This window comes from Mustelus asterias, chromosome 26 (assembly GCF_964213995.1).
Source record: "Mustelus asterias chromosome 26, sMusAst1.hap1.1, whole genome shotgun sequence".
NCBI classification, from domain to species: domain Eukaryota; kingdom Metazoa; phylum Chordata; class Chondrichthyes; order Carcharhiniformes; family Triakidae; genus Mustelus; species Mustelus asterias.
This window is the reverse complement of record NC_135826.1, coordinates 33,769,879-33,841,967: the sequence shown is the minus strand read 5'-3', so window position 1 is coordinate 33,841,967 and position 72,089 is coordinate 33,769,879. Positions and strand designations below refer to the sequence as shown.

Genomic DNA, 72,089 nt, shown 5'->3' with positions numbered 1-72,089 from the left:
AGCATCAGATTCTGCCTGATAATGTTCCTAAAATCCCTACAGTGCAGAAGGAAGCCATTTAGCCTAGCAAGGCTTAGCAAGCCTGCACGGACAACAATCCCACCCAGGCCCTATCCCCATAACCCCATGTATTTATTCATCCTACTAATCTCCATGGCACTAAGGGGCAATTTATCATGGCCAATCAATCTAACCTGCACATCTTTGGTGTGTGGCAGGAAACTGGAGCACCCGGAGGAAACCCATGCAGACACAGGGGGAATGTGCAAACTGCACACAATCACCCAAGGCTCTAATTGAATCCGGGTCCCTGGCGCGGTGAGGCAGCAGTGCTAACCATTGTGCCAGCGTGCCACCCAACTCTGAAGCATTTTGGGATGTTTTACCATTTTAAAGGTGTTGCTCAAATCTCTATATGGGATCTCCCCTCATTTACATAATAATACAATGTGCTCATACAATGCTCATCACTGTGCCACCATGCCACCCATATAATGTTGGAACATCCCAAATTCAACAATAAAATAAAAAATGCCCTGTCTTTTTACATATGTGGATTTCCTTGGTGATTTAATTCCTTCAATATGATTTCTAATATTCTAAATGTTACAGTAATCTGGGAACTGGCCATACCTTGTGAAAGTAGATATTTGAAATGGTCATTAATTGCCATGAACATTTGATGGGCTAAGTAAAAAGCCAGCAATAACTGATAGATATACTAACCCTTTATTATCATTTTTACACAAAGTGACATAACGAAATTAAAATCTTTAATCGTCTCTGAAACTACAATAGGACAAAAGAAAAAGGAGGCCTCAGTAACACCGACGATGCACAATTAGTGGGCCGTGTTCTGTATAATCCTCTTTGCGAACCCACAGAGACTGGAAGGCATGTAGCGAGGCCAGTATGGAGCCACCAATCCAGACGGCAAACTTCCTCTCCGGGACGGCATGGATTTTGGTTTTAATGTCATTAGGAGCGAAGTGGAAAATCTCTTTGCGGAAGCGAATATTGAAGCCATCGAACAAAGTGGAGCCCCCACTCAGCAGGACATTTTCGTACATAAGTTGCCTAAACTGTGGCTGGACCCTTTTTAAACTGTTGCTGACCATGATGTGGATGCCTTCTTGGCTGGACTCCATGACTGATGGGTTGAAGAGGGCCTCTGGGCATTTGAACCTTTCTGTCCCAATGGTGATGATGTGGCCATCAGGCAGCTCATAATCCACCAGGTGGGTGCCCTCATTGGCATAGTCAATGGTCACATAGCAGCATTTCTGCTTGATGTCTTCCACTAAGTACTTGCCCTTCTCATGGAAGGCGTTCCCCGCCTCACTTAGTAACTTCATCAGGTAGGTGGTGAGGTCGTGCCCTCCCAGGTCTATTCGACTGATGGCATCGGGCATGTTGTAGCCCTCATGAACCGGGACAGAATGGGTCACCTCATCACCAGAATCCACCACCAACCCAGTGGTCTTGCCATAAGAGTAGACAGCCAGCACCCACTGGTGGGAAACATGCATGGCTGGGACATTGAATCGCTCAAACAGGAACTCTGCGACCTTCTCCCTGTTGGTGGTGGGGCAGAGAGGGGGGTCTGAGATCAGGATGGCATGATCCTCCGGGGACACCTTCAGATCCTCGTAGAAGGCATGCCGCAGGAGGTCCTCGGCTGCCGTCCAGTCCACAATGATCCCCTGGCGGGTCGGCTGAACCAGTTTGAGGTCTGGCTCGGTGGAGACCATTCTGCCCACCGCGATGTTGCAGCGTTTGCTCTTGCCCCGCGGGTAACCCAGGATTGAGCCCACCACCGAGTCCGGCCTCGGCTGCCCGGCGAATCCCGCTTTACAAAGCCCCGATCCCATGTCGATGACCAGAGCTCCCGTCCTCAGGATAAAGCAATTGGGATTCGCCTCCGATTCCACCTCCGCTGCTGGCTTCCCCTCCTTAGCCTGCCCTGTGCCTGGGGAAGCTTTGGATCCCTTCTGCTTCTCCGCACTGGGAAGCTTCTGGCTTTTCTTAAACATTTCCCCTTGGCCCAATTTCTTTCTCGTCCCACCAAGAGAATGAAGCGATTGAATGGTTTGGAGCCTCTAGCAGAAAAGTGGCACATCACAAAGTCAAACTCTGTGCATTGTGACGTTGGCGAATGTGCGTTTGTTTGGAAATTTTAAGCAACTTTACCCCCCACAAAAACATATGTGATGGGTTCTTTTATAGAAATAGCCAACACAAGCTCCAAATCCTGGTTCCTAGAAAGATACATTGATGGGGCAGTATGGGGACAAAGTCTGTCCCAATCACCAATGGAACTGAATCTTTGAGTAAAGACATTTCTCCTCACCTCAGTTCTAAAAGGTTTTCCCCTTATCCTCAAACGACCCCTAGTTCTGGACTCCCCCACCATCCGGAACATTCTACCCTGTCGAACAACTGTACAAGATTGTGTTTGTGAAGCTTTAGTCTATCTTTAACAATATATCATTCTCTATGAAACATCCCAGCCGCCTCACTAAAATCGACAATATCAATTGAAATAATGCATGCCCAAGGAATAGCTTGGTAATGGCTGCTGCCTGTACTCACTAGGTGGCACCACAGACACACACATCACAAGAGTCAGAAACAGAAAATGCTGGAAAATCTCAGCAGGTCTGACAGCATCTGTGGAGAGAGAATAGAGCCAACCTTTCGCGTCTGGATGACCCTTCGTCAGAGCGTCATCACAAGAGTGGTGGCATTCTCATACAACCTTACAATGACAAATTATGAATGCAGTGATGCATACACCACCACCGATAATAAATGAAACATCACTGTTAAATCTCCGTTCCTTAAATTATAACAAATGTCTTTATAACAGAAAGATGTTTTGCTTGTATAAATTACTGAATTCTGTGAAACAATGAGCAAACATAGGAAGTGATGGGAGGATTCCTTTAACTTTAGGAACTGAAGATTTGACCACAAATTGAATATATGTTAAACATGAGCTTAGCTGCTCCTTAATACCTACTTCTGTGTAACGTTAAATTAACCTAATGGCAATGCTGACAGCCGGGAAGTATTGTCTGTGTTTCTTTTACACTTCTATTTTTTGATATTTCTACTCTTTCCTATCTTTCTAGATGGTTTGATAAGAATAATTAAGGAGAAACTGTTTCTATTGCAGTGAATCCTCGGGAACCTGCTCCTGGGCCTGGCTAAATTTGCCATAATGTGGAGATGCCGGCGTTGGACTGGGGTAAACACAGTAAGGCGTCAAACAACACCAGGTTAAAGTCCAACAGGTTTATTTGGTAGCTTTGCTATTATTTGGCTATTTATTTGGCGTTTGCTACTAAATAAACCTGTTGGACTTTAACCTGGTGTTGTTAGACTCCTTACTAAATTTGCCATAAACAGGTCCAGGCAGTGGGTGACTGAGGGGTTCGTCTGACCCGACTGTCTGCCCCTATACCTTGGCAACATTCACAGCCGGGTGTCCCTGGAGAGGGAGCATGCGGTGTCCGAGGGCACTGTTGAGGCCTTCCGTGCCCGCTGGGCACTGCAGGGACTGGGTTGCATCCTCGACCCCTGTAATCACGTTTTGGTTTGATGTTTTAAGTTTCCTTTCTACTTTGTCTTTTGTTTCGGGCGCTTCCCCTCTTTTTGGGGACCGCCCCTTCTGATTTGTCCTTCAGTTGATTTGATTTAATTTAATTGTTTTACCAAAAAGATTGACTTCTGGGTCAGTCAGTGGGTTTAAATTTAAGACAATTGGCAAAAGGAACAGTGGAAGATGAGAAGTTTTTTTTAACAGTAAGTTATAATATGAAATGCACTGTTTGAAAGCCTGGTAGAAACAGATCGAATTGGAACTTTCAGAAGGTATTTGGACATGTGCTTGAAGGCAAACTTTTATATGGGAAAATGTGGGGGGTGAACTAATTGGATAGTTCTTTCAATGAGTCAACAGGGATTACTAGCCTCTTTCTGTGTTGTGTGATTCTACTCCATATGGGGAGTTTGGCATATTTTCTTCTCACATTTTACCTTGTTAAACTTCCTGCCTGATTGCTTTTTAAATGGGTTCTCTTTTGCATAGCTTCATGGTTTGTAACCACTGTGCCCCTTAAATCTTTCAGCCTGCGTTGTCAAATGGCGTCATTTGTAATTACTAATGGAGGACAGAGGCAACTTACTTTGTGTGAGTTGGAATTTCTGGCACTCCTTTGTTCTCTCCTCCTAGCAACAGAAAATATTAGCAATGCCCAGCGAATGAGAACTCGTAAGTTCGGCACAGGTGAAGAAAGACAGAATGATTGAATCAACCACATGAGTAATAATGAGCTCTGTTGTGTGTCAGATCATCTCGACTATTCCAGAAAACAAAGCTCCCAAATAACCCAAAGAGGATAATGGGAGACTTTTTCTTGACACCTATTTAGCTTATTTACTTAATTTAAGAGTTTGTGCTGTGCTAAAATGCATTTTTTTAATATTGAAAATATAATTTTCAATATAAAGAAATTCTGTATGACTTTTAAATTATTTCTATTGTTTTCTATTGATAATCAAAGTATTTCTCATTTCCAGCAATATGATAGACATGGTATTATATTATGTTTAATCCTCTACCCCAGGGTGAAGAAGTCGTAAATTCTACAGTCATGATTTTCTTAAACTCTCCCATTTATGAATTTCCCCCTCAGGTTGAATAGTTGCCAATGGCATGCCACTATTTAAAACAGATGAACTAGGAATTTAGAAATCTATTAGTCTAACATTTGCTGTGAGGAAGCTACCAGCATCTATCATGAGAGAAAGTGACCGAGTACATAGATCAACAGTAAGTGATCAGAAAGAGCCACCATGGATTTGTAACAGAAGCAGAAAATGCAGCAACTCTGGCAGCATCTGATGAGGGAGAAACAGAAGGCAGGAGTTCTTGTCCCCCACCACCTCCACCCCCCCTCCCCCGCCCCCCCACTTCCCCTTCCAGCCCCCACCACGGAGTGTTTTGTGGAGATGGTCCACCACCAGCCAGTGGTGGCATCTTCTGATCCCGCCACAGTCAACACGCTTCCCCATCAGAGTCATAGAGTTATAGAGGTTTACAGCATGGAAACAGGCCCTTCAGCCCAACTTGTCCATGCTGTCCTTTTTATTTAAACCCTGAAGCGAATCCCAATTGCCCACATTTGGCCCATACCCCTCGATACCCATCTTACCCATGTAACTGTCTAAATGCTTTTTAAAATACAAAATTGTACTCGCCTCTACTACACTCTCTGGCAGCTTGTTCCAGACATTCATCACCCTCTGTGTGAAAACAATTACCCCTCTGGACACTTTTATATCTCTCCCCTCTCACCTTAAACCTATGCCCTCAAGTTTTAGACTCCCCTACCTTTGGGAAAAGATATTGATTATCTAGCTGATCTGTGCCCCTCATTATTTTATAGACCTCTATAAGATCACCCCTCAGCCTTCTATGCTCCAGAGAAAAAAATCCCAGTCTATCCAGCCTCTCCTTATTACCCAAACCATCAAGTCCGGATAGCATCTGAGTAAATCTTTTCTGCACTCTTTCTAGTTTAATAATATCCTTTCTATAATAGGGTGACCAGAACGGTACACAGTATTCCAAGTGTGGCCTTACCAACGTCTTGTACAACTTCAACAAGACGTCCCATTGTTCACACCCTCCACTGCCGGGGAGCCCACGGCGGTCGCTCGCTTTCGGCAGGACTGGAGAATCCCACCGGTGGGAGCAGCCAGAAAATCCCACCTGGAGTTAGTGTGTGAAATTTTCCTGTCCTGCCTGCTACAGGAATCATAACAGGGAGGAATGGGGGTGAGGCCAAAAGCATGACCGAATTTTTGGTCCTTAATGTTTTTTTTAAAAAGGGAAGAGCAAAATAGCAAACTGATTTTCAACAGACCAACTATACCATCAATTATCCAAAAGTTACCTCAACAGTGAATCTCCCACATCCAGCAGACTCGCCCCCAATGGAAAGGTGGCACATATAACCACAACACATCAAAGACTGAAATGCCCATCAGGGAAGTCGGTGCAGTGAACTTCCAGTGTGTTGCAGGTCCATTACATGAAGGAAATCACTTCAGATACGTACAATTTTTGTACCTTAATTTTCCACCTATTGTAACAACATTAATGCTCACAAAAATTGTGATTTTCCAGAATATTGAATACACCTGTTTTGTGCTTTTGCAACCAAACATTCAGTTACATTTTGGGACCCCCCAAAAAGTTTTTAAAAAGACTAAAATATATGTCAAGAATCACGAATGTGATGCAAACTTGGCTTTTCAAAAAATTAAAAACCTTGTAAATTGTTGGGAAAAAAGTTTGAAGAAAAGAGGTGCTGATGTCTACAGTTTGGATTCCCTGAGAAAGAATGACTGAGAGATGCAGACAGAATGATTAATATTGATTTTTAACACAATGAAGATGCATGAAAATTGGGCAGCATGGTGGCACAGTGGTTGGCACTGCTGCCTCACAGTGCCCGGGACCCGGGCTCAATTCCCGGCTTGGGTTACTGTCTGTATGGAGCCTGCACGTTCTCCTTATGTCTGCGTGGGTTTTCTCTGGGTGCTCCGGTTTCCTCCCACAGCCTGAAAGACGTGCTGGTTAGGTGCATTGGCTGTGCCAAATTCTCCCTCAGTGTACCCGAATGGGCGCCGGAATGTGGCGACTGGGCGATTTTCACAGTAACTTCATTGCAGTGTTCATATAAGCCTACTTGTGACACCAATAAATAAACTTTAAACTTTACTGTCTTCAAATCATGCATTTATGGGCATCGATCTTCTATTAAGAGAAGCAGCCTTCAAGTTGTAAGGCACCAGATAAAAGCTTAAAACTTTGTTACTTGACTTACAGTCAGAACACATGGCTGAAACCCAAAAGAGATCATTTTGGCTAATTGGGAAAAAAACAGCAACTCCTTACTTTCAACAAAGTGAAAAATGTGAAAGCTAGTGGTAGTCGGTTGTTTGTACTGCTGGTGACTCTCAATACAAGTACCCAACCCAGAAAGTTCACAAGAAATTCAACAAAAAGATGTGAAACTTAATTGTGACAGAAGATCTCAGTTGTGTGAGGACAGTAAATTGTTGTCATTATGATACAACCTATTCAAAAGGAGCACACCCATAAACCTTTTGATCTTAAAGGGCCAGGCACTTGTAAAAGCATTAAGAACAGTATACAGTTTTAATCATTTTGACAGAGGATTCAGCCTACCATAGAAATCCCTACAGTGCAGAAAGAGGCCATTCGGCCATTGAGTCTGCACCGACAACAATCCCACCCAGGCCCTATCCCTGTAACCCCACATATTTACCCAGCTACTTCCTTTAACCTAAGCATCTCGGGACACTAAGGGGCAATTTAGCATGGCTAATCTACCTAACCCACACATCTTTGGACAGCGGAAGGAAACCAGAGCACCCGAAGGAAACCCACGCAGGCACGGGGAGAATGTGCAAACTCCACACAGACAGTGATCCATGCCGGGAATCGAACACAGGTCCTTGGAGCTGTGGGGCAGCAGTACTAACCACCATGCCACCATGCCGCCCCTATGTATGCATGATCATCGTATTCTGCTCCGTTCTCACCTTTTTACTGGGGATTCAATGGCCACCACCATGTAGGGGAGGGGGATAAGAGGGCATGTTTTTTGGAAATAGAAGCAAAAGAGTTGAATTCAATGATGTACATTGTGAATATGAAATTTCGGGATGAGTCACATGAGGCTACTCTCGTGCCATGAGAAGAAATTCCCAAACCACTCAATAGAATATCTCCTCTTTGTCCGCTGAATATATTAATGCTGCAATTGGTGCAGAGGTGCACAATCTTGAACATTGTCTTCAGAGTGACAGATTTATATTTGGAAAGTAAAAGATGAAGATGTTTGGCTGTAAAACCCTTGGATCTGGCCATTTTTCTGGTCCATTGTGCTGCTTGAAGCTTCCAAGCAGCACAGCCACAATGGGCTGAAGGGCCTCGTTTTATGATGTAAACCCCTATGACTCTATGGGTGGGATTTTCCAGCCATTCATGCTGGCAGGATTTTCTTGTCCTGCTGCAGTGAACGGAGGTTTGGCTGAACGCCAAATTCTCTGCCCCTGCTAGCAGCAGGGCGTGAATGGCTGGTAAGATTGTACCCGTGACTGAGAATCTAATGGATAGAATGAATAATGATAGACCTCACCTTTCTTTTTGTATATTGTTGGGGAAAATAGGATAAGGTTTGAAAACAGGTGCAGGAGTTGCACCGGGTGAGTGACTCATACCTGCTCTTTCTGATACAGAAAGGTGGTGCGTTGATTTGGTATAGAATATTGAATGGTTTGTTTGATAAAGTTGATTTGAAATGCTTGCTTTGTTTGTGGCAGTTTTTAATTCAGTGTGATGGTCAAGGGCATTGAGGGGAAATAAGGGCCGCAATTCTCCCAAAAGCGCTGAACTGGTGGCAAAACTGTTCCAGATCCTGACTGTTTGTCAGTTCAACTTCTCACTCGAATCTCCGCACCCTGTGCATTGCAGATGTCCCAATCGTGAATCTCATTTAAAACCCGGTGGGAGGGGGGTGGCCCTATTCACACCAGAGTCTGACAGCTCCAGAACTCTGTGCGTGCGCAATAGTCCCGATCTGTCAGACTCCCCATTTGCTGGCCGGTTCAATCACTGGCCAACCCAGGATCCCCACAGTGCTGCTCCTCCAGCCTCCCCATGGCCCGATCGCGGCACCCACAACAATTCCCGGGCCAGCCTTGACCCTTCCTGCCCCAGAGCGCCCCAATATCCAGCCCACCCGCCCCCTCAGCAGTAGTGATACCCCCAGCTCCTCCACCCTGGCAGAGCCCCCCCCCCCCCCGGGTCAGACCACCCCCCACCTCCTGGGAGGCAGGCACCCCCAACAGACCATCCCTCCAGTCCACCCCAATCGCTGCCCTCCTTCCATCCCAGACTGATCGCCATGCAGAGTGGCAGCGGGTCTCCCCGAACCTACCGACTGCCCCTAGGCCCTGCCTACAGTAGGCCCCACCCCTTGGCACTGCCCGATGCTGAGTGGGCAGTGCCAAGGTGCGGCATGGGCACTTTGCCCCTTGGGCAGTGTCGGGGGCATAGGCTGGCACTGCCAGGGTGCCCATGCCCAGGGGGCTTCACCCCCCACCGCCCGATCTCCTGGGGGGCCCCAATTGCCCCCCCTTCATTCCGGCGGAGTCTCCCACTAATTCCCCGAACATGGGGAGCTACTCTAAACCCTGCCGGAATGAAGCACTCCTGGCGGGGTGGGAGATTCAATTGGGACTGGCAAGTTCCCGATAATTACATTCAAACTACATTTAAAACATATTTTATAAAGATTCAACTTACTTACCTGCCTTCCTGCCGGGTTCCAGCATGGTCTGACCTGCGACTGTTCGCCGGCTCTGGGAGATGCACATGGTTTCCTGACGCATGCGTAAATCCCGGAACAAGTCCGGCGATGCGCGTCTCCCATCCTGACAGAAAGGTTGCGGGTCACGATGGGAGAACCGTAGCCAAGGTGTGAGACTTTTTTAATTGACCGCAGAATTAGATTGATATTACACAAACAGAGTCAAATGAACCAACCTGGTGCAGAATAAAGATGTCAGGAGGGATGCCAGGGTACCGGGCATTTACTTGTACATTGTGGTTAGCATGGTTGTAGGGAGTGAAACCCTTTGCAATTGCGGTACATTTTATTAATGCATTCAAGGGATGTGGGTTTCTCTGAATCGGCCAACATTTCTTGCCCATTCCAAATCGCCCTTCAGAAGGTGATGGTGAGCTATCTTCTTGAACCACTGCAGTCCATGTGGTGTAGGTACATCTCTGCGTTACCCACAAAGCAACTTTTTAACTTTTGAAATGCTTTCGTTTTATGGTCAAGAACATCGAGGGGAAATAAGGTGTGGGACTTTTTTTGTTGACCGCAGAATTAGATTGCTTTTACACTTACAGAGTCACCAAACAAACAAAGAACAAAGAAAATTACAGCACAGGAACAGGCCCTTCAGCCCTCCAAGCTTGCATCGACCAAGCTGCCCGTCTGAATTAAAAACCCCTACCCTTCCAAGGACTATATCCCTCTATTCCCATCCTATTCATGTATATGTCAAGATGCCCCTTTAAAGTCACTATCGTATCTGCTTCCACTATCTCCCCCGGCAACAAGTCACAGGCACCTCCCATCCTTGGTGTAAAAAACTTGCCTCGCACGTCTCCTTTAAACCTTGAGCTTCGCATCTTAAGCCCATGCCCCCTAGAAATGGACTCAAATTGAGTGAAGGATTGGCAGTTGAACCAATCTTGTGCAGAATAAAGATGTCATGAGGGATGCCAGGATATCGGATATTTACTTGCACATTGTGCTGAGCATGGTTGCATTTAAACTTCGCATTTAGGGAGTGGAAGCCTTTGAAATTGTGATACATTTTGTTAATGCATTCAAGGGATGTGGGTTTCTCTGGCTTGGCCAGCATTTCCTGCCCATTCCGAATCACCCTTGAGAAGGTGATGGTGAGCCTACTTCTTGAACCACTGCAGTCCATGTGGTGTAGGTACATTTTTACGTTACCCGCAAAGACAAGGCGAGGCGTTGGCCTAGTGGTATCATCGCTAGACTATTCATCCAGAAACTCAGCTAATGTTCTGGGGACCTGGGTTCGAATCCCACCATGGCAGACGGTGGAGTTTGAATTCAATTAAAAAATATCTGGAATTAAGAATCTACTGATGACTATTGCTGATTGTCAGGAAAAACCCATCTGGTTCACGAATGTCCTTTAGGGAAGGAAATCTGCTGTCCTTACCTGGTCTGGTCTACCAGAGTCACATGGTTGACTCTCAACTGTCCCCCAAGGGATGGGTAATAAATGCTGGCCAGCCAGCGACATCTATGTTCCACGAATGAATTTTTAAAAAGCAACTTTTTAACCTCAAACAAGCTGAGATAAAGAGTATCCATGAATAGCCTCATTTAACAATATTTAGCATTACATTCTTATTAAAATAACAATGCAACATTCATCAAATAATGACACATGAATGCTTTCCAAAATCTTTTAAGGGATTGTTACTAAGGTAAGGATTTACAACCGTCAAATAGTCTCAGAGTATTATGCTGAAGGTTCACAATCATTAAGTTGTCTTTTATACTGATTGATTGCTTGATATTTCGCTGCTGAAAATGGAAAGGCAACATTCCACTCAAGGGAGCTGTTTGGGAGTAGATTTGATGCATTGTGTGTAAGTGTATTCTGGAATTTATTTCTTGTACTTTGGAAATTGAATTTTGCAGCGCTGTATTAATTAGTATCATGGTAACCGAGAATATAGAAATAGGTGGAGGGAAATATCAGTCAATATCTGTCTTTTTACCAATGTATTTCATTTTTATTCCTTTCCATTTCTCAAGTTGAAAATATAAATAGTATATATAGGTAGTGCGGATGATGCACAGGCATCTCAGGTAAATCTGCGTTCTTTAGCTGCAATGGGGATGAGAGGGAGGCACTCCCATGCTTTGGTATTTATGGATTTGAGTCCTGCACATTGGGGAATGACCCTAAATTCTTTTGTAGCAGTGGAAAATGATCAGGGGAATTGAGATAAGGGTCCTAAACTCTGACAGTACTGTTTTAATTTTTTTTAATGTTTATTTATTAGTGTCACAAGTAGGCTTACATTAACACTGCAATGGAGTTCCTGTGAAAATCCCCTAGTCGCCACATTCCGACACCTGTTCGGGTGCACTGAGGGAGAGTTTAGCATGGCCAATGCGTCTAACCAGCACACCTTTCAGACTGTGGGAGGAAACCGGAGCAACCAGAGGAAACCCACGCAGACACGGGGAGAACGTGCAAACTCCGCACAGACAGTGACCCAAGCCGGGAATCGAACCCGGGTCCCTGGCACTGTGAGGCAGCAGTGCTAACCACTGCGCCACCGTGCCACCCATTGTTGATGTGAGGTTGTTGAACCTCAGCATCATGGAGGGGGTGGGAGGAGGAGGGAAGGGGGGTGGGTGGTCCATTGATATAGCATCAATATTGAGGGGAAACCTTGGATTTGGACAACAGAGATTGATTGCAAGGATTAGCTCAATGCTTGATCCCTGGTGTGCATCAGCAGGGAGGGGAGGTCTCGAGGAGGGCTTGTGTCTGACAACAGTCAAACTCCTTGGCCGAGATTTTATGCTCCCGTTTGTGGTGGGTGGGTTTGGTTGTGCGAGCAGAAAAAATCAGGCCTCAGACACATTTCCCAATGACATAAACGCAGGACGCGATCGTTCCCACACGCCCCTGCCCCGTTCAACATTAGCATATCAGGATCGGGCCCATATGCTGCAAGCATACCACCATATCAAATAATACTCCCATGGTGGCATGATCATAGAATCCTTACAGTGCAGAAGGAGGCCGTTCAGTCCATCGTATCTGCACAGACTACGTCAAAACTTTGCTGATTTCTGAGATGGCTCAACCCCCTGTCTGGGAGCACTGGTTTGTGATGTTCTAAGGATTCTCTGAGAAGAATATAATTAGTGCTCTCTGAGTGGTTCCAGGGCATCTTTACTTTGTATCTATCTCTCACACTCTTGCTCTGAATCTCTGGGCCCAAGTCAATAGCCTCAAAATCAATAAAAGTTATTAGATGGCTACTCCATCCACCTAATTATGTTAGCATGAGGATTGAGGTAATTGCAGGCAAGGGCCTCATTAAACTGGTGAGCTGTGGGCACCAAATGAATGCACTGTTGCAGTTTGCCAGTTCAGGGAGATACAACTGTTCTTAAAGCCAGACAGAGTTCTCCAGCAATTTGGGCTGAGATTGGTGGGGGTTGCAGGAGGAGATATAAGTAGCGGCACTTCAAATGGGCAGGAGTCTTTGGAGTGCCCAGGAGATCATCCATTGCTCTCATCCCACCACACAAAAAGCAAAGATTGCTTTGTGAGCAGCCTTTAATCCCACCAAAGAATGCTGATTAAGATACAAATATGTCCAGAGTGTATGTGTTGTATTTGTATTTGGAAACAGTATTCAAGGCCTGGGATCTTCTGCCACATTCCTATCCCCCACCTCTCTCCCCACTGCCTCCCCCCCCCTCCTCCGCCCCCTCACCCCCCCACGCCCCCCTCTCCTCCGCCCCCCCCACCCCCCCTCTCCTCCACCCCCCCCCACCCCCCCCACCCTCTCCTCCACCCACCCCCCCCACCCCACCCCCCCCACCCCCCCCCACCCACCCCCCCACACCCCCCACCCCCCACCCCCCACCCCCCCCCACCCCCCCCCCACCCCCCCACCCCCCCCACCCACCCCCCCCACCCCCCCCACCCACCCCCACCCCCCCCACCCACCCCCCCCACCCCCCCCACCCACCCCCACCCCCCCCACCCACCCCCCCACCCCCCCCCCCCCCACCCACCCCCCCACCCCCCCCCACCCACCCCCCCACCCCCCCACCCCCCCCACCCCCCCCCCAAAATGCATTTGAATGCATTTAAATTGAGTTAATGGGCTGCACGTCCAACTTTACCGGCACTTCCCCCTTTACCACCGTGTTCGCCCATCCAGAATCGGCATAAAACAGGCATGCTCCATAAAAGTCCGATTCACTGAGGATTAGTGAGGAGGTAAGTGTGTGGCATCTGATGGCTCTCTGCTGCTCATGGGTGTCCTTTCGTTGCAGCCATTTTCTTTTTCGGGTCAGTGGCGGCTCTGCGAGTGTGTGGGGGGGTGGGGGGTGGGGGGCTGTTGCTCTGTAATGTCTGATTTGCAGCACGGGACCCGGGTCTCAGCACTGACCTCGGGAGTTGCAGTGTGCTTGATGCGCGATTGATTCACACGGGAGGCTAGGACGTACCCGGGAATAAAGGGTTTTATTCACAACAAGAATAGAGCACACTGCTTAACAATACTATCCCAGACTAAGGGCTACTAGGAAGTAGCAGTGACCTTTATACTCCTGTAAGAAGGCGGAGCCAAACGGAGTGTACCACAGAATAATGCTAACAGGTGGAACACCCCAACCCTAACCCCAACAGTAACAAGAGTAACATATGTACAAGTACCCATCGTGGTAACCATCTATGGTTCACCACAGTGCTGCTGGGTCCTAGTGCACTCACCTCACTTCCAGCTAAAGGATGTGCTCAAAGCCCTTGCAAATTGCACTGCTGCAGCCTCTCAACTTTGCAAGGAGCTGTGGTTGTGGGGAGCATGTGGCTGGGGGAATTGGAGGGGCTGTGATTGTGGAGAGCATGTGGCTGCGGGAATTGAGAGGGGTGGCTGTGATTGTGGGGAGCATGTGACGAGGGGAATTGGGGGATATGGACAATAACTGTTGATGTGCTATGGGCAAGCAGCGTTGCCCGCTCCAACCCCCCCCCGAATCTTCAGAGTGGCGAGATGGCTTTTGCGATGGATCCAGTTGATCTTGCTGCTCTTTTGGTTGCTGCTGGAGCTGAGGAGGAGGAACTGGTGGGAGAATTGCGGGCACAGGAGACCCAGGTCTTACCACTTGCAGGAGTAGAGGGAGATGACCACCAGAGGCAGGAGGTGGCCACCATTCACTCAGAGGGGAGGGGGGGGCGGGGCACAGGAAAAGGAGTGAGCAGAGACTCCGGCAGTTCCGTGCATGAGTGTCATTTGAACAGATGTCCAACGCCATGTGCCACTGGCGACTCCGCCTCCAAAAGGAGACAGTGCAACACCTATGCCACCTGTTGCAGGACCTGGCACCTACAGGCGGAGGGGGGGCGGGGCACCCGCTCTCGGTGACTGTCAAATTGACGGCTGCTCTGAACATTTATGCGACTGGCTCCTTCCAGACGCCTAGCGGAGATGTCTGTGGCATTTCCCAGTCAGCTGCGCACACCTGTGTCAAGCAGGTCACAGATGCCCTGTATCCCCGGCCTGGGCAGTACATCAAATTTAACCTGGACCAGGCCCATCAGGAAGCCCGGGCTGCAGGGTTCGCAGCCATTGCGGGGATGCGTAACGTACAGGGGGCCATCGACTGCACACACGTCACCCTCAAGGCCCTCTACAGAATCTGCGGAGATTCACCAACAGAAAGGGGTTCCACTCTCTGAATGTTCAACTAGTGCGTGACCACAATATGAACATTATGCACGTCTGCGCGAAACACCCAGGCAGCGTGCACGACAGCTTCATTATCAGGAGCTCGGACATCCCAGAGGCATTTGAGGAGGAGCCCAGGCTGCGGGGGTGGCTCACGGTTGATATGGGTTACCCGCTTCGGACATGGTTGATGACGCCTGTGCGGAGGCCTTTGACTGAGGTGGACACCCGCTATAATGAGGCCCATGTAGCCACCCGTGCAATAGTGGAGAGGTGCATTGGGCTCCTCAAAATGCGATTCCGGTGCCGAGACCAATCTGGAGGGGTCCTCCAGTATAGCCCAGTGATCTGTTCCCTCATGGTGGTGGTGTGTTGTGCCTTGCACAATCTGGCTCTACAGTGACATATTGGAGGAGGAAGAGGAGGAGGATGCGGAGGTCGACCAGCCAGCCGTCACTGGGGAGGAGACCAGCAGAAGGAGGAGGAAGAGGAGGAGGAGGAAGAAGAGGAAGAGCATGCTGAGGAACACCAACCAGGCGCTGGCGGGCTGGAAGCTCAAATCAGGCATGCGAGGGCGGCAAGGGAGGCCCTGATCACCAGGCGGTTCAGTCACTAGGAGTACGTGTCTGTGGGTTCCATCCCCCCACCAACAAAATTCTTTCTATATCCTGCAACATTGTCACACCAGGGTGGTGGGCCTGGGTACGCTGTGTTGGCGAGTTTTTTGCCAGGCAGGAGGGTGATGATGACTCGCTAAGCACCATTATGATGGTGCCCTGCTGCAAACTAGTCTGACTCCTATCTGAGCTCCACATGCACGCTGGCACCTGGGCCCATGTCTGTGTAATGGATAAGGGATCTGAAACCCCATACAAGGCCCTGGGGTGGGTGGGGTGGGGGAACGGGAGGGAATCGTTCATGGGGTCTGGGGAACCAATGCCTTCCTTTCCTCAGTGACTCAGCATTGAGGGGCCTCCCCAACTGACCTCAACATGAAGCATCCCTCTGACGATCATCAATGGAAGAGGATTCCTATTCGAGACAAATTAGTCACAGGTGGGCGGTGAAAAACATTTAATTGCAATAAAGGTGTTTAAATCAGACATTCTAACTTAAAACTTATGAACAAAAAATGTTAAGGTGTTTAACTATCTTTCTAACCAGTGCAGCCCTTCACCCCGTGCCATCTCAGTGCAACTACAACTTCCTAACCTTACGTGGCCTACCACTACATCTCAGTGACTCCCCAGAATGTACATCGGAGGTGGAGGGGGCCAACTGCCTACCTCGCCCCGTGGCCTGTGATGCACGTGGCAGGTGTCATCTGGAGGCCCTGGACCTTGAGGGCCCTGGCCGGCTTCCAGGTTTCTGGAATGTTTCCATGACACCCTCTTCATCCCGATGCCCCTGAGATGCCCCGGTGTCAAGAAGGGGGGAGTCAGAAGATGTCAGAAGTGTTGGCCTGGGAAGCACACAATACAGGCAATAGCTGGTCCACCTGAAAGCTTTGGGACTCCTCTCAACACCGCGCAGTCGGTCCAGTGTGGCCGTCAGCCCCTCCTGCATTCCCTGGCTCTGTTGCTGCATCTCCAGCATCAGAGGGAGCAGTGATCTCAGAGGCCCAGCATGTAGCCTGGAGCCGGCTGAGTCCTCGTCTCCGGCAGGCCCCCGCGTGCCAGAGGCTTCGGACGTTCCCTCCTTCACCCGATGTACATTATCAGATTTATCATGCTCACCAGAGAGTGACCCAGAAGCCTCATCACTAACTGGACCCACCGACATGTTAGTATCTGGGATGGTGAGTTGTAGCCACAGCCACAGTCTCCTGGCTGGAAGTCCCTGGCATGGGCTTGAGCCCTTCCTCCCCCCTTGGAGTTCCTGTGGGCCCTCCATGGGACTGGGGTGCTTCTGCAGTGAGCTCCAGAAGTTCCAGCGTCACCTGGCACTGCCAGTCCTGGAAGATCACCTGCGTCCTACCCATGGTGGTCGAGCCCTCTGCGAAGGCCTCTTGAGTCGGGAGCCACCTCTCAATGGCCACAGCAAATGCCCTCTGAGACATGGCCATGCTGTGCAGCCCCTCAGCCATGACCCTCTGCGACTAGGCCACGTTCTCAAGGGCTGCTGGCGTAGCCCGCTGTGTCTCAGCGTTGTCCCACTGGGTCTCTTGCAAGCTCTCGAGCCTCTCAGCCATGGGCCGCAGAACCTCGAGCATCCTCTTCAGTCCCACAGCTGTGGCCTGCTGTGACTCAGCCGCAGCCCTCTGGGACTCTGCTGTGTCCTGCTGTGACTCGGCCATCACTTGGAGCCTGCCACTCATGGTGAGGATCCCCTGCCCCAGGCTTTCCACTGCAGATGCCGCCCTTGCAATGTTGGCCTGGGAAGCTCGCAAGACAGGCAATAGCTGGTCCGCCTGAAAGCTTTGGGACTCTTCCCAACAGCCTCGCAGTCAGTCCAGTGTGACCGTCAGCCCCTCCTGCATTCCCTGGCTCTGTTGCTGCATCTCCAGCATCAGAGGAAGAAGTGATCTCAGAGGCCCAGCATGTAGCCTGGGGCCGGCTAAGTCCTCGCCTCCGGCAGGCCCCCGCATGCCAGAGGCTTCGGACATTCCTTCCTCCACCTGATGTACATTATCAGATTTGTCATGCTCACCAGAGAGTGACCCAGAAGCCTCACTACTAACTGGACCCACCGACATGTTGGTATCTGGGATGGTGAGTTGTGAGGTGGCAGCTGGCGTCAAAACGGTGCCAACCTCAGAGGTCCCTTCATTCGAGGACTCGTCTGAGCTGTCTGGACCAGGATGGGTGGTGCTGCAGGACAGGCCTGGAGTCCAGAAGGCCCCGGGGCGTTCGTATGTGTCCCTGCAACACCAGACACAAGGTTAAGTGCAAGGGAGGGAGAGGAATCCATGATTCACATTTTTCCATTGAACATAGAACAATGCACTCAGAAACATCATAGGAACAGTCCCTCTGGCCCTGCAAGCCTGTAGCGACCAGGCTGCCTATCTGATTTGTAACCCCCTACTCTTCCCATCCTATTCACAGAGCTGTAATGATGCCCATTAAAGGTCACTATCGTATCTACGTCTGCGACCTCCCCTGGCAGCAAGTTCCAGGCACCCACTACCCTCTCTGTGCAAATAAACATGCCTCGTACATCTCCTTTAAACCTTGTCCCTCACACCCGAAACTTGTGCCCCTGGGAAGTTGCCTCAAAAGTGAGTGGAGGAACAACAGGTGCTCACATCTTGACAGCAGCCCGATCATGCTGTCACTGACAGCCCGCATCTCCCCTTCTCTTGAGAGTTACAGCACCCGCTCCTCAAAGGGGGTGTGTTTCTGCCCTCTCACTGGTGTTATGATCGGTCTTCTCCTGTGGAGACAGAAGGATGTGGAGATACCGGCGTTGGACTGGGGCAAACACAGTAAGAGTTTTAACAACACCAGGTTAAAGTCCAACAGGTTTATTTGGTAGCAAATACCATTAGCTTTCGGAGCGCTGCTCCTTCGTCAGATGGAGTGGGAATGTGCTCTCAAACAGGGCACAGAGACACAAAATCAAGTTACAGAATACTGATTAGAATGCGAATCCCTACAACCAACCAGATCTTAAAGATACAGACAATGTGGGTGGAGGGAGCATTCAGCACAGGTTAAAGAGATGCATATTGTCTCCAAGTACATGGACTTGGATAGCCTGCAAGTCCAGGAGGCAAGCTGTGGGGGTTACTGTGGGGGCTATCCTGTCTGGAGACAATACATAGAACATAGAACATAGAACATTACAGCGCAGAACAGGCCCTTCGGCCCACGATGTTGCACCGACCAGTTAAAAAAAAAACTGTGACCCTCCAACCTAAACCAATTTCTTTTCGTCCATGAACCTATCTACGGATCTCTTAAACGCCCCCAAACTAGGCGCATTAAGCACATCTCTTTAACCTGTGCTTAATGCTCCCTCCACCCACATTGTCTGTATCTTTAAGATCTTGTTGGTTGTAGGGATTCGCATAAATAAACCAAATAAACCTGTTGGACTTTAACCTGGTATTGTTAAAACTCTTACTGAGACAGAAGGAGCCATGAAAGAAATGGTGGCATGACTCCTGCAGAGTAACAGGGTGGTGGCCCTGAGAGGGCAAGCACAGTGGGGCTCTTGCGGGGGAGAGGAAGGAGCTGCCTGGGGGTCAGGAGCTGGAAACATGCAGGGTTCTGGGGATAGGAGGATCTGGGGGAGATTTGGGGGAAGATACAAGAAGGGGCTCAGCACTCACCCGTACTGTACGGATGAGGTCATTGACATTTTTCTGGCACTGCTTCCCGGTTTGGGGGGCCAGTGCCCTGGCACTGCCCGAGGCCGCATTTCCATCAGAGCCCCCTGGGTCTGCATCCTCCTGGGGGGAAGAGGGTGTCCCACCTCGCCTCTGCTCCGCAACCTCCCGAGGTTACCCTCAGTAAATCGGGGGGGCTTGTTGGGCGCACATTTTGTGCAGGAATGCCTGCCTGCCTGTCCATTCTTGTGTTTTTTATGGAGCTGTCCCTCGTTAGGGCAGATCAGCTGCAGGCAGTTTGGCAGAACATTCCAGCAAGTTCCATGTAGTTTGCTTGTTAGCATTGAGGAGATGGCAAGTGAGCACTTGCAGGTGTGCTGATGGGGAGGGGGGGATGGTGGTGGATAAGTGCCTCAATGATTGGGGGCAAGGGAGAGAGAGGGAGGTGTCACACAGCCATGGGAGTCCGGAGAAGATAGGGGCCTTGTGTGGGAGGGTCCTGATATCTGTAGGATGGAGAGTGGATCTCTCTGCCTGAGATCAGTGGGGGGGGGAAGGGGGAGGAGAACAAAGAACAAAGAACAATACAGCACAGGAACAGGCCCTTCGGCCCTCCAAGCCCTTGCCGCTCCCTGGTCCAAACTAGACCATTCTTTTGTATCCCTCCATTCCCACTCCGTTCATGTGGCTATCTCGATAAGTCTTAAACGTTCCCAGTGTGTCCGCCTCCACCACCTTGCCCGGCAGCGCATTCCAGGCCCCCAACCCCTTTCAAAGAACAAAGAACAGTACAGCACAGGAAACAGGCCCTTCGGCCCTCCAAGCCTGTGCCGCTCCTTGGTCCAATTAGACCAATCATTTGTATCCCTCCATTCCCAGGCTGCTCATGTGACTATCCAGGTAAGTCTTAAACGATGTCAGCGTGCCTGCCTCCACCACCCTACTTGGCAGCGCATTCCAGGCCCCCACCACCCTCCGTGTAAAATACATCCCTCTAATATCTGAGTTATACTTCGCCCCTCTCACCTTGAGCCCATGACCCCTCGTGAACGTCACTTCTGATCTGGGAAAAAGCTTCCCACCGTTCACCCTATCTATCCCCTTCATAATCTTGTACACCTCTATTAGATCTCCCCTCATTCTCCGTCTTTCCAGGGAGAACAAGCCCAGTTTACCCAATCTCTCCTCATAGCTAAGACCCTCCATACCAGGCAACATCCTGGTAAACCTTCTCTGCACTCTCTCTAACGCCTCCACGTCCTTCTGGTAGTGCGGCGACCAGAACTGGGAAGGGAGAGGGGGAGGGGAAGGGGGAGGGGGAGGGGGAGGGGAAGGGGGAGGGGAGGGGGAGGGGGAGGGGCCCGCAATCAGTCTGAGTGGTCCGCGATCAGTCTGAGTGGTGGGGGGATAGGGGGTCAGTAATGTTGTGGGGGTGGGGCAATGTCTGTGGGGACCTGGAGGAGGCATTATCTGGCCCAGGAGGGATGTGGCAGGGGAGCGTTATTCTATCATTTTTTGTCTGCGCATGCGCAGTTGGAGGCGCCGATTGGAACTGCAGGAGTTCGGGCGCGTTAAGCTCCGCCCACAGGCTTCTGCAGCGCGATTCAGAATCGCTGATATTTTTTCAGGCAGAGTGCATATGGGGTGCCTGAGAATGGGTCTAAAAGTCGGATCTGAAACACTCCCAGTTACAAATCCGCCCAGCACTAAAAATCAAAATGGTAAAATAGGGCCCATTGGGTCTCTCCCTTCATCAATGCCATTCAATGTCTTTCAATTGAATATAAATTTCCATTCCTGTTTTCCTTCAGAAATGTAGCACCTCACTCTTTTTTGCATTAACTACCTGTATGCCCATTCCACTAACTTCTTGATGTGCTCCTAAAATATTTGGCCATCCTCCTCATGTTTATCAAACCTGCTATTGTGTCAATTTCACATCTCCATTCCAAGTCCAAATCATCTATCAATAGAAAACAGAATTCAATCCAGTGCTGACTTTTGGGGTACAATGGTCGGAATTGTCTGGCCATTCACTCTCTGCTGCCATTGCCAGTGAGAATGGAGAATTTGATGTTAAGCCAAATCTCCATTCATTGCAGCAGGACTGGAGAATCCTAGCTGCGGGCGAGATCAGAGAATCTGACCCAATGACCTTCTCCAATCTGAGATTCCAGCAATGCCTTCAATCAGTGCCTTAATAGGAAACTTCATTTTAGCTTTAGGAATATGAGGACAATATATCGAAGTGACGAACGCTCATTTAAGTAGATTAACCCCTTGGTCTCAGTCTTTAAGGTAAAACATTCTATAGTGCAGAAGGAGGCCACTCACCCCATCAAACCTGCCCCAACAACAATGCCACCCAGGCCCTATCCCCGTAACCTCACATATTTACCTTGCTCATCCCTCTGACACTAAGTGACAATTTAGCATGATCAATCAACCCAACCCACACATCTTTGGAGTGTGGGAAGAAACTAGAGCACCCGGAGGAAACCCACGCAGACATGGGGAGAATGTGCAAACTCTGCACAGTCACCCGAGGCCAGAATTGAACCCTGGTCCCTGGTGGTGTGAGGCAGCACTGCTAACAACTGTGCCACTGTGCTGCCCACCTCTCAGTGAGGGCTATGAAAGAGATTTCCAAGTCGGGAGATAAATGTGAGCATTTTTTGCATCTATCCTTCTCTGGAAAGTAATATATTTTGTGCAGACTATAACAAGTGTTAATCTTTAGACTTGACCTGAGAATGTAAAAGGGCGTTTTGCATAGGCATCTGACTGCTGCAGATCAGCAGGGAGTGTAGGCACTTTACGTGTTAGGACAGGTACTTGTGATTCTACTTGTTTTGGTTCTCACGCCCAAGACTGAATTTTTCATTTGAGCCAAAGGGTAGGACTCCATTGGCAATGAAAAACAAAAGTGTAGAATGTTACAACATCTTTTTGAAGCAATAACATTCGTTTTAATCCCTTATTGAAAATGTCGCCTATAGATAAAAACAAATAATTGAGCAGACTTTGCTGAAAGAAAAATAACTTACATAATAGTGACAGAGTGGCTCTGCATGAATTGTTTATCGCTGTAAGTTGCTGGCTGATCTGCCGTGACCTTCCCAAAACCTGCATCTCGCACACATGGGAGCCAGTGGAGTATGCCAGTAGTATGGCTCTTGTACTGACCATGACCACAAGAAACTTCAAAGGGTTGTGAACGTAGTCCAGTCCATTACGCAAACCAGCCTCCCGTTTATTGACTCTGCCTATATTTCCGTCTGCCTCAGAAAAGCAGCCATCATAATCAAGGTCCCCACGCATCCCGGACATACCCCCTTCCATCTTCTTAGCTTGGGAAAAAGTACACAAGTCTGAGGTCACGTACCAACCGACTCAAGAACAGTTTCGTCCCTGCTGCCATCAGACTTTTGAATGGACCTACCATATATTAAGTTGATCTTTCTCTACACCCTAGCTATGACTGTAACACGACATTCTGCAACCTCTCCTTTCCTTCTATATGAATGGCATGCTTTGTCTGTATAGCGTGCAAGAAACAATACTTTTCACTGTATGTCAATACACGGGACAAAAATAAATCAAACAATAATCAAATAAAATAATAAATCAAATAATATTTGTATTGTCACAGGACGAGTAACCCAGAGACCCAGGGTATTTCTCTGGGAGGGGCCTGGTTTGAAACTGACCATGGCAAATGGTGAAATTTGAATTCAATAAAGATTTGGAATTAAAATTTTAATAATGTAATTAATGTAAATTGTCAACTGATCTAAATGCCTATCTGGTTCACTCATGCTCTTTAGGGAAGGAAATCTGCCATCCTTACCTGGTCTGACCTGTATTCGACTCCAGATCCACAGCAATGTGGTTGACTCTTAAATACCCTCTGAAACAGCCTAACAGTCCACTCAGTTGGAAGGCAATTAGGGATGTGCAATAAATGTGGGCCCAGCCAGCACCGCCCACATCCCATGAGTGAATCATGGAAAAATTAATCATGACTTTGCACATTAATTGTCCATGAAACTCACTACAAAATTTTAAATCTAGTAATTAATCCCTAAATACTCTTTAAATGTGAAAATTGTTAATAACTGCTAATCAACTATCCTCCCACAAAGTAAACAATTATATTTGGTGCCTTTTTCCTTTGGGTTTTGAATGAATTCAGGAGATTGAAAACTGTCAATTTTTAATTTCCTTTTACTTTCTGCTTTTTTCTCTCTCTTAATTCATTTTTTCTCTGGTTTGCTATTGAATCAGCCTACTCTAATTAATTCCTCTTCTTGGTCTTTCCTTTTTTTAATTTCTCAATTCTTATTTCATTTAAGGACATATACTATTTGTCCTGATGTTTACCAAGGTCTTTAAAAGCCAGGTTTCCCTTACTGTGTTATCCACTATTCACACTTCCATCAATTTTGTGGTGAAAATATTTTAAAGCCCAAGTAAGAAATCATGCACAGGGCGCATCGAGAGATGCAAAATCTGGCACATTAGTTTTGCATTTTAGCATAAAAGTGACGTTTAAATCGTAATTGTATCAAAACATTCTTCATAGAATCATCCAGTGCAGAAGGAGGCCATTTGGCCCATCGAATCTGCACCAACTACAATCCCACCCAGGTCCTATCCCCATAACCTCATGCATTTACCCTAGCTAGTCCCCCTGACACTAAGGAGCAATTTAGCATAACCAATCAACCTAACCCGCACATCTTTGGACTGTGGGAGGAAACCAGAGCACCCGGAGGAAACCCACGCAGACACAGGGCGAATGTGCAAACTCCACACAGACAGTGACCTAAGCCAGGAATCAAACTCAGGCCCCTGGCACTGTGAGGCAGCAATGCTAATCACTGTGCCACCGTGCCTCTTCTGAGGACAACTTTAACCTAGGGCGGGATTCTCCAAACTTGTTTGCCTCTTGCACCCCCACCAGCGAGAATGGAGAATCTGGCACTGAGCCAAAACTCCATTCACTGCAGAATCCCAGCCGTGGACAAGGTCGGAGGTTTCTGGTGCTCGTGTGGCCTATGTCACAAAGTCAATGGGAATCCAGAAGGAGACTCACTGCTAGCTGAAGTCATACTGAGCACGAAGGAAGATGGTTGTAATTGTTAGAGCCCAATCATCATGGTGGCACAGTGGCACTGCTGCCTCACAGTGCCAGGGACCTGGGTTCGATTCCAGCCTGGCGTGACTGTCTGTGTGGCGTTTGCACATTCTCCCCATGTCTGCATGGCTTTTGCCAGGGTGCTTCAGTTTTCTCCCACAGTCCAAAGATGTGCAGGTGAGGTGGATTGGCCATGCTAAATTGCACCTTGGTATCCCAAGATGTGTAGCTGAGATGGATTAGCCATGGTAAATGTCTGGGGTTAAAGGGTTAGGGTGGGGGAGAGGGCCTGGGTAAGACACTGGGTCAGAGAGCCGGTGCAAATCTGATGGGCCAAATGGCCGCCTGCACATTAGGGATTCTATGATCTATGATCTTTGATCTCTGCCACAGGACTTTGATGTAGAGATGCCGGCGTTAGAGTGGGGTAAGCACAGTAAGAAGTTTCACAACACCAGGTTAAAGTCCAACAGGTTTATTTGGCACTAGCTTTCGGAATCTAAGGCTCCTTCATCAGGTGAGTGAGGACTTGTGTTCACAAACACGTCATATACAGACACATGTATATGTATATATGTGCATGTATATACAGACATATATGACCTGTCTGTGAACACAAGTCCTCACTCATCTGATGAAGGAGCCTGAGACCCTGAAAGCTAGTGCCAAATAAACCTGTTGGACTTTAACCTGGTGTTGTGAGACTTCTTACAGGACTTTGACACAGGACTTCTTTAGGGTAGTGTACTTGGCCCAACTGTCTTCAGCTGTTTCATCGATTATCCTCCCTCCATTGTCAGGACAGGAGTGGGAATGGTCATTGAACAGTGTTCAGTTTCATTTGCAACTTTTCAGATAAATAAGCAGCCTGTGCCCACTAGTGGTATATTTGGACACCATTCAGGCTGGGTGTATTAAAAGGCAAGTAAAGTTTGCACAACGCGAAAGCCAGGCCATAACCATCTCCAACAACAGAAAGTCTAAAAACCTTCACCTTGACAGTCAATGACATTACCACTGTGTAATCCACCACCATCACTATCCTGGGGGTTACCATTGACCAGAAACCTAACTGGACCAGCCACATAAATAATGTGGATACAAGAACTGGTGACAGGTTGGATATTCTGTGGTGAGTGACTCACCTCCCGACTGCCCAAACCCGAATCACCATCACAAGACATAATAGTGCACTTCCAACAGCACTCAAAAGGTTTGAAGTCTCCCAGGTCAAAGCAGCTGGTGAATTGGCATCCCATCCACAATCTTAAATATTCACGCCCTCCACCATGGTGCAACATGACTGCAGTGCGTACCATTGAAAAGACACACAGCAGCAACCTGGCAAGGCTTCTGTGACAGAGCTCCCAAGTCAATGACTGCTAGCACCAAGGGAGGCAGTGGCAATGGGCACACCACCACTCCAAGCTTCCTTCCAAGGCACACATCATCATCATTGCCATTCCTTCACCGTTGCTCGACCAAAATCCTGGAATTCCCTGCTCCCTAACAGGAAAGGGGGAGTGCCTTCATTGTATGGCCTGCAGCTGTAAAAGAAGGAGATTCACCACATTTTTCTTTATTTGCTCCCACAATGTGGGATTCGCTGGCAAGGCCAGAATTTGTTGCCCATCTCTAATTGCCTTTGAGAAAATGGCGATGAGCTGTCTCCTTGAAATACTACAGTCCATGTGCTTATGTACATCCACTGTAATGTTAGGAAGGGACTTCCAGATTTTTGACCCAGCAACTGTGATGGACTAAAGCCAATATAGTTCCAATTGAGGATGGTGTGTGGCTTGGAGGGGAACTTGCAGGTGGTGCTCTTCCCACGTATCTGATGTCTTTGCCCTTCTTGGTTGTAAAGGTTTGAAAAGTGGCTCTAACAGGATCTTTCATGAATTGCTGCAGTGCACCCTGTAGATGGCACACACTGCTGCCATTGTGCACCAGTGGTGGATTGGGTGAAACTTTAAATTAATGGATGGGATCAACCGGGCTACTTCGATCTGGATAACTTAAAGCTTCTTGAATAATGTTGGAGCTGTACTTATCTGGGCAAGTGGAGAATATTCCACCACACTCCTAACTTCTGCCTTGGAGATGGACTACAGATTTGGGGAATCACAAAATGAGTTATTCGCTATAGAATTTCCAGCCTCTGTCCTGGTATTGTAGCCACAGTACGCATGTGACTGGTCCAGTTCAGTTTTGGTAATGTGGAGGAAAGTTGGGCGAGACAGGGGCTTTGGAATTTCAACAAGGGGAAGTACCTCTGGGGTGGCATTCCGCCACTCTGAGGAAGTTACGAGCCTTTTGTATTTTTGTTTCAACTAAATTGGTGACCAGAACAAAGAACAAAGAACAGTACAGCACAGAAACAGGTCCTTTGGCCCACCAAGTCTGTGCTGACACACAGATGCCTCTCTAATGTAATATATTTTCTTGCCTCTACATGGTCCATATCCCTCTATTTCCTGCCTATTCATATATCATCCAGATGCCTCTTGAGCGTTGTTATAGAATCTGCTTCCACCACCTCCTCTGGCAGTGCATTCCAGGCATTCACCACCCTCTGTGTGAAAAATCTGCCCCCTGGAATCTCTTTTAAACTTTCCGCCTCTCACATTCAACCCATGCCCCCAAGTAATTGACCCTTTGACCCTGGGAAAAATACTCTGTCTATCCACTCTATCCAAGCCTGTCATAATCTTGTAAACCTCCATCAGACTCCCCCCGCCCCCCCACTCATCCTCCGATGCTCCAATGAAAACAATCCAAGTTTGTTCAACCTTTCTTCATAGTCCATATCCTCCAAATCAGGCAACATCCTGGCAAATCTCTTCAGCATCCTTTCCAATGCATCAACCTCCTTCCAGTAGTGTGGCGACCAGAATTGTACACAATTCTTCAAGTGCGGCCTAACCGAAGTCTTGTACAGCTGCAACATGATTTTCCAATTTCTATACTCATTGCCCTGACCAATGAAGGCCAGCATGCCATATGCCTTCTTGACCACCTTGCCCACCTAAGTTGCACCTTCAGGTAACTGTGGATCTGCACACCTAGATCCCTCTGTGTGCTAATATTTCTAAGGGCTCTACCATTTACTGTATCCTTTCCTTCTGCAGTACACTTTCTAAATCGCTTCACCTTAACTTTGTCCGGGTTAAAATCCAACTGCTGTCTTTTGGCCCAGGTCTCCAGCCGATTTTCATCCTGCTGTATCCTCTGCCAATCCTCTTCACTGTTCGTACTCCCCCAAGTTTTGTATCTGCAAATTTACTAATCAGACCACCTACATTTTCCTCCAAATCATTTATATATATTGACAAAATTGTTAAGACATTGAATCAATTGGTTACAGTCAATATCAGCATGACTTGAGATGGGTGGTATGTAACAACACATTGGTATTCAGAATTGGTATTCTGTCCTTCGGTCTCTAGTTTATTCAGACTTATAAGTCAATCAATACTCAGGTGACCAATGTATATTCCGTACCATACAAAAGCAGGCCATTCAGCCGAACTGGTCCTTGTTGATGTTTAGATCTACTTGAGCCTCCTTCCATCTTTCATAAACCCGATCTACCATCGTAACCAAGTATCCCCTTTTCCCTTAAATGATTCTCTCGCTTCCTCTTAAATTTATCTATACTATTTGGTTTAACCACTCCTTGTGGTATCGAGTTCCACATTCTTACCACTGTTTGGCTAAAAAAGTTTCTTCTAAATTCCCGATTGGATTTCTTTTGTGACTGTCTTATATTGATGGTCTCTCGCATACTTTTTCCAGGAGAGGAAATATTCTCCCTGTTTCTGCTCTAGAAAAACTTTTCAGAAGTTTAAATATCTCTATTATGTGATCCCTCAACCTTCTCTTTTCAGGAGCAAAGAGACCCAGCCCGTCAATCCGTCCCTGATATGTATACCAAGCATTTCTGGTATCATCCTGGAAAATCTCTGCACTTTCCTTAGTGCCTTTATATCCATTCTTTTGTATGGCAACCAGAATTGCACACAGTACATCAAGTGTGACCTAACAATCATTCAATACAGATTTGGCAAAACTTCCCTACTTTTCAGTTCTATCTCTCAAGAAATAAAGCCTGGTTCTTGGTTTGCTTTTTCCATTGCCTTGATAAGCAATGGCACAATTTTTACTGATTAGAGTATTTGCATTCCAAGATTTCTTTGGTCCTGTACCCCACCTGGACTTGCACTTTCCAAATTATAAGTGATTTCCCTATTCTTCTTACCAAAATGTACTGTCTCACATTTATCTGTTGAACTTTTGGTTTGATTTGATTTGATTTATTATTCTCACATGTATTGGGATACAATGAAAAGTATTGTTTCTTGTGAGCTATACAGACAAAACAGACCATTCATAGAGTACATAGGGGAGAAGGAAAGGAGAGGGTGCAGAATGTAGTGTTGCAGTTACCAATAGGGTGAGGAGAAAGATCAGTTTAATATGTAATAAGACCATTCTTATGGTTGTATTGTGTTTTCAGACTTTTGTATCTTTTTCCCAAAGGAGGAAGGTGGAAGAGAGTATGTCTGGGGTGCATGAGGTCCTTGATTATGCTGGCTGCTTTCCCAAGGTAGCGGGAAATTATTAGAACAGTACAGCACAGAACAGGCCCTTCGGCCCACGATGTTGTGCCGAGCTTTATCTGAAACCAAGATCAAGCTATCCCACTCCCTATCATCCTGGTGTGCTCCATGTGCCTATCCAATAACCGCTTAAATGTTCCTAAAGTGTCTGACTCCACTATCACTGCAGGCACTCCATTCCACACCCCAACCACTCTCTGCGTAAAGAACCTACCTCTGATATCCTTCCTATATCTCCCACCATGAACCCTATAGTTATGCCCCCTTGTAATAGCTCCATCCACCCGAGGAAATAGTCTTTGAACGTTCACTCTATCTATCCCCTTCATCATTTTATAAACCTCTATTAAGTCTCCCCTCAGCCTCCTCCGCTCCAGAGAGAACAGCCCTAGCTCCCTCAACCTTTCCTCATAAGACCTACCCTCCAAACCAGGCAGCATCCTGGTAAATCTCCTCTGCACTCTTTCCAGTGCTTCCACATCCTTCTTATAGTGAGGTGACCAGAACTGCACACAATATTCCAAATGTGGTCTCACCAAGGTCCTGAACAGTTGCAGCATAACCCCACGGCTCTTAAACTCCAACCCCCTGTTAATAAAAGCTAACACACTATAGGCCTTCTTCACAGCTCTATCCACTTGAGTGGCAACCTTTAGAGATCTGTGGATATGGACCCCAAGATCTCTCTGTTCCTCCACAGTCTTCAGAACCCTACCTTTGACCCTGTAATCCACATTTAAATTAGTCCTACCAAAATGAATCACCTCACATTTATCAGGGTTAAACTCCATTTGCCATTTTTCAGCCCAGCTTTGCATCCTATCTATGTCTCTTTGCAGCCTACAACAGCCCTCCACCTCATCCACTACTCCACCAATCTTGGTATCATCAGCAAATTTACTGATCCACCCTTCAGCCCCCTCCTCTAAGTCATTAATAAAAATCACAAAGAGCAGAGGACCAAGCACTGATCCCTGCGGCACTCCGCTAGCAACCTGCCTCCAATCCGAAAATTTTCCATCCACCACCACCCTCTGTCTTCAATCAGATAGCCAGTTACCTATCCAATTGGCCAACTTTCCCTCTATCCCACACCTCCTCACTTTCATCATAAGCCGACCATGGGGGACCTTATCAAACGCCTTACTAAAATCCATGTATATGACATCAACTGCCCTACCTTCATCAACACACTTAGTTACCTCCTCAAAAAATTCAATCAAATTTGTGAGGCACGACTTGCCCTTCACGAATCCGTGCTGACTATCCCGGATTAATCCGCATCTTTCTAAATGGTCGTAAATCCCATCCCTAAGGACCTTTTCCATCAATTTACCAACCACCGAAGTAAGACTAACCGGTCTGTAATTACCAGGGTCATTTCTATTCCCTTTCTTAAACAGAGGAACAACATTCGCCATTCTCCAGTCCTCTGGCACCATCCCCGCGGACAGCGAGGACCCAAAGATCAAAGCCAAAGGCTCTGCAATCTCATCCCTTGCCTCCCAAAAAATCCTAGGATATATTTCATCAGGCCCAGGGGACCTGTCGACCTTCAGTTTATTCAAAACTGCCAGGACATCCTCCATCCGAACATCTATTTCCTCCAGCTTATTAGCCTGTAACACCTTCTCTTCCTCAAAAACATGGCCCCTCTCCTTGGTGAACACTGAAGAAAAGTATTCATTCATCACCTCGCCTATCTCTACTGACTCCATACACAAGTTCCCACTACTGTCCTTGACCGGCCCTAACCTCACCCTGGTCATTCTTTTATTCCTCACATAAGAGTAAAAAGCCTTGGGGTTTTCCTTGATCCGACCTGCCAAGGACTTCTCATGTCCCCTCCTAGCTCTCCTCAGCCCCTTTTTCAGCTCGTTCCTTGCTAACTTGTAACCCTCAATCGAGCCATCTGAACCTTGTTTCCTCATCCCTACATAAGCTTGCCTCTTCCTTTTCACAAGACATTCCACCTCTTTCGTGAACCATGGTTCCCTCACTCGGCCATTTCCCCCCTGCCTGACAGGGACATACCTATCAAGGACACCCAGTATTTGTTCCTTGAAGAAGTTCCACTTTTCATTAGTGTCTTTCCCAGACAGTTTCTGTTCCCAACTTATGCCTCCTAATTCTTGCCTAATCGCATCATAATTACCTCTCCCCCAATTGTAAACCTTGCCCTGCCGTACGGCCCTATCCCTCTCCATTGCAATAACAAAAGACACCGAATTGTGGTCACTATTTCCAAAGTGCTCTCCCACAACCAAATCTAACACTTGGCCTGGTTCATTTCCCAGTACCAAATCCAATGTGGCCTCACCTCTTGTCGGCCTATCCACATATTGTGTCAGGAAACCCTCCTGCACACACTGCACAAAAACTGCCCCATCCGAACTATTTGACCTACAAAGGTTCCAATCAATATTTGGAAAGTTAAAGTCCCCCATGACAACTACCCTGTGACCCCCACACATACCCATAATCTGCTTAGCAATTTCTTCCTCCACATCTCTATTACTATTTGGGGGCCTATAGTAAACTCCTAACAATGTGACCGCTCCTTTCCTATTTCTAACCTCAGCCCATATTACCTCAGTGTGCAGATCCTAGAAATGTAGATGGATTCAATGGATGGGAGGCTGGTTTGTGTGATGGACTAGCTACGTTCACAACTCTTTGTAGTTTCTTGCAGTCTTGATCAGAGCAGGAGCCATACCAATCTGTGAAGCATCCGCAAAGGATGCATTCTGTGGTGCTTCTGTAAAAATTGGTGAGAGTTATAGTGGACATGTCGAATTTCATTACGAACTTGCCAATTATTTGTCCATATGGCTGCCTTCAGAGGATTATTGCTAATGAGCAAGACTCAATGAGGACAAATTGAGCATTGAATGGAGTAGCCTGACTATTAATGCAGAAAATAATGCTTTTGTTACATAACTGAAATGGTACATTATAGTGTGACGATATTACAAATGATCTATGTAAATGCTTTGCTTATGCAAGAAATGACGAATGTTTGCAAGTCTGTAAGATGTTTTATACAGATGACAATAATAAGTTCAGCACCAACCAGTCTTAGCTATGTGTTTTTAGCAACTGTCAGGAACATTCTAAGTGTCTCTTGAGGAGTTGAATTGCTAAGGGTGTTCACACCACCTCTTCTAAACTGGCTCTATTATTTTTACGATATACAAATGACCCTTCAGACACGCCTGCCTTTGTTGGATGATTGTAAAATATTTCACTGGAAAAACCCGTTCGTGATTTTCACAACTATTGAGAGAGTAGCAGAAATTGCCTTTCTCTTTAAAGTGAAGTAAAGAGGTGCAAAGATCTGCTCAAACTTTCTTATGCACCTTGAGGATATTTCACAATAGGCTGCACGGTGGTACAGTGGCTCGCACTGCTGCCTCACAGCGCCAAGGACCCGGGTTCAATTCCCAGCTTGGGTCACTGTCAGTGTGGAGTTCTCATGTTCTCCTCATATCTGCATGGGTTTTCTCCGGGTGCTCCGGTTTCCTCCCACAGTCCAAAGATGTGTAAGTTAGGTAGATTGGCCATGCTAAATTGGCCCTTAGTGTCAGGGGAGACTAGCTAGGGTAAATGCATGCAGTTATGGGGATAGGGCCTAGGTGGGATTGTGGTCAGTGCAGACTCGATGGGCCGAATTGCCTCCTACTGCACTGTAGGATTCTATGATTTTATGCATAGACTACTGATTGCCATTAATTAAACATTTTGCAGTTGGGCCAAGAAGGTTGATTTTCTTGTTTTGAATGCTGTTCTTCAATGGGAGTAATATTGTTCAACATCAACTTGTCAGATTTTATACACTGTGCCAATAATTTAACTCCAGATAGCTTAGTGTATTGTGGGCCAGGCAACAAGTACAGACTGTGCTGGAGTCACAAACCGAGGAGTAAAGGGTGCCTGCATCCTACTGGTTAGTAAGATTCCATGTTCAATCCTCAGCATGTGCTGATTGCACTCTATTCAAAAGCTATATTACCCTCACTATCCTAGCTGTGGGAAGTCATCTAGTATTCCTCCGGGTGCTCCAGTTTCCTCCCACATTCCAAAGATGTGCGGGTTAGGTTGATTGACCATGGTAAATTACTCCTTAGTGTCGGGGGGACTAGCCAGGTAATTGCATGGGGCTAAGGGGACAGGGCTTGTGTGGGATTGTTGTTGATGCAGACTTGATTGGTTGAATGGTCTCCTTCTTCACTGTAGGGATTCTCTGGGCGGGATTTTCCAGCCATGCTCACCTTCAAACCGGAAAATCCCGCCTGAGGTCAACGGACCTTTCCATGGTCCACCCCTCACCTGCTCTGATTCCCACGGCGGGTGGAATGGGAACATTTGCCCCTATGATTCTTGCAGCCCATGCTGAAAGCCCTTTGGGAGGACAGGATTGGGATTGGTTGTGGCAATTTTTTATTTTTCAATCAACCAGCTGACATTCACAGACAAAGGGGATGGGATGGATTTAGTGCCTAGGGTCTTCCAGAAATCAGTCAGTAAAATGTTATAACGTTCCAGAAATTACTGGGAAGAGAATTCTGGCAGCATGATTTGAAAATTGGTTGACCGAAATGGAATAATGACTTAGGGTTAATAAGTCTTGTGTCGATTAGAAATAAGGGTTAGAAAGGATGCATGTTGCAGATTTGTTTTGTTTTTTTCTGTGTATTCATAGTATTTTTAGTGATTCCTTGCCAGCAACCTTGCAGCTGAAGGGGAACACTTTAAGAGTATGCTTGCGTGACATAATCAATGATGAAACTATCAGTCATTTGCAGGGGAAACTAGGCAGTGTAACATAAAATCCCTACAGTGCAAAAGGAGACCAGTTGGCCCATTGAGTGCACCGACTCTCTGAAAGAGCATCTCCTCCAGGCCCACCCCATCCTATCTTTGTAAGCCCGCACATTTACCTAATTTATCCCCTAACCTACTCATCTTGGAATGTTAAGGGGCAATTTAGCATGGCCAATCCATCTAACCTGCACATCTTTGGACTATGGAAGGAAACTCACGCAGACACAGGGAGAATGTCCAAACTCCACACAGACAGTCACCGAAGGCTGGAATTGAGCACAGGTCCCTGGCACTGTGAGGCAGCAGTGCTAACCGCTGTGCCAGCATGCCGCCCCCAATTGTGTCACCATGTTGCCCCAAACAACTCCGCCGGTAATTCTAAAGTCAATCCTCCGAACGCCACACAAAATAAAACTGGCGACGAGGAAGCTGGACAACGCTTGCAGCCACTCGAAGGAAACAGAGAAGAATAAATAATAAATATCATCACCACACAAAAACTGACAATGAGGGAGTCGAACAATGGTCGCAGTCACCCAGAGGAATAAAAAAAACACTTGATAGTTTGAAGAAAATAACTTTGCAGAAAATAACTCAGGAGTCAAGAGTAGCAGTTACTCTACAACAACTAATGCAGAGCGGAGAGTGTTGTAAAACATTAAGAAAACAGGCTGAGCTCAGGTTTGTGCCTTGTTTTGCGAGAAAGGTAGTGCTAAAAATTGATGACAATATCCTGCACGTACAAGTCCCTCCATAAAGAAAAATGTTAGGAGTTTTTGCGCCGAGAGACTGATGAAAATACAGAGTGAAGGTGCTCAAATGTAGAATAATTTGACTATTTTGTTCAAGTTAACAAGATAGCAGCAGATATAAAATATTCCTTGAGCATAATGGATGGGGGGGGGGGGGGGGGGGGGGGCGGGGGGGGAGGAGGTGGGGGGGGGGGGGAACATTTAACCTCCTTAGGAATCTGGTACAGTTGCAACAGCCAGGCACAAAAACATACAAAGAAATGGTGGAGCTTTTGTCGGGCCACTATTCACTGAGACCTCTAGTCATCGCAGAAATATTAGGTTTCATAAGGACAACCAAGAAGAAGGGCAATCAATTACACAGTTTGTAGCAACACTGAAAAGATTGGCTGAACACTGCAAATTTGGAATGAGGGTTATCATTCCATCACAGTTAAGAAAACATATATTGAATCAATTACACAAAGGCCATCGTGGTATTGTGAGAATGGGGAAGATAGTGTGATGCTATTTCTGGTGGCCTGCTTTGGATGCTGAGATAGAGGAGAAGGTGGGAATGTGTCTGTCGTGTGAGTGGGTCGTAGGAATGCTGAAAATGGGCCACCGGCTATCCTGTTTATAAAAAAGACACAGGATGTTTTGTGGTCCTTTTCAAAAGAAAATCAGGATGTTCTGTTTATAGCGCGCATCTTGTAGAAAGCAGTATGACAATGAGGATGTCTCAACTCAGATAATGACATAGCCAACATGAAGAGGAAAAGCTTAGTATTGTCTGGCACAATTCATTTTATGTGCATTTTATGAAAGGGAAAGGTATGAAGGTGTATTTTTAAATGTACAGAAAACCCCATCCAGATTGCGACGGTCGCAGCAGTACTGCAGCTTGCCTGGTCAGTGAGTCATGAGAGGCAGCCATTTTGTAAGAGTTGGTTTGCAGAAAAAAAGTTTGAAAGCCACTGGCCTAAGAGACCCTTTTACCAAATGGTAACATAAAGCCTCGCCAAAATATTTTTGCTCTGTTCAGCTTCAAGGACCTCAGATGGGGTTTCAAGTCCATCAGGAACATTCATCTGTGCCTGATAAGACTAAGCATGTCTATGATGAAGATATATTTTGTTGCCTCTGAAGCTCAGAAACAAGAAATCTTGATGCAGAAAGTCCTCATCGTCAGCCAAACTCCATTATATTGATTGCTATTACCAGCACGGTGGCACAGTGGTTAGCACTGCTGCCTCACAGCGCCAGGGACTCGGGTTCAATTCCGGCCTCGGGACACTGTCTATGCGGACTCTGCATGTTCTCCCCGTGTCTGCATGGGTTTCCACCAGGTACTCCAGTTTCCTCCCACAGTCCAAAGATGTGCAGGTTAGGTTGATTGGCTGTGCTAAATTGCCTCTTCGTGTCAGTGGGATTAGCACACTAAATAAGTGGGGTCCTGGGGATAGAGTCTGGGTGGGATTGTGGTGAGTGCAGACTCGATGGGCTGAATGGCCTCCTTCTGCACTGTAGGGATTCTATGATGATTCTCAGTCTGCCCCCATAAGCTGATCCTGAATATTTGCACCTTAGTTTGGGACCAAGTATATCTTAATATATAGTGGGAGTCACCTGGATTATCTATGCAACCTCTTGTCTATTTCAGTAGAACTGATATATTATAGAAATGAGAAAAACACTTTAACAACAATCTTAATCCCAAGCTACCAACCCTTTCATGGTGGGACCCCATCACAGGATATTCAGCAGCTCAGCCAAAAATCCATTGGCTGGACTTTCCGGCCACGCTCATTCCAAGACCGGAAAATCCCACCTGAGGTCAGTGGACCTTTCCATGGTCCGCTCCCCCCACCCGCTACGATTTCCATGGCGGGCCAGACGGGAAAATTCCGCCCATTGATCATTGGCGGATTCGCCCAATCTAATGCGGGTAAAGCTGGAAAATCTTACTCTAGTTTTATTATCAAGCTCGTAAGGTTTAGAACACAATGTGCAGTACAGCATTGTTTAAATATCGGCTGTGACCTTTCAGTAGAAATCTATGCTATTTTGCGTCAGTACTTCAGGAAGAATAACAAATGCAGGCGTAGAATTTCAACTTCACTTGTAATTGGCAAACATGTTGCAAACTGCAGTTGAAATCACATTGTTTTACCAAAATAAGGTTATGGGTCAAAATAATTTTCATAATCACAAATATAAAATCCTCCATGAATTAGTGCAATTGGTTTGTACTTTGAAGGTCATCTACTTATTTAAGAATGGTAATTTGGTGCAGTTTTATTAAGGGTGACATAGTGGTTAGCACTGCTGTCTCACAGTGCCAGGGACCCAGGTTCAATTCCAGCTTTGGGTGATTGTCTGTTTGGAGTTTGCATGTTATCCCCGTGTCTGTCCGTGTTAGGTTGATTGGCCATGCTAAATTGCCCCCTAGTGTCAGGGGATTAGCAGGGTAATTACGTGGGGTTATGGGGATAGAATCTGGGTGGGATTGTTGGCAGTGCAGGCTTGATGGGCTGAATGGTCTTTTCTGCACTGTAGTGGTTCTAATGAAGTAAGTATATAACAAATTAAAATAATTTTTGGGAAGAGTAATAGTTCTCCAACTGTGAATAACCTGATTTTAAATCTCTGAAAATTACACTAAACCATTTACTCATTTCATTTTTGTACACAGGCCAGTTTTTAAATAAGTTAAATATGTAAAACTTTTAAAACATGCCCACCTCTTCCTGTGTATCTAAAAAACCTAGCTTAATTTGAAGAGCCCTATCAAAAGGCTATCAATGGCCACAACTATTAGAGATTCTCCATGTTCATTGTCTTGGCCTGTGGCCATGGCCAACTTTGCAGAGGGGAGGGAGAGAACTGGGAAAGGCTCAATGTGCAGTGATTTGTAAACCAGCATGAACAAATGTAAAACTCAATTTACACTTGACAGAATTTGACCTTATATTCTGTTATCTAATGTGTTGGTTTGCCCAATTTCACTTGCTTTGCGCTGTTAGATCCAGTACAGCAACTGGAAACACAAGCTGGAATTCTCCGACCTCATCCATGACTGGGATTCTCCAGTCCTGCTGCTGTGAATGGAGTTTTGGCTGAGTGCCATATCCTCCAGTCTCACTGGCAGTGGTGGTGGGGCGCAGGAGACCGGAGATTTCCGCCCACTATTTAATCTTACGTTTTCCAAGTGTTCAATCCATTTGTGAAACAGGTAACTTGTTTCATGCCATATTGCAAATACATGGATCATGTGTTTCAAATGTCACTATTTGTTGTGGCTTGAGGACTTTAACGGATTCATGAATTTGGGTTGGTAGGACTTCCCAAAACTATCGTGCTGTCAGCTGAATAAAGAGGCTCACCCACTTAGTGCTGACGTACTTTAGCAAATGATTAACCATTGGAACTCCAAGAATTAAGATGACAGCTGATTGACTGGTGGCACAGTGGTTAGCACTACTGCCTCACACCTGGGTTTAATTCCGACCTTGGATGACTGTGTGGAGTCTGCACATTCTCCCTGTGTCTGCGTGGGTTTCCTCCGGGTGCTCCGGTTTCCTTTCACAGTCTAAAGATGTGCAGGTTAGGTGGATTAGCCATGCTAAATTGCCCCTTAGTGTCCTACGATGTGTAGATTTGGTGGATTAGCCACGGTAAATGTATGGTGTTATGGGGATAGAGTGGAATGGTGGGCCTGGATGGGATGCTTTTTTGGAGAGTTGGTGCAGACTCAATATGTTGGGTGGCCTCTCTCTGCACTGTAGAAATTGTATGTTTCTATGACTCCTGGATGTGTAATGAAGAATACTACCTTCTGAAGCTGGGTTGGGACTCATAAACATGGCAAATCTTCATGGCTGACAGCAAAATTGTGCACATTGTCTTCTAGAACCAATGGGATATTTTTAATCCATAACCCAACATGTTTGTTCCTTTCACATTTTCATGCACATTTTTTTTGGGAAGATGTGGCGAGCCAGACAAATGCCCAATAATTTGGAGGTGACCAGGAAAACACAATGGCGCATGGGGATGGAAAATCCTGTGCACAGCTGCTATCTATGGTAAGTCTGAAGTGGGTGACCTTCCATTCCCCTGCATTTCTATCCATTTACCATTTTTTATCTTTGATCTAATCTATCAATACCCCTTGATAATGTTATGCTTCCATCTACACTGCCTTCAATGCCACCTGTCTTTGTGTTATTAGTATGTTTGGATATGTGGCTTTCTGTTTCGTCATCTGGGTTATTAAAATAAATTAGGCAAATAGCTGAGGTTCCATTTCAGATGCTTGTGGGACAGCACTAGCCACATCCTGCCAAATAGCGTACCTGCCTATTATCCCCATTCTTGACCTTTTACGTGTAACTTGTAAATGTTGACGTTAAGAGAGACTTGGGTATGCACCAAACATTACCCCAGCTAGACCAGCTGCATGGTGACTTTGAGCTGTATAAGCCACTGGTAGAAGCTGACGCAGCTTTTCACCTGATTGTCAAGTGACCCAGAATCCCTGCAGCCAGTTATTTAGAAGCAGGTGTGGCCCTGTTTGTCAATGTGAGTGTAGGACATTGACAGCTGGGAACAGTTAGCGTTTGATGAAACCTGATTTCCTTGGCATCCATCCATTAGTTATCTTCTGCCTTTGAAAACATAAGGGAAGGAAGATTCCAGTATAGAAACGCCATATTATGAACATAACAAAAAAAGATGGTGTCAGGGAAATGGCATTAGGTCGCCCGATCAACTAATTAGAAACAGAAAAGTTGTAAGAAAAGAGTCAAAATTAGCTTAAGAACTGTTTATTTCTGTAAAGTGTACATTGACAAACATGGATGCCATTTTGATTTGGACAAGGCGATGCCAGAGCCATTCCAAATGCTAAGAATTTGGTTCGGTCTTTGTCGCTTAATGTGAATATTATTCACTGCAAGGTGATGGGCACTTCTGGTAACTTTACACAACACAAGTAATACATTGAACATGGAACTGAATGGCCAGTTATCAAGAGTAACAGAGTGCTGTCCTTTTTCCCATTCATCACATCAACTTTATGCCCATTACTCAGACGCAATCAATGTAATAAATTTACCCTCCGGTATCACCAGTTTACAGGAGGAAATCTACAGAAAACAAATGCCTCGTCACTTGGAAACTAATAGCTGCTGCCAATTACATACCTATGGGCAAGGTGATTCGAATCAATTGTTACATCACCAGAAAAGCTGAACTTTCAGAGATGATGCAAAATATATCCATAAGATGTTAAAGTCCGTCTAATACAACACTTTCAGGTTGTCATCTTTCACAATATATGAATACACAATTATAACCAAAATGGATGATTTGTGTTCTTTTCAGCATGGTTTCTGTTCAGCCTGTGTGTGGTTTGCTTCATTTATACAAAGACTTCATTTTAAGATAGTTCTGCCTATGCAATTACATTTAAATGCTGAGCTTAAAAAAAAACTTAACTCGACTACATTCTAAATCTCAGAAGGCATGCTGGGTTAGCTAGAACATTAACTGCATTTTTTGAAAGTACAATGCAAGCAAAAACAGCCTTTTTATAAGCCAAACAGAGTTTTTCACCAACAACATTTGCGAGGCCACGAGATAAAGATTGATATATTATGTGTGAACTGTGTGTTCAGCTGGCAGTCTGTTTTCGAGTTCTGTTTTGATCAGTATAGGACTGGAAGAAGAAGCCAGTCTCTCTTTCTCTCTCTCTCTAGTTTTTTTTCTCTTTCTGTTCGCTTTTATAATGATTTAATTTTAAGTTCTGTTCAATAAAAGAAATTCATCATACTAGTGCCATCTACGTCTATTCAAAGGAATGAATGGACCCTACAGCTTCTAATTATTGCTCATCGCATTATGCAGCTACAGAATCTGACTGTAGTCAGTGTTCAAAAACTAACGTTTCAGAAAGTTTCAATTGACACAGTTGGAATTTACAACATTGTTAGTTCCTCTCAGGCCAATATAAGAAGATTCAGGAATCATACTCCATCATGCCTCCCACAAAGTTCAATTATGATAGTTATTATCCGTGTAAAATCTCAATCTGAGAATGGGTGTGGACATTTCTTTTTGCACATGAGCTAATATTGCTCTTGTGATGAATGTGACAAATGTTTCACAGGTTTATTGAGCTGAAAAGCAGAATGCCGCACGAGTTCACCCATCCCACCACCCAGGGGGAATCACATCGACTTTCCCATCCACCATTGCACTCAGTCTCCAGTACGGACAGTTCAACACTCTTTCTCTCTATTTACTTCATCGGTTCTCCTTTACATCTTGAAACTTCATTCATGTGTCCCCTTAGCATTTTAAATTCCAGAGAACATGATCACAGTTTTGTGATCTCTCCTGTAATTTTAAACTTGGAGTACAGGTGTTACCCTGCTTAATGTATTCTGCACTTTCTCCGTGGCCAATATTTCCTTCCTAAGGTGTGGTGCCTAGAACTGCTTATCATAGACGAGGTGTAGTCTAACCAGGCATTGTATTGGTATGGCATTATTCTAGTGACGGTATTTCTGTATAGATATGACGGTTGGTGATTCATTTGCCTTTTTGAGTGTTTTCTGTGCTTGTTCATGACCTTTTACTGATCTATGTGCCTGGGGACGCAAAGTCTCTTTGAAGGCCCTTTGATTCTGTCTCCTCACCATTCAGAAGTACACTGGCCGAGAGTTTTTGACCCTGGAATGGTGGAGGTAGCAAGCCAGACAAATGTCCAATAATTTTTGTGCAACAGAATATTCCGAATGCGCGTGGAGCTGGAAAATCGTGTGCACAGTTTCTCTCTATGTTAGGTCCGAAGTGGGTGACCTTCTATTCCCCTAGCTTGCTATCCATTTGCCAATTTTTATCTTTGACCTTATCTTTCATTACCTCTTGGTAATATTATGCTTCCATTTACATTGTTTTCAAAGCCACCTGGCTTTGTGCTGTTAGCATGATTGGATATGTGGCTTTCTCTTTCGTCATCTGGGTTATTAATAAATTAGCTAAATAGCTGAGGTTCCATTTCAGATGCTTGTGGGACAGCACTAACCACATCCTGTCAAATAGTGTACCTGCCTATTATCTCCATTCTTGGCCTTTTACGTGTAACTTGTAAATGTTGATGTTGAGATATTGTTGATGTTGATGTTGGGTATGCACCAAATATTACCCCAACTAGACCAGCTGCATGGTGACTTTGAGCTGTATAAGCCACTGGTAGAAACTGACACAGCTTTTCACCTGATTGCCAAGTCACCTAGAATTTCCGCATCCAGGTTATTGAGAAGTAGGTGTGGCCCTGTTTGTCAATGTGAGTGTAGGACATTGACGTTTGATGAAACCTGACTTAGAACATAAGAACTAGGAGCAGGAGTAGGTCAAGATTGGTAGCATAGTGGACAGTGAAGAAAGTTACCTCCGATTGCAATGGGATCTTGATCAATTGGGCCAGTGGGCTGACAAATGGCAGTTGGAGTTTAATTTAGACAAATGCGAGGTGATGCATTTTGGTAGATTGAACCAGGGCAGGACTTACTCAGCTAATGGTAGGGCGTTGGGGAGAGTTATAGAACAAAGAGGTCTAGGGGTACATGTTCATTGCTCCGTGAAAGTGGTGTCACAGGTGGACAGAGTGGTGAAGAAGGCATTCAGCATGCTTGGTTTCTTCGGTCAGAACATTGAATACAGGAGCAGAGATGTCTTTTTGAAGTTGTACAAGACATTGGTAAGGCCACATTTGGAATACTGTGTGCAATTCTGGTCACCCTATTATAGAAAGGATATTATTAAACTAGAAAGAGTGCAGAAAACATTTACTCGGATGTTACCGGGACTTGATGGTTTGAGTTATAAGGAGAGGCTGGATAGACTGGGACTTTTTTCTCTGGAGTGTAGGAGGCTGAGGGGTGACCTTACAGAGGTCTATAAAATAATGAGGGACATAGATAAGGTAGATAGTCAATATCTTTTCCCAAAGATTGGGGAGTCTAAAACTAGAGGGCACAGGTTTAAGGTGACGGTAGAGATACAAAAGTGTCCAGAGGGGCAATTTTTTCACACAGAGGATGGTGAGTGTCTGGAACAAGCTGCCAGAGGTAGTAGTATAAGCGGGTACAATTTTGTCTTTTAATAAGCATTTAGATAGTTACATGGGTACGATGGGTATAGAGGGATATGGGCCAAATGCGGGCAATTGGGATGAGCTTAGAGGTTTAAAAAAAAAGGGCGGCATAGACAAGTTTGGCCAAAGGGCCTGTTTCCATGTTGTAAACCTCTATGACTCTATGACTCTATCTGGCTTCTTGAGCCTGCTCCGCCATTCAATAAGATCATGGCTGATTTTTTTGTGGACTCAGCTCCACTTACCCGCCCGCTCACCATGACCCTTAATTCCTTTACTGTTCAAACATTTATCTATCCTTGCCTTAAAAACATTCAATGAGGTAGCCTCAACTGCTTCACTGGGCAGGGAATTCCACAGATTCACAACCCATTGTGTGAAAAAGTTCCTCCTCAACTCAGTCCTAAATCTGCTCCCCCTTATTTTGAGGCCATGCCCCCTAGTTCTAGTTTTACCCGCCAGTGGAAACAACTTTCCTGCTTCTGTCTTATCTATTCCCTTCATAACGTTATGTGCTTCTATAAGATCTCCCCTCATTCTTCTGAATTCCAATGAGTATAGCCCCAGTCTACTCAGTCTGTCCTCATAAGCCAACCCTCTCAACTCCAGAATCAACCTAGTGAATCTCCTCTGCACCCCCTCCAGTGCCAGTATATCCTTTCTCAAGTAAGGAGACCAAAACTGTACATAGTATTCCAGGTGTGGCCTCACCAGCAGCTTATACAGTTGCAACATAATCTTGCTGTTTTTAAACTCCATCCCTCTAGCAATGAAGGACAAAATTCCATTTGCCTTCTTAATTACCTGCTGCACCTGCAAACCAACTCCATGTGATTCTTGCACAAGGACACCCAGGTCCCTCTGCACAGCAGCATGCTGCAATTTTTTACCACTTATATAATAGTCCAATAGACTTCCTTAGCATCCATCCATTAGTCATCTTCTTCCTTTGAAAACATAAGGGAAGGAAGATTCCAGTACAGAAACTTTGTAAGATGAACATAAAAAAAGGTGATAGAGGAGAAACGGCATAAAGTCACCCAATCAGCTGATTAGAAATGGAAAAGAGAAAAAACAGAGTTCAAAATTAGCTTAAATGCTGTTTACTTCGGAAAACTGTAGACCTGACAAACCTGAATGCCAATTTGATTTTGACAAGGAGATGCCAAAGCCATTGTGTATACTGAGAGCTTGCTTTGATATCTGTTATGACGGACATGGGGGAACTTCGATGGATCTTCCCTTGGACTTTGTGGAGTAAGATCTCCGTTCTTCAGCGAGTGGAGATTCATTCAATGGGAAGTGAGCAGTGGGAGTTTTAAACTCTGTTGCTCTAACCTGGAACATTGTTGTAGGTCCCCCAGTAAAGACTAGCTCGCTTTAAGCTGTGAGCGTGGCTCTTCCTTTGCTTTCCAATAAAGCCTTTCTCATGACATCAAACTAGCCTTGGCTGAGATTCGACAGAATTAAAACTACAGGTGGAATCTTATCCAAAAATGTTGCCTTTGAGAGAGACTTGGGTATATACCTAACATTACCCTAGCTAGACAGCTGCGTGGTGGCTTCAAACTGCATAAGCCACTCGTCGCAACTGACGCAGCTTTTCCCCTGATTGCCTCGTGACCTAGAATCTTCGCAGCCAGTTATTAGAAGTAGGTGTGGCCTGTTTGTCAATGTGAGTGTGGGGTCAGGTCTACATGGGGAGGGGATGTGTTGGGGTTGGCTGACACTTAGAACTACCACCTTGCCCTTGTTGTCAATTCCACTGTACCCCTCTCCATGTGACCATTACTCTGTGAAACACCCCTCCATATTACTTAACTGGGACTCAACTGCCTGTCCTTCCGACAACAGACATAATCTCCCAATGATGCAGAGCACAACAGTTGCTGGCCTCTGATTGCCCAGAAGCTCAAGGTAAGCAAGACTCTACCCAATTGTCTTAATTCTGGGGCAGGGCTCCATTGCTGGCCTTGCTGCTGCCTGATAAGCATGTGGCTTGGCTGCCCTTTCCAAAAGAGGCAATTGTAGGTCACTCGTTTGCTCTCCAGTCAGCAGGCAAGACTCCTGACACCTCAAAAAATATTCCACCTCAAGTTCCATTCCTGAGAAATCTGGCTCTAACTTTCAGGATGTGGAGATGCCGGCGTTGGACTGGGGTAAACACAGTAAGAAGTCTCACAACACCAGGTTAAAGTCCAACAGGTTTATTTGGTAGCAAAAGCCACTAGCTTTTGGAGCGCTGCTCCTTCGTCAAGTAAGTGGGAGTTCTGTTCACAAACAGGGCATATAAGGACACAAGCTCAATTTACAAAATAATGGTTGGAATGCGAGTCTTTGCAGGTAATCAAGTTTTAAACATACAGTCAATGTGAGTGGAGAGAGCATTAAGCACAGGTTAAAGAGATGTCTCCAGACAGGACAGTTAGTGAGATTTTGCAAGCCCAGGCAAGCCGTGGGGGTTACAGATAGTGTGACATGAACCCAAGATCCCGGTTGAGGCCGTCCTCATGTGTGTGGAACTTGGCTATCAGTCTCTGCTCAGCGACTCTGTGCTGTCGTGTGTCGTGAAGGCCACCTTGGAGAATGCTTACCCGAAGATCAGAGGCCGAATGCCCGTGACCACTAACTTTCAGGCCATGTCTTCCAGTCCTAAACTCCCCAAGCAGCAGGAATACAGGGTTATAGGATGGTGAGGGGAGAGATGGTGGGACTGTCTGGGGAAGGTGGGAGAGTGTATGGGGAGTGGGGGGAGGGCGAGGGGAGGGATGGGTGTATAGCAAATGGGGAAGTACCTGAGAATGGGAGCTTTGGGTGTATGTTAGAATATCGAGAGAGCATTGCCTCAGCAGCATAGAAGACTAACCACATGGTCTGTTGTCAACCATGACCATTCACCCAGGACAATGTACGGTTCGAGTTACAAGTTGGCTGCCCTACACCAGCTTTGTCCCTTGGGGGCATCTATCTCCCTCCTTCCCTTCATCTTTGCCTCTGACTGAAGGTGGTGTTGATGGTGGCATACTTCAAGTGGTATAACTCAGGGTCCTTGTGAGTGGGAGGGAACAGTCACAATCAGAGGGGGACGTGTAATATGGTAAGGTGGAAGGTCCAAGATGAGAGTTTGGTAGGTGAATGTCCAATCGGGTGAATCAAGGAGGGGGGATCAGATAATGGGTGAGGACAGTGTCAGAGTGGACATGGGAATTGTAACGGGTGTCAGCGCTGAAGGAAGGGAAGTCTGTGGAGTTGGATTGTTATAGGCTTCAGGAGGACCAGAGAGGTACATTCCTCCCATTCATACATGAATATATATGGAGACAGTGTTCTTTGACCACACAAGGTGGGAAGTTCAAAGGAAACAGTTAGAAAGAATAGAGGATGATATTGGATGCTTTCTATGGTGGTGTGTGGAAGTTAATGGATGACAGGGGAAGGCAGAAGGTGATGGAGCGTGTCTGAAAAATTATACACCCTTTTCTCAAGGCTTGTTTTGACAACACAGTTGCGCTGAACATATGAATCTTCGAAGTGGGCGGAGTTCCAGGTGAGAACAAGTGGCTGGCTAAAAGGAGACCATAATAATTATGAGGGAAATTAATGTCAAAAATGCTCACTTGTGTGCTCCTCTCCATGGTGAAGCCCACGTTGCACCAAGTTAGTTCCTACTCATGGGTCTCACAACATCAAGATCCCAGAAAAGTGTGGAGTTGCCCTTTATTCTGTGTCATTTTGCCATCAGCGGCAAGGGTGAAGGGAGGGAGGGGGGGCAGATAGATACCTCCAAGGGTACAGCTGGTGTCGGGCTGGCAGCTCCCGAATTCAAACATCTATCATCCTTGGTGAATGGTTATTGCTGACAAGGGATCATGTGGTTAGTCTTCTATGCTGCTGAGGCAATGGTCTCTCTGTAGTTGCAAGGCTGGCGGAGGCAAGTGGAAAAGTATCTGTGCGAGGCTTCTTCACATGGCTCTCATCACGCTGGTCAATGTCTCCATATGCATTCATTTATGAACAAGAGGAACACCAATCTTTGGTCCTCCAGGATGTCCTTCTGTTGGAAGGGGTGGAATGAAGTTGCCCTGTCGAGGCAGAGGCCAGGTGAAGAGCTTAGCACTTACCTGCTGGCTTTGAGATGGAGGGAAGCCTGTAAAGGATATGCTCACTTAATATGTCATTCAATCTGTTCACAGATCCATTGAGAAATCAATGGTGTAGGCTGCAGGAAGCCCTGCCTTTGTAATGGAGATGGACAGCCTGTCATTGGTTGGCACAGGGTTATGAGGAGCAAGAGGCAGCAGAACCTCTGTAAGACCATAAGATATAGGGGCAGAATTAGGCCATTCAGCCCATCAAGTCTGCTCCACCATTCGATCATAGCTGATAATTTTCTCAACCCTAATGTCCCACCTATTCCCCGTAATCTTTGATCCCCTTACCAATCAAGAACCTACCTATCTCTGTCTTAAATATACTCAATGAACTGGCTTCTGCCACCTTTTGTGGCAATGAATTTCACAGATTCACCACCCTCTGGCTGAAGAAATCTGCCAGCTTCTTCAGTACGAGCTGTGGCTGCCAGGACTCTGGAGTAATGCAGAGCTCCTGGCCTGTGTGACCTGCTTCCTTTAAATATGAAGCAATGAGTTAACAGTGGGGTGGGTGACTTTCTGCCCACATTGCCACAAAATCTGCCGAGCTCCTTGCAGATTTATTGAGCTGAAAAGCAGAAGACCAAAGTTATTCACCCATCCTGCCACCCAGCGGGAATCACACCGACTTCCCTGTCCACCGCCGCACTAAGTCTCCAGAACTGAAGATTCTACACTCTTTCACTCTGTCTATTTTATCTGTTCCCCTTCATATCTTGAAAACTTCATTCATATCTGCCCATAGCATTTTAGATTCCAGGGAATATGATCACAGTTTTGTGATCTCTCCTGTATTTTAAACATTGGAGTACAGGTCTCATCCTGTCTAATGTATTCTGCACTCCATCCATGACCAATATCTTCTTCCTAAGGTGTGGTGCCAAGAACTGCTTATTGTAGTCGAGTCAACAAGGCATTGTATAGTTTTGCATGACTTCTACCGACTGGTATTTCTGTAATCTAGATATAAAGGGTGGTATTTCATTTGACCTTTTGACTATTTTCTGTGCTTGTTCATGACCTTTTACTGATCTATGTACCTGGGCACCCAAAGGGCCCGATTTTACCAAAACTTTGCACCGGTTTTCGGGCGCGAAATCGCGGTAAAGTCGGGCGTCGGGCCTAAAACGCGATCCGCACCAGAGTCTTTGCAAATCGCGCCTTTACCGACAGCCGATTTTGGCGCGGTTCCAATGTGCGCTCGAATCGACCGGCGCGACGATTTAAATATATTTGCATGCATTTAAATCGACTTAATGAAGCTCCCGCCCAACTCTACCGCCGATTTCCACTCTACCACCGTGCGGCCCAATTCGCATTCGTGCATTAAGCGACCTGCTGTATAAAAGTCCGATTTGGACTTTTATTCAACGGGGGAATTGCCGAGGCCCACCCTTTCCGGACCCCCCCCCCCGCTAACCACCCCAGCAGACCCCCCCCCCCCCGCCCCGGGATCGGACCCCTTTGCGAGGCAGGCGCCCCTGTCAGAGCACACACCTAACCTACCTTGATCGTGGTCTCCCTCCACCATCCTTCCCGCTCACCTTCAGTCCTTCGACAGCCTGCAGCACGTTGCTCAAAACTGACTTTGAGCCACGGCTGAAGGGACCGGGCTTCACACAGGTCCACTGGCGTCTGCCGGAGGAGGGGGAGCAGGCCCAGTTGGAACTCTGGTGGGGGGCGGATGAGGAGGGGGGGGGGGGGAATGAGGAGAGTGGCGGGCCCACATCGCCCTCTTGGGGGGGTGGGAGGAGGGGAGGGGGTGTGACTTATCATCTCCTGGGGTGGGGGGGGGAGAGGGGGTGTGATGTATCATCCCACGGGGGGGGGAAGAGGGGGTGTGACTCTCATCCTGTGGTCAGGGGGTTCCACTGTGTCTGCGGCCAGAGGATGAGAGTCACACCCCCTCCCCCCCCCATGGGATGATACATCACACCACCTCCCCTCCACCCCCCCCCCCCCCCCCCCCGACCAGAGCATGAACAGCAGAGAGACTCTCTCTGCTTTTTTTTTCGCGCCCAGGCGCTGTTCGGAGCTCCTATCGTTCTGGTGACGCTAAGCCCCGCCCACTGGACCGGCACCAGAAAAAAGCGTATGGGCGCGCTGGAGCGCGGCCTCCGGGCTCGGATCTATTTGGCACCCGCACCTGGCACTTAGTCTCGAAATGGTAAAATCGGGCCCAAAGTCTCTTTGAAGTCCCATTGATTCTGTCTCATCACCATTCAGAAAGTACACTGCCCAGGATTTTCTGGTCTTGGCATGGCCGGTGCGGCAAGCCAGCCAAAAGCCGATTGACATTGACCGGACCAGTGGGCAGGGCTGGAAAATTCCACCAACTATTTCTATCCACCTTTGGCCCAAAGCGGTTAACCTTACATTCCCCTCTGCTGAAATCTATTTGTCTATTTTTCTCTTTAATCTAATCTATCAATATCACTTTGTTCTATTATGCTTCCATCTTCACTGCTTACAGTGCCACCTTGCTTTGTGTCATTAGAAAATTTGAAAACGTGACTTTCTGTTTTGTCAACTGGGTTGTGAAAAAGGTAATTAGTTGAGGTTGCGGCACGGTAGCGCAGTGGTTAGCACTGCTGCTTCACAGCTCCAGGGTCCTGGGTTCGATTCCCGGCTCGGGTCACTGTCTGTGTGGAGTTTGCACATTCTCCTCGTGTCTGCGTGGGTTTCCTCCGGGTGCTCCGGTTTCCTCCCACAGTCCAAAGATGTGTGGGTTAGGTTGATTGGCCAGGTTAAAAATTGCCCCTTAGAATCCTGAGATGTGTAGGTTAGAGGGCTTAGCGGGGTAAATATGTGGGGGTAGGGCCTGGGTGGGATTATGGTTGGTGCAGACTCGATGGGCCGAATGGCCTCCTTCTGCACTGTAGGGTTTCTATGATTTCTATGAAATGCTTGTGCACAGCCATGGCCACATCCTCCAAATTGCGTACCTGCCTTTTATCCCCTTTCCTGGCCTTTTACATGTCGCTCGTAAATGTTGATATTGAGAGAGACTTGGGTATGCACATACTAGGAACTCAGGAAGTTAGCATGGAGGTACAGGAATTGTTTAGGAAGGCAAATGGCATATTGTCCATTATTGCAAAAAGATTGGAGTATAAGAATTAGGAAGCTTCGCTGCAGTTGTACAGGGCTTTGGTGAGACCACACCTGTAGGTCTAAGTGCAGTTTTGGTTGCCATACTTAAGGAAGAATATATTTGCATTGAAGGTGGCACAGCAGAGAATCATTAGATTGGTCCCTGGGATGAGATGGTTTTCCCATGACGGGAGATTGTGTAAATTGGACCTGTACTTTATAGAATTTGTAAGAGTGAGGGGTGATCTCATTGAAACAGACACAATCCTGAAGGGATTAAAGCAAAATATTGTGGATGCTGCAAGTCTGAAATAAGAACAGAAAACACAGAAAAAACAGAGCAGGTTTGGCAGCATCTGTGGCGAGATAAACAGATTTTCTAGGTCAGTATAACTGTTCTTCAGAACTGAAGAGAGGTACAATGGTGGTGGGTTTTATGTTGGAAAAAAGGGGAGGGAGAGGTGGAGCAAATTAGCACGTCAGGGATAGGTTAGAGAAAATAAAAGATAAAGATGTCAGGGAACACAAGACAAGGGGAGTGGTAATGACAATACTAAAGTCTAAAGTTTGGGTCCTGAGTAGGCCATTCGGCTCATTGAGCCTGCACTGACCACAACTCACCCAGGCCCGATCCCCATAACCCGATGGATTTACCCCAGCTAGTCCCCCTAACACAAGGGAGCAATTTATCATTGCCAATCCAACCAACCCACACATTTTTGGAGTGTGGGAGGAAACCAAAGCGCCCAGAAGAAACAGACACGCTGAGCACCAAATTCTCCATTCTCGCTGACAGTCAGGTGGGTATGTACAAGATAGGGGAATCCCATCCAGTGGGAGGGATTTTCCAGCCTCACATGCCTCGAACCTGGAAAACCCCCGCCCGAGGTCAATGGAACTTTCCATAGTCCGCCCCTCACCCACACCGATTCCCGTGGTGGGCGGGATGGTAAAATTCCAGCCATTGTTTCTGAAATTAATACAGGGGCAGAGGCTCAGGCAGGATGACCAATTGCCCCAGACTTCAGGATCCCCTGTTCTGGATTACCTGTTGCTGGGACGCTGTTTCTCACATACTTCAGAATGCTCCTACCCCTCCCCCAGCCCCCACCACCTTACCATCACCCAACCCCCCCCAGCCCCAGCCAGCAGGTTTGCCATAACCCCAGCCGGCTCATATGTTTCTCCACGCCAATGTGTCTCGTAATTCATTTCCCCACATCTTCCTGCTTTCAGGATATGGGGACTTTAGGACTGAGAGGAGGAGAGGTTCTTTCACTGAAAACATTGTGAACCTTTGGAACTATCTACCCTAGATCGAGGATGCTCAACTTTAAAACAAACTCTTCTGTTTAACGTTCTCTGAAAATTTTAAATAAATCTTGAATGACAATGATAAATCCAATCAAAAATTCTTAATTGAAGAAAATATGTAATTTTAATGTAGGTTACAACATTCAGCATATAACACTATGAATTAAATACAAAGTGAACAATTGTTTCATCAAGTTGATTTTTCTCGGATTACATTACATGAAATGATTTACAAAAATAGACAGCTTTGCAAGTGTTCAATACCCAGAAAAATAATCATTTTATAAATACCTTGACCTATTTCTTCTGTCTTCAAAATTATTTTAAATAGCTCACTATAATTATACAATCAAAACATTCGAGCACAATGCTAATGATATTATCAAAGTTTGTATCCTTGAAATTTGTGTAATGGCAACAAAAATAAATGTAACATTTAAGATAATAAAGAAGAGAGTTGATTAGTAACAATAAGTTATGGCAACTGATTCACAAAGGAAACATCCATAATGCAAACTAATTCAACCATTTGTCATTTTTGATGTTTTTTTGGTTTAATATCTAAACATTCTGTCAGCATTATAAAATCGATCTATTCTTTGAGTGCTTTCTTCAAGTATAATCATAGAGGTATGTGGAGAGTTCCAGCATATAATTGATTTTAGATACATTCCATTTAGTTGCATAACTGTCCTTTGCTATTTCTATTTTAATCACTTTGTAATTTGCATGATAGCTATTTATTACCAAGATTATTTTTTATTGTCAGTTGAGTTTTTGATGCAGAAAGTAGAAGCCAGAAGGGTGTTGCATCACATCGTAGGATGCATGGAGCTTTCTTTTCAAACATAATGCAATCTGGAAGATTAAAATATTGTTGGTTAGTAAAAATACCAGAAACATAATTTTGTTAAGTAGCTCTATGAATAAAACTTGAAATTTTGTGCCATTATCTGCGTAACTCAATATGGGCAGGTGCCTCTCATCTTTAACTGACTATGGTGTGGAGATGCCAGCATTGGACTGGGGTGGGCACAGTAAGAAGTCTCATAACACCAGGTTAAAGTTTTCTTGGTTTCCAGGTTATGGCGTCTGCTGGTGTACGAGGTGGTTGAAGAGTTTGAGAGAGGTGCAACGGCAGAGTCTCTCAGTGGAGTCTGCGTTGTACTTGAGTGGGTTTGCGATCTGTAGTCCTTTCAGGATCTTGTCTGCTTTCTTGCATCATTGTAGAAACTTGATGTCTGTGTCAATATGCGCAATCTTCTTGGAGATCCTCTCCACTTTGATCCAAACTGTTGGACTTTAACCCGGTGTTGTGAGACTTCTTACTGTGCTCAGCTGAATATGGTGAAGCTCTTCTCCATTCAAGTTTGCTTTGGTTGAGAAAGGTTACTGTGTTCTGTTTCACACATTGCTCTCTTACAGTTGAATAGCAGAAGGGGAATCTACTTAGATGACAATCCGTGGACGGAATTTCCCTGTCCCGCCCGCCACAGGAATTGTAACGAGCGAGACAGAAAATTCAACGGAACGCTCAAACGTCTGTTGACCGTGGGTGGGAATTTCCGGTCTTGGGGCTAGCATGGCAGGAAAATCCTGCCCTATGTCTTTTGATGCTCATGCTAATGGAGCTGCATTAAATGGTTCCAAAGATAGAAATATCAGTGATCCCAGCCAAAGATTTGAAGCTGTTTTATTCCGCTGGGTGGCACGGTGGGACAGTGATTAGCGCTGCTGCCTCACAGCACGAGGGAATCACGTTTGATTCCCGGCTTGGGTCCACACTGTCTGTGTGGAGTTTGCATGTTCTCCCTTTGTCTGCGTGGGCTTCCTCTGGGTGCTCCGGTTTCCTCCCACAGTCCAAAGATGTGCAGGTTAGGTGGATTGGTCAGGATGAATCGCCCCTTAGTGTCAGGAGGACTAGCTAGGGTAAATACATGGAGATAGGGCCTGGGTGGGGTTGGTGCAGACTCAATGGGCTGAATGGCCTCTTTCTGCACTGTAGGGATTCTATAAATCTTCTGCCTATTGAAAACAAATGTTGTCAGGAATAAAATTCCAACTTTAATCAACACTCTCCTCATTTTAACCAGTTAAAGGATTAGGAGGTGTTGATTTCTGTCCCTGGCCACTGTATATACAAATCTGCCACAACCATTTCTCCAAAACTGTTGGAGTATTCTGTTTGATCAACACCGGCTTGTGAAACTTCAGGTGACAAGGAGAAATTCAGGCTTCCAGGATGTTCCATGTTAGTGATTGGGAATATATTTGTTCTAACAGGGCTGAGAAAATTGAAAGGATACACATTATCTGCATTCTCTGTCATTTATATCACAGTGACGCATGGCGGTTTTGGTATTTAGGGTTTACTATTGGGACAATCAAGCAATTTAAATGGCAGCTTTCACCATGCAATAATCACACTGTCCACAGCGAGACTTTTGTAAAAGAATTGGCCTCCAACAAAGCTAGGTTGCAGTAGGGACTCAAGGCCCATTTTAGACCCATGTGATACCTGACTCAGAAAGATCAGCCAGTGTTAGGGGCACAGCCACAAGACAGTGGCAAGCATACGCTAAATATACCCTAGGATTCTGCCAGAATGGAAAATTCTGCTCATGCTCCCTTCCAGAAAATTGCCGATCATGAGGGTAATTCTTACAATTTTTGCAGTATGTGGGGAAGGATAAAGCGAAAATAATATCCTGAAGCACAGGGAGGAAGTTTATGGTTCCAATGGTTTGCAATAATCTCCAATCTTGTGTACTGTATTTCAAGGTATGATCTTTATTTTCACATTCCCACTCTGACCCATGAACTTTTGGCTCTTATTCTGTTCCAACTTAGTTCAGGAACAGTGGGCGGGATTTTCCAGCTGCGCTCACCCCGAAACTGGAAAATCCCGCCCAAGGTCAATGGACCTTCCCACGGTCCGTCCCTCGCCCGCTGTGATTCCCGTGGTGGGTGGAATGGGAAAATTCACCCCAGTATCTCATTTCTCTCCTGGGCAATTTGCAGTTAATTTTTGGTCTGCCTGGGCAGGCCAGAGGCACAGTGGTTAGCCTCACAGCGCCAGGGACCTGGGTTCATATCTGACCTTGGGTCACTGTCTGTGTGGAGTTTGCACATTCTCCTCGTGTCTGCGTGGATTTCCTCCGGGTGCTCCTGTTTCCTCCCACACTCCAAACATGTGCAAGTTAGCTTGATTGGCCATGCTAAATTGCCTCTTAGTGTCAAGGGGTAAATACAGGGGTAGAGACTGGGTGGGATTGTTGGTGGTGCAGGCTTGATGGGCTGAATGGCCTCCTTCTACACTGAAGGGATTCTATGAATATTGACTTCTGTCACTTCCGACCTCCTCTATAACCTTAAGGGTTTTTACAGTGGACAGCCCTGGAATCTTCCCATCCAGTCTTTCTCCCTTACTTGCTTGTCTTTCTTCTCAGTTCTGAACCTAGAGTACTGACCGTATTTTCTTCCTGGAGATGCTGACTGACCTGCTCCATGTTATGAACCCCTTTTTTTCATTTTAAGAGCAGGTTTTCTCCAAACACCCTACTTTGTCTTAAAAGGAAGTGACAGAATTTAGTCTGCACTTAAATAATAATGATAACTATTGGAGTTAAATCTTGGAGACAAATGATTTTTATGACTGAGTTGACCAGTGATTTTATATGGCCTGCTCACATACTGGTCGTGTTCATTACATTCTGTACATTCCTAGATTGGAACACCGAGCACAATATTGAAAAGTCCAATGTGCTTACCAGTAACCCCAAGAAGAAGAGCAGCATTAGAAGGAGAAATACACCTAGGACGATGAGTATGATTCCCCAATACGGAATTTCTATTTTGTTAGCGGAAATGGGTTCTTTAGCTTCTGCATATAAAAAAAAACACAGGATACAGGACAATAGTGAAACATAGTTGAATAAAATCTTTTCATGGTGATGGTGTATAATAATTTACCTGTGTGCAGCGTCCTGTCAATTTGAACAATGATACATGGGGCCAGAAAACGTACCCTTCGAGTTGGGCGGAGGTTGTGGCACCCCAGCGTGAATCCTGTGACACGGCCGCGCTGATATCTCCTGGCCCGCTGCGCTACTACAGCAGCGCAGCGGGTTGGGAGAATCGCCGCCAGTATGTCTGGGTTGCATGGGGTCCTTGCTTATGTCTGTAGAGAATGCAGAGTCACCGCCTTTTTTATAATCTGCGTAATTCATTAATGATTGGGGTATCTCCCTCCACCCATCCTCTGTGACCCTTCAGTGGCTCTGTATAGCTGGGAGACAAAGCAGCTCCTGCACCATCATCCTACTTGGATTCAGATCTTCCTTTAATATCCCTATTTAACCATTCACCATCCACCCAAAATATAGATCACTTCTGTCCACTTTCTGCACAATAGTGAAGGAGACTTGACTCATACTAATTACTAATTCAAATGAAATATTGATAAATAAAGGGAATTAGAGTTGATACTTTACCCACTGTCAAACTGTCACCGTGCAGCTGATAGAAATTTTCCAGCCAGTTTGTTCCATTCGTTCCAGCATCAAATTCTGTTCTGACTTTTTCTGCCGTCACTGGTTCATTTGCCACATTAGGATTGAAATAGCATGTGCAGGTACATTTGACTGATCCACGGCTAATGGGGACATTCAAAGGTAAAGAAAAGTTGATCCCTCTCCTTTCACATATGGGCATAACATAAATGGATATGTAACTTGACAATCCGCAGAGGATGCCGCGATGTAATATTTAAGGTTCAATGATTTGGTATACAGCAGAAATACCTACACATCAAGTTTGAATCAAAATATCATTTATTTTCAAGACTATTTAAAATGTACAAGTGCAGCAAATAGGGCGGCACGGTGGCACAGTAGTCAGCACTGCTACCTCACAGCGCCAAGGACCCGGGTTCAATTCCAGCCGTGGGTGACTGTCTGTGTGGAGTCTGCACATTCTCCCCGTGTCTGCATGGGTTTCCTCCGGGTTTCTCCAGTTTCCTCCCAGAGTCCAAAGATGTGCAGATTGGCCATGCTAAATTGCCCCTTAGTGTTGGGGGACTGGCTAGGGTAAATGCATGAGGCTATGGGGATAGGGCCTAGGTGGGATTGCGATCGGAGCAGGCTTGATGGGCCGAAGGGGCTCCTTCTGCACTGTAGGATTCTATGATTCTATGATTATAGCAACAGCTAAAGTAATTTTCACTGTATCGTTATGCAATGTAGCCTGAAGGAGTTCAGCATTCCGTAATACACTATCAATGTTTCAGAACGCACTTTGTGACAATGGCTGGGATTCTCCAGCCTCCCAGCATGCGTTTCTCGGTGGCGGGAGGTGGCATGCCATTTGCTGGCGATGGGATTCCCTGGTCGGCTGCTGTCAATGGGATTTCCAGGAAACCAGCGGGCGGGGGTGTGCTGCCAGTGGTCCAAGAGAATCCCGCCACCGGCGAAGAGTCTGAAAATCCTCCCCGGTTCATATCTATGACCCCCCCATATGACATGGTTCACAGAGTGTAGTGAATCAGAAAACAGTGTTAAACCCCAAAGCTGGATCCACACCCCTTTCCAGTGCCGCGCAGGATTGGCACAGGATCATTTGAATAAAGCATGCAGCCTCTGCCCAACTGCTGGCCAGATTGAGCGCCTGGCTGGCAGATGGAACCTGAAACTCGTGGCAGGAAGATGTAGCCAGGAACTGTGGGAATGATCGCCATGTGGGGTGGACCACGCTGGGTCACGATCAGGTCGGTGGAGTGAGTGGAGGGGAGGGAATAGAAAGATTAGGATTGCAATTGACACTGGGCAACCAAAACCTTTTTTCCTTTGCTTAATTTCAGTGGTATCTAACATGTACAATAAACCCTCTTACCTCAGTCTTGTTACTTTGGCAATGCGGTAGCTGTTCTTTAAAGAACTCTTCTTGAATAACCCTGTGAGCTGAAAAACAGAGACCAAAGTAAGTACAGATTGCATTAAGAAATGTGAAATAAATCTTACTGGAAATGTTGACAGTAAGAAGTCTCACAACACCAGGTTAAAGTCCAACAGGTTTATTTGGAATCACGAGCTTTCGAAGCGCTGCTCCTTCATCAGGTGAGACCATCAGCGCTCTGAAAGCTCGTGATTCCAAATAAACCTGTTGGACTTTAAACTGGTGTTAGGAGACTTCTTACTGTGCCCACCCCAGCCCAATGCCGGCATCTCCACATCATAGAAATGCTGAAACCGAGATTCATGAAGGAGATTTTAATTTTTTTTAAAAACACACGTCAAGAATTAAATAACACTCCAGTGAGAAAAATTTATTTGAAAGCAACTCATGCACGACAAGTTAGAATTTCAAACAGTGGCTGGAAAATAATCCTTACCATTCTGCTAACATTGGCACTGATGCTTTGATATTCTGTGGCAGCTGGGTCATTTAATGCTTCGGTAAAATTTCTGTTTATTATTGTGAAGTTAAGTTCAAAGGTCAAGTCTCCTTCTTTGACTGCAGGTAAAGATACAGCTGGTGTTGTTGTTGATTCCAATTCTTGATAACCTGAAATTTGGATGATAAATGTAAATATGCCTCCCACAGTTTCAGCAAGAATGTCATTTAACATTGAAGATCTGAAATTCATTTATTTCAATATTACAAAACAAATCAGTTAAAATTCATTTTATCTTTCTAAAAGTTAGAAATAGATGCCATGATTTTGCGCACATGGCAAACGCGGGTGCAAATGGCAACATGGGCACAGAACCCCACGAAAGGTCAACAGTGAAATTCTTGCTAGCGAGATCTCATTGCGCAATCATCCCCGACCCCTGCCATTGACATAGCAAAGTTCTCACCCAGGAAGATCGAGAATATTACTTTAATACATTATCATCCCATCAGGGAGTGCCCCCTCTATGTGTCGCACCCCCACATTGGAGTTTCCCCCATCACATCACAGGTCTGGAGCAATGCAAACCAGGCAAAGGCGAACCGCGCTGGGGGTGCACAGATCAACACAGCCCCCAAGGGAGAAGAGGGACATGGCCGGGCAGTGCCAAGGGGCAGTGCCACAGGGGAGGGGGGTTCCTCTGGGGAGCTCCATGTGGGGAGTTTTCTATGTCCGTGGGGGTGTGGAGAGGTCTTTCCCTTTTTAAACGGCACTCGCTGATCTACATCTGCTTCTGGTCCAGCAATGTTAGTTTTGAAAATTATCATTCTTGCTTTCAATTCCCTACATGGCCTCATGCCAGTTATTTAAGGCTCTGTTTCGCCAATGTCACCAGATGGGACATGCCTCCAGGATTTCTAAGTGCTGGGCAATATGACGAGAAAAACCAGCTGTGCAGCAGGTGAGCTACACACCGCTTGTGTCGCTTGGTCCAGCACTCAAAAGAAAAAACGGAAAGTTTCACAGTCTCACTTTCTGGGAGCAATCTACATTGAATATTTTTTTTATTTCCGCTATCAAAATCTGCATCTTGATTATTCATAAAAGCCTCCTGGAAATTTGAGATCCACAGGAGTAAGGGCTTTCTTTTGACATGTTAAGAACTTTGGGGTTTGCATGGTTCATAAGCACATTTGGTTTAACTAATTTTAAGTTAAAGCTGTGAATATATATATTGGGTTTCTACACTGGGGCCCCACTGCAATGAATAGAGAGATGGATGGATAATTCCCCCCACAGTATTGTTGCTGCCCAAGTTTAATTATTTAATTTGAATCAATACATACCATTTACAAAGAGGCTGTTACTGTTCAGTGAATAGCTTCCTAAAGCAGTGACTTTTTCAGTGTTGTCTCTGAACTCATTATAAGCAGTGACTTTATCAACTTTTTCCACAGTGGGATTAGTTTGAAACGAACAGAGTGTTTCGACGTCAGTACTGCCTTGCTTTCCAGGTCTGCGGAAGGAAAGAGAATGAAGAATGGAGGTGGCGGATGGAGTTTAATGCGGAGAAGTGTGAGGTAATTCACTTTGGTAGGAATAACAGATGTGTTGAGTATAGGGCTAACGGGAGGACTTTGAATAGTGTGGAGGAGCAGAGGGATCTAGGTGTATGTGTGCATAGATCCCTGAAAGTTGGGAATCAAGTAGATAAGGTTGTTAAGAAGGCATATGGTGTCTTGGCGTTTATTGGTAGGGGGATTGAATTTAGGAGTCGTAGCGTTATGTTGCAACTGTACACAACTCTGGTGCGGCCGCACTTGGAGTACTGTGTGCAGTTCTGGTCCCCACATTACAGGAAGGATGTGGAGGCTTTGGAGAGGGTGCAGAGGAGGTTTACCAGGATGTTGCCTGGTATGGAGGGGAGATCCTATGAGGAGAGGCTGAGGGATTTGGGATTGTTTTCGCTGGAAAGGCGGCGGCTAAGAGGGGATCTTATTGAAACATATAAGATGATTAGAGGTTTAGATAGGGTGGATAGTGATAGCCTTTTTCCTCTGATGGAGAAATCCAGCACGAGGGGGCATGGCTTTAAATTGAGGGGGGGTAGTTATAGAACCGATGTCAGGGGTAGGTTCTTTACCCAGAGGGTGGTGAGGGATTGGAATGCCCTGCCAGCATCAGTAGTAAATGCGCCTAGTTTGGGGGCGTTTAAGAGATCCGTAGATAGGTTCATGGACGAAAAGAAATTGGTTTAGGTTGGAGGGTCACAGTTTTTTTTTTTTTTTTTATTTATTTTTTTTTTTTAACTGGTCGGTGCAACATCGTGGGCCGAAGGGCCTGTTCTGCGCTGTAATGTTCTATGTTCTATGTTTTATGAATGTGTGAAAATCATTGATTTATTTTCAAACCTCAACAAGTTGTTGATCCCAACCGATTGGAGTTCTGTGAACATTGTACCATTCTTTACAAAGGGTGCAGGGGGATAAACCAGAAAATTCTAGGCAGGTCAGTGGTGGGCAAATTATTGGGAACAATTCTGAGAGACAGGGGGTGGGATGTACCAGCAGTACGCGCCCCAAGATCGGAAATTCCCACCTGAGGTCAATGGACCTTTAAATGGTCCGCCAAATTTTCTGTCCTGCCCACTACGATTCCCACTATGGGCGGAATGGAAAAATTCTACCCAAGATAAATCGTCACTTAGAAAGGCATGAATTGTGTGGTTTTGTTAAATTCTACTTTCAATTACGGGTTGAAGTAACCCATTTCCAACTGGTCAATTTTTAACTAGTAATCTAAAAGTTTATCTATTTATTAGTCACAAGTAGGCTTACATTAACACTGCAATGAGGTTACTGTGAAAATCCCCTAGTCGCCACACTCCGGCACCTGTTTGGGTATGCTGAGGGAGAATTTATCATGGCCAATGCACCTAACCAGCACATCTTTCAGACTGTGGGAGGAAAATGGAGCACCCGGAGGAAACCCACGCAGACACGGGGAGAATGTGCAGACTCCACACAGACAGTCACCCAAACCAGGAATCAAACCCAGGTCCCTGGCACTGTGAGGCAGCAGTGCTAACCACTGAGCCACTGTGTGTGTGTGTGTGTGTGTGTGTGTTGGTGTATGTGTGTGTGCAGGCTTCTGTAGCAATATTTTAATGAGCAGTCAATGGATATTAGTCTTACCTGAAGGATATGGATTTACAGTTTAAGAATGTTTTCTTTATCTTGCTCCTCCTGTACAACTTGTTGAGCTTTGAAAAAAAAACACAGTAAATGTTTTAGAGAGAGGAATACGCCATCAATCCTGATTGCTACCAATCAATAATGTAAAATTCCAGTATAGACTTACCAAATTAATAATATGGCTCGACGTAGATTTATATGATGGGGAATTGAAGTTTTGAAAATCGTTTGTGAATGTCAGATTACTTATAGTGAAAGTGACATTCAAGTCAATGTGTCTTGTCCCCTCATTTGGAATCTGTGTCATTATCACAATAGGCCTTTCAGCTATAAGGAATAAATAATTAAATAGGGAGTGCAGCAGGCATAAAATTATACAATAAAAAAATTCCTAACCTCATGCAATACAATTTAAATCGATTGTTATGCCCCTAAAATCTGATCTTACCCATGTATTTGGGCTTATACCCGCTGGAGTTTAGAAGGATGAGAGGAGATTTGATCGAGGTATATAAAATTTTAAAAGGGATTGATAAAGTAAATATAGACCAAATGTTTCCTCTTATGGGGCAATCTGGAACAAGAGGTCACAGGTATAGGTTGAGAGGCGGTAGATTTAACGCTGAGATGAGGAACTACTTCTCGCACAGCAGGTGAATTTGTGGAACTCGCTGCCTGATAGCACGTTGGAGTCTGAATCATTGAATGGTTTCACGAGGGAGATAGATTTTTTTTAAATAAAAAAGGGATATGGGGTTATGGGAAACTAGTGGGGAGGTGGATTTGAGACCAGGGAAAGATCAGCCATGATCTGACTGAATGGCGGAGCAGGCTCGAAGGGCTGAATTTGCCTACTTCTGCTCCTAATTCCTATGTTCCTATATGTAACTTCTCAATCTCTTGGTTTAGAAATTAGATGGGATTGGAATCAGGGACACAGAGTATAGGATGCTTTTGCTGCTATTGACTCAGGTAGCATGTAGCATTTGTGCTACCTGAGCATTTTAATCACACATGCAGCTTGTTAGTAACGGGGAAATGGGTGGGGACGTGGTGGGGATATGTGGTCTGAGAGTGTAGGAGAGCACATATCGAACATTTAGAATGACACTGAAATGCAGCCAGAATGTTTCTCCCACAGGCAAACTCTTCTTCCTCTCTTCCACTGTAAGTACTGAGAATGTGGAATCCCCCTTTCTGGTGGAGGAACAGGAGGCGAGTCTTCCTGACAATGCACCATCCCTTGATCTGATTCTCACAGGATCCAGCTGAGACAATAGCATAAGATACATGCCATATATAGGCTAGGTTAAAAGAGTTGGCTGTACACAGTGGTGCTTTGGGTACAATTGGGCAGGAGCTAGGTCTAGGACATGATGCCACAGTGTCAGCTCTCTTAAAGGCAAGTTTGCCCATTAATCATGCTGCAGAAGACTCAAGTGCAAGCAACATCCTGATTGCATTTGAGGATAATTATTAAACAATGAGATATTTCATCAACAATCCAATCATCCTGAACAATTGGATTTTAGAACATTCGTAATCAAATGGGTGTATTTTATTTTAAATAAATAGTGATTCAAAAAGAATTTACAGTATTGGTGCTCACTATCACATAAATAAATATTGATGAAATCTATAAATGGAATCCATACTCACTTGGTGAAGAAATTGATTCATGATAAGCTGAAAAATCAAAGACACATGTGTTCCATGAAACAAGCCAAGTGGAAAGTCATAATTAAATACAAAATAACATTAATGAATACAGTTGAAATTTATTTGATTCATTCAAAATTGCAACAAAGGAATGGTATCTTCTTTAAGTGCTAAATACCATTGACATAGAGGCTGTCACTGTCCAGTGAATAGGATCCCAAAGTGGAGATGCTCTTTGTCTTGTCTCTGAACGCACGGTACACAGTCACTTTAGTAACCTCCTGAGGATTAGAATCAATTCTAAAAGAGCAGACTGCGTACACACTGATACCACTGAGTTTTGCTGCGCTGTTAAAACAAAAAGGAAATGGATTGTGCTCATCAACTGAACGATAATTTGAAAATTGTCTTAATTAACAACTGACCATATTTAATGTTAACTCCCCTTACCTGAAAGCGAGAACTTCGCAGCTTGAGAATGTTCTTTTGATATTGGTCGTAACAAACAGCTTGTTCAACTGAAGGAAAGGAACAACCATGTTAACTAATCATAGAATCCCTACTGTGCAGAAGGAGGCCATTCGGCCCATTAAGCATGCACCAACAACAATCCCACCCAGGCCCTATCCCCGTAAACCCATGTATTTACCCTGCTAATCTCCTTGACACTAAGGGGCAATTAACCATGGCCAATCTACCTAACCCAAACATTTTTGGACTGTGGGAGGAAGCCGGAGCACCCGGAGGAAACCCACAGACAGCGACCCGAGACTGGAATTGAACCCAGGGTCCCTAGCACTGTGAGGCAGCATTGCTAATCACTGTGTCAACCCTAATTATTTAGTCTAAATATATATTTATAATAATTCATACGTGGTCAACTGACCTGGTAAGCAATAATTTTTGATGCAGATTTGTGTAGTGAAGAAGTGGAATCTTGTAGATTTGCTGTCAGGGCCAGGTTCGTTATAATGAAGGTCACATTGAAATCAAAAGGCTTTGCTTGCATGTTTGGAGTTGTCATAACTGATGGTATCGCTGTCAAGAGACATTAAAATATTAATGTGAGATAGAATAATTGTCAACATTCCTTTAACTGCATTATTTGGAGTACGTAGAGTGAAGCCACAATTATATATATTCACATCAACAACATCAACTTGCACTTGTATAGCAGCTTTCACATAGAAAACATCCCCAAATACTTCAAAAACAAAATTTGACTCCGAGCCACATAAGGAGATACTAGTCCGGAAAATCACAAGTGTATACAGATAGGGAGGTTTCAGGGAGCATCTTAAAGACGGAGGGAAAGTAGAGAAGTGGGGAGGTATAGAAGGTTTAGAGAGTGAACTCCAAAGCTGATGGCCTAGGCAAGTCAAAGCAAGGTCGCCAATGGTGGTGCAATTAAAATCAGGGATGTGTCAAATACCAGAATTGGAGGAACATAGAGATCTTGGGGTGTTGTAGGGCTGAATGTGGTTACAGAGGTAGGCAGGGGCAAAGAAATGGAGGGATTTGAGCATGAGTACTTTAAAATTGAGGCATTGCCAGAACCAGAGCCAGTGTATGTCAGCGAGATGAAGGATGATAGATGAACAGGACTCATGGCAATTTGGGAAACCAGCTAGGAGATCACTGGGATAGACGAGTTGGAATAGATAAGTCTAAAGGTAACAGAGGCATGGATGAGCGTTTCAACAGCAGACGAACGGAGGGTGGGGGGAATTAGGCGATATTATGCAGATGGAAGTAGGTGGTTTTGGTGATGGAGTGGATATGTGGTTGGAATCACATCCCCGCATCAAATCCAACACCAAGGTGGTGAAATGTCAATTTCAGCTTTAGACAATTGCCAGGAAGATGGATGGTGTCGGTGACAAGCAGTGTGACAAATCAGATCGAGTAGAGGGACCAGAAAAAGTGGTGGTAGGGTAAAGTTGGATGTCATTATCTTACACATACAACTGATTACATCAGCTTCTGATGAAGATTCTGATTTCCCCATTTACATCTCCTTTACACTCACCTCTTGTTTCCTCACTCATTTTATTACCATTTCTTTTTGCCGTGCCCCAACACCCTTTTATTATTAAATCTCTTCTGCCTTCCAATCCATTACACACCTTTTCCCCTGCTCTTTTCCCCTCCCACGTTTCCATTCCTCTGTATTTGTATAAAACTCATTACATTCTAACTTTTACCATTTCTGACGAAAGATCATTGACGAAAAAAATTGGGCCAAATTCCTTCTCTGGATGTACAGCTGAACGTGAGTATCAGGACCCCACCAAAGGCCTGACGTGCTGACCTGCACAGGAATTGCCCAGGAAGTTTTAACTTCCGATGGTCAATTCCCTGCTCCTTGGGTCACTCCATGTGTCACCCACTTTAAGCTAGTGTTGGAGACTTTGGACTGTTCTGTGGTACTTACCTGTATAGTTAACCACATAGTTATATACATAAGAACCTAGTCTAACATTTTGGTAACCACACAACTGACCGGACTACCTATCCCGGCCCCTCTGGCTGACTAACCCCCACCCAGCCCAATTACCCTCCCAATCCGACCTGACTGCACCAACCCAACTATCGCCCTCGACCTGACAACCCACTCACCCAGCTACCCCCTTGCCAAGTACTTACCCACCTCATCCACGTTCTGACTTTGCCCACCTGTCCACTATGCGGTCTTCTGACCCTAAACACACAGCACACTATCTGTCAAGAAACTCTGTCAGGGTGGAGCAGAGTTGGAAGGCAAGACACCTTTCCCCACCCAGCCCCCACCACCACTCCCCCACCATTTTACAGCAATATTTGCTTTATGGTAGATGGATAAGAGGGTGAGGTAGCTACCTCACCCTCTTATCCATCTACCCACTTACACATTCACTCACTCACCCATTCATTTGCTTTTCCATTCACTAACATTCAAATTGGACCTTTCAATTTACCATAAAGCAAATATTGCTGTAAAATGGTGGGGGAGTGGTGGTGGGGGTGGGTGGGGAAAGGTGCCTTGCCTTCCAACTCTGCTCCACTCTGACAGAGTTTCTTGACAGATATTGTGCTGTGCGTTTTGGGTCAGAAGACCGCAGTGGAAATGCGCAACAGCACCAAGTCTGGAGCACTTTCAAGTGTAGCAGCAATCTGACTATCATTGCCAATGCTCAAAAGATCTGGGTCAATAATTTCATTTCTCCCCCCATCAGTAAGGCATCAGGCTAAGGTTTATTTGTTGATAAGAGCCACATTGCCACCACAATGGTTTGGGCGAGCCAAGTGATAGAAGGTATTACCAGGAGAGGAGACTTCATTGAGGGGTAGGTGTTACCACCCACGGTCAAGTGTCTGTCAAGGCCATGATATTGATGCAATCGCCCATTATAAATTCATAGATGTGCGGGGCTTTGTTGGCGTATGAAAAGAGTTTCTGGAGAGAGATGTGGAGAGTGCTGGTGGTAGCTACTCCATCAGTGGATCCACAGTGGGATAGGCTGAGTGTGACAGGAAAGAGGTTGATAAGATTATCCTCCAACGGGCAGAGTCAATGGAAAGGTCAGTGAGACAGTAAGGTGGGGTAGTTGGGTTGCTGCTCATAAGGAGGTGGTAACCTGAAGAGAATGAGAAGAATTACAGAGGAAAGCAGAATGTGGGAGCCAAGCCCAGGGAATCAACTGGTGAGTATGGGATTCAGTGCTGGAATTAGATCATCTTGAGCCTGGAAAAAAAACTGCATGTTCATAGGATAGTATTGCGTCATCTTTTCTTGTAATCATATCAGGCCATACTTAGCGAATCCTGTCCGGCTGTCTTGGGTCAGATTGTACGCACTCAGAGAACCAGTGGACTTTTGGGCTCGCTGAGCTCCCTGTGACGTGGTGTGATAATTTAGCGCAAGTGCTTTGAACAAAAGCGTATTATCATTGGGAAACGATCTACAGCGGATTATGCAAAATCTGAAATCTTGTGTTGGTTCATGTCTTCAAAACTTTTAGAAGAAAACCAAATAGAATAACACTTACTGGGTACGGGAGCTGGTTCATGATAACCTGGAAAGAAACAAACTGAGTTTAAATGAAGTAAACAAGGCAGAATGGAATTATTTAAGCATGGAATAAAATTCATCAGTGTGTATGAATTATCCTTAATAACATCAAAAAGATATATTTAAGTAGACAGAGTAAAGGGGGGGGGGGGTGTGGCAAGGTGGCACAGAGCAGAGGAGTGGCACAGTAGCACAGTGGTTAGCGCTGCTGCCTCACAGTGCCAGGGAGCCAGGTTCGATTCCTGGCTTGGGTCACTGTCTGTGTGGAGTTTGCACATTCTTCACATATCTGTGTGGGTTTCCTCCGGGTGCTCCGGTTTCCTCCCACAATCTGAAAGACGTGTTGGTTAGGTGCATTTACCCGAATAGATGCCGGAATGTGGCGACTGGGGGAATTTCACAGTAATTTCATTGCAGTGTCACAAGTAAGCCTTACTTGTGACACTAATGAATAAACTTTAAAATCTAATGGAGATGTTTAATTTTTTGTGTCTTTTCTTACCCTCTAATTCATGATTATTTTGACGCTTTAATTTTCATCATGCAGAAAAACTCATCTTCCCAAATTTTTGACCAAGATTAGGGAAACATTCTGTAACTTGCTCAGATTAATGAATGTGAAACTTATTTGACAAAGCATTTTAATTATGGGACCATATAATGGGTCTCTAACTTTATGCTTCAAAACTGGCAGTGAATTACATTAAAATGCCTTGACAGTTTAAAGTGTAGAATAAGTTTATCAGGCATATTATAAGGAAATTAATTAACATGTTAACAAGACTTTTTAGCAACACGAAATCCCTTGGGATCAAAGGGAACTGGCAGCATGCACTAAAAATCATCAAAGGGACGGAAGGTAGGGAACAGTGGTGAACATATTTCAGATCGGAGGGAAGTACACTACACCATTCCCCAGGACACAGTATTAGCTCAGCCTGGAGGGGTAGGGCAGTCACCATGAGGGAAACCCAAATAGCAAATCCTGTTGATGTTTAATTGCAGCCTCACAAGAGGTGGTCCCTTGTTGTCATCAGTCTGTGCCTGACTGCGGGACCTGGGGGGCTAGCCATTGAGAGTCAACCCCTGCCCTTACTTTTAACCTCTGTGCCCTCTCGTGACCCCTATCCCAGCTTCACTCACCTGCGACTTGGGGTCCCCTGCTGATCCTGGGACTCACTTTGGAGACATTGGCAGGAGGTGCTACCAGTTAAGCTGCTGCTGTTTGCAATGGATAGCCTCTGACGGGCTGCCAGATCTCAGGCGGAGTGAGGTGGGGAAGGGGGGTGGTGGGGGTGGGGGAGGGGAGGGAGGGGAGAGAAATGGGGGTGGTGGTGGGGGGGGGGGTCAAATCACTGCTTCTTTGGGCGTCTCCAAAGGAGACAGCACGGGGTTCCCATCTGCTCCTCCATCACTGGAGTGAGACCCCTATCGCCTGAACTAAATACCACTCATTACATTAGCAAATGGGGGTCTGACACCTCTTTCAGGTGGCCTTTGGAGAAGTGGATTGTGTGAGTGCTGTGCAAACTGCCGCTCAGTTTTTTCCGACACTCAGCAGTCAAATCAATTGTCCTTAAAGGGACCTCTAAGGATATGTAAGATTGAACCTTTCCAATTTATGAAGCTGGAAGGAACAGGAATTCTCCTTCCATTTTCACATTCTACATACAGGTTGTTGCCAGATACAGTCATTGCCATTTCTTCCAGCACCAGCTCCTGCACCCTCTGACCCATCCTCTAAAAGCTGCTCACAATCTTCAGCCAACCAATCCTGCTGTCCTTTGGGACTGACAGTAATAAATACATGAAGCTTTGTCGTCATCTGCCAGCAGCCTGATTGGGTGTGTACTGCATGCACTGTCCTGGTATTGCATCCCAGTTTGACACAATCTAATTTCCAGGCCATTGTTTCTTCTATATCTCACTGAAGAGCTCATAATATGGATATTTATCCGTTGTATCCATAAGGCAGCTGTCATTGAGAAAACAAGTTGTGTTTTTCTAAATAATACTGACCGTGTAAGGCATTAGTTTAAAGACTTTCACTTAACCATTATGACCTTTTTGTTGGTTCATTGTGTAATAATCAATCATAAAGTCTGTGCCAACTTGAAAATTGCGCACTTAACAATCTTTCATCTTGTTACCAGGAAGTAACAAATGATGTCCTCTTCGTTGCTGTGGGCGGCCAGCAATTTTTCTAGTATGCTGTTGCTTTAAATTATTTTGTTTGCACATATATTAGTAAGCACGGAACAAGCTGCTGCAATCTCACAGCGCAGTGGGGACTTTGGTTGAAATAAGAAGCCTTGCAACATTTTTGACTTTTGCTGACGGTTGCACTCCTTAAAGCTAATTGCTAAGATTTGAAAGCAAAGCTGCAAAGATTACATGCAAAAATAACAAAATACATATTAATGTCAAATACCATTTACAAAGAGGCTGTTACTGTCCAGTAAATATGTTTCCAAGGTTGAAATGCCCTTTGTGTTGAGTTGAAACTGGTGATACACAGTGACCTTATTAACCTCCTCAGTAGGTGAATCATTTCGGAATATACAGATTGCATTGACTTTGGTGTTACCAACATTTGTCGGGCTGCAAAATAAGCAGATTTTTAATTAAATCAATTAGAAAACATTACGTTGCTATCATCTTCGAAAACATAAACTCTTGGGCATGAAAAGCCTCACTAAATGTTTTCCAGCTAATGTTCTGGGGACCCAAAAGATAAGACCATAAGATAGAGGAGCAGAATTAGGACATTCGGTCCATCGAATCTGCTCCATCATTCAATCATGTTTGGTAAGTTTCACAACTCCATTCTCCCACCTTTTTTCTGTAATCCTTGATGTCTTTACCAATCAAAAACCTTATCTACCTCTCCTTTAAATACACTCAATGATCTGGCCTCCACAACCTTCTGTGGCAATGAATTCCATAGATTCACCATGACTCAGGTTCGAATCCTGCCACGGCAGATGGTGAAATTTGAATTCGATAAAAACAATCTCGAATTAAGAATCAACTGATGATCATGAAACCATTGTTGATTGTCAGAAAAACCTAATGTTCATTAATGTCCTTTAGGAAAGGAAATCTGTCATCCTTATGGTCTACATGTGACTCCAGGACTCAGCTGCCCTCTAAAACGGCCGAGCAAGCCACTCAGTTTCAAGGGCAACTTGGGAGGGCGATAAGTGCTGGCCCAGCCAGTGACGCCCATGTCCCATAAATGAATAAAGAAAGAAAAAGCTAATATGAATGCCAGCTGAGAACTCTTATCAAATGATACCTCCCAGTTCAATGCTGAGAGTGTTAAACTGGTTAATCCCTGAACATGTGCATGGGAATTGTGGTCCAGGATTATTTGCGTTGCAGGTAGCAGGTTAAAGTTATACTGGCTGCTCTTTGAAATAATTGCTGTGTGTTATGTCCACCTAACTCATTGGCTGCATATATCAGCAAGGGGCTCGCCACTACTTAAATGTGGCCTACACTCCTGAAGGGGCAAGTGCATCCTATCTGCTGGAAGTAGTTATGGGAATGATTGAGTACCAAGTACATGGGACTGACATCTTCATTTGCCTTCCCTGCAGGCTGCCAGTAATCAAGATGCAGTTTGCTCACTTGTTGTACGGGTATCTCAGATCCTACTGTGGAGAATTAGGAAACTGCACTGCACCTGAACAAATAGGCACTGGCAGCCCAATTTTGGTCTCAAATTCCCTTGCAATCAGTCCTGGATCAACTATGGCATGGTTAGATGCAGAGAAAAAATTTCTTTATTTTGTCCCACAAACGTCCCTCAAATCCAACCTCAGAAGGCCACTGCCATCAAAAATATACAAGAATCAGCTTACCCACTTTTGAATACAGGGGCACTATTAAAGAAAGCACAAATACTTTGGAAAAATCATAGAATCCCTACAGTACAGAAGGAGGCCATTTGGCCCACTGAGTTTGCATTGACAACAATTCCACCCAGGACCTTATGCCCGTAACCCATGTAATTACCCTGCTAGTCCCCCTGACACTAATCAGTTAACCTAACCCGCACATCTTTGAACTGTGGGAGGAAACCCGAGCACCCAGGGGAAACCCTCGCAGACATGGGGAGAATGTGCAAACTCCACACAGGCAGTGACCCAAGGCTGGAATTGAACCCGGGTCCCTGGCGCTGTGAGGCAGAGGTGCTAATGACTGCGGAAAAACTTTTATCCTCAGTAGGAACAGTAAAGGAGTCAGTTATTTATGACAGGAAACTGGGATCTACGCAGTGTTGTAAATCTCACAATGCAAAGAGGTTGACTGAATTTTGCAGAATATTTTGTTGAGTCCGAAAGACGTGCTGGTTAGGTGCATTGGCCGTGCTAAATTCTCCCTCAGTGTACCCAAACAGGCGCCGGAGTGTGGTGACTAGGGGATTTTCACAGTAACCTCATTGCAGTGTTAATGTAAGCCTACTTGTGACACTAATAAACAAACTTTAAACTCGAATTTGCTTTTAACCATTTCAGCATTTGTGCAATGTTCAGTAGTTTACTAAACTTTTAGGTCATGTTGAAAATGTTTAATGTCAGCATTCATTACCTGAAAGATTGAACCCTGCAGGTTGAGAATGTTCTCTTGATGTTACTGCTGGAGAACAGGTTGTTCAGCTGAAGGAAAGGAACACAGTTTTAGTGATAAAAAATGTCATTCATTGAATTAGACATTTCGAGTAATTAAGCTGTCAACTGACCTGATAAGCAATGATCTTTGATGCAGATTTATGCACTGCAGAACTGGAAGATAGTAAACTTGCTGTGGGGGCCAGGTTTGTAATAATGAAGACCATGTTAAACTCAAAGGGTTTGGTTTGTGTCTTTGGAGTTGTTGTCCCAACTGGTGATATCGCTATCAGGAAACATCAGAAAAGAATTAAAATTGGAAATAAAACTGTATCATTTGCATTAAAGACAGTGGGACAAAATAAATAAACAATCACTATTCTTCCCATGTCTGCGTGGGTTTCCTCCCACAGTCCGAAAGACGTGCTGATTAGGTGGATTGGCCATGCTAAATTGCCTCTTAGTGTCAGGAGGACTAGCTCGGGTAAATGCACGGGGTTGTAGAGATGGGGTCTGGGTGCAGACTCGTTGGGCCGAATGGCCTCCTTCTGCACTGTCGGGTATCATTCAAAGGATTATGCAGTAATATTTGCTATCACGTATGCAGTTGGACAGAAACTATCATACCTGGTGACCCTACAACAGTTTTCATATCTGGAAAGAAAATTGTGCTCATCTTGTTGAAGCGCTTACTGGCTTTAAGTCTTCTGCTTCTCTTAGA

General features: G+C 45.6%; 2 protein-coding genes across 2 annotated transcripts; both read right to left on the bottom strand.

The window, feature by feature from the left end:
• Window positions 1-818: 818 nt before the first annotated feature.
• On the bottom strand, window positions 819-2,033 carry LOC144479699 (actin-5-like). The gene has a single exon (XM_078198728.1). It carries the CDS (start codon window positions 2,031-2,033, stop codon window positions 819-821), a length of 1,215 nt encoding a protein of 404 aa, XP_078054854.1.
• A 49,527-nt stretch (window positions 2,034-51,560) lies between these two features.
• Window positions 51,561-71,648, bottom strand: LOC144479746 (mucin-16-like). The gene is made up of 16 exons (XM_078198780.1): window positions 71,500-71,648; window positions 71,349-71,416; window positions 69,184-69,353; window positions 66,730-66,756; window positions 63,588-63,739; window positions 63,152-63,219; window positions 62,880-63,049; window positions 62,702-62,728; window positions 61,209-61,369; window positions 61,043-61,110; window positions 59,195-59,364; window positions 57,846-58,018; window positions 57,347-57,414; window positions 55,951-56,111; window positions 55,228-55,340; window positions 51,561-52,315 (listed from the first exon to the last, which is right to left on the bottom strand). Exons 1-16 carry the CDS (start codon window positions 71,593-71,595, stop codon window positions 52,223-52,225), a joined length of 1,785 nt encoding a protein of 594 aa, XP_078054906.1. The 5' UTR covers window positions 71,596-71,648; the 3' UTR covers window positions 51,561-52,222.
• Between the last annotated feature and the right edge of the window lie 441 nt (window positions 71,649-72,089).

What these genes read in the sequence shown, in the direction of transcription:
- LOC144479699 (XM_078198728.1), bottom strand. Translation starts at nt 2,033, where the DNA reads ATGTTTAAGAAAAGCCAGAAGCTTCCCAGTGCGGAGAAGCAGAAGGGA.
- LOC144479746 (XM_078198780.1), bottom strand. Translation starts at nt 71,595, where the DNA reads ATGGTCTTCATTATTACAAACCTGGCCCCCACAGCAAGTTTACTATCT. An exon ending in TGAACCAGCTCCCGTACCCA is followed by an intron (nt 63,740 to 66,729) that starts GTAAGTGTTATT and finishes GTCTCTTGACAG; the next exon opens with CGATACCATCAGTTATGACA. An exon ending in CAAAAATTATTGCTTACCAG is followed by an intron (nt 63,220 to 63,587) that starts GTCAGTTGACCA and finishes CCTTTCCTTCAG; the next exon opens with TTGAACAAGCTGTTTGTTAC.